Genomic DNA, 72,089 nt, shown 5'->3' with positions numbered 1-72,089 from the left:
GCTGCACTACACTGCAAACACAGAGCCCTAGGAGACATTTTCTTGTGTTATCAACTTATTTGAAAATGCATTAATTCAGGATTCTTGTCTGAGTGAAACCTTCAGTTTTAAAAGGTAATCTTACTTATTTATTGATCAAATCCACCACAGAAAATGACTTGCAGAGGCGTTGCTGCTCCACAAACGAACCCAACAAGTTGTTCTGTACACATGGAGTGTCTGCTCAATCGACGATTCCTCATCACACAAACATGGTCAGTGGTACAAACTGTAGAAAATGACAATTTCTCCAAAGTCAACCAAGTCTACACAAACCCAGCAGATACCAGCATGTTTCCCCTCTCAAAACATGAGTTGAACTTTCCTCCTCCACTAGAGGGCGACATGACCCAGCAGGCATTGCTCTGTTGTTGCCCTGTTGGACCATTCTGTCATTAAAAACTGCTGCCATGAAGAGAACAACTCTCACACTGAATGCTGAACATCAGCTAGTTGCTCCTGTTGCTTTAGACCTTGTTGTAGAGATGGAACACTGGCTGTGGATTATTCTTGCTGCACTTCTCTTTGGTATGATAGACAGCATCACACTTTGATCCACCTGTTTCTAGCAATATAGAAAGCTTTCTCCAGCTCATCAAGCTCTATTTGTTGTTGATGTGCAGATTCCACAGGAGCAGAACATGGCATATCTGCTGTCATTTGTTAGCTTGGAGATAACTCCCTGTATGCTACAGGCTGACATCAGACAGCAGGCAGTGAAAAGCCACACTCATCTACATGTCTGTGTCAAGCAGTCATGCACAAACTAGTCATGTTGTGATCTCAGCTCCAGTCAACTCTCTCAACACTTGAGCTGCTGCTGGCCATAGAGGAACACTGGACACTGGACATTTTCCACTGTCTTCTCCTCTCAGCCTCATGGACAATGTTAGTCTAATGGCTTGATTTTCTCCACTTTTTCCAGGACTAACAGCTGCAGACGACATCTCTCCTGTACAAGATGAAGTCAGTGGGACAGAGGGGCAATCTGTCACCCTCACCTGCACCTATCAAACAAATAGTGACTATCCTGACCTTCACTGGTACAAACATCAGTCTGGCCTCGCTCCTCAGTTTATACTCTTGAAAGGAGCCAAGTCAAGGAGCAGTGTTAAATATATTCCTAATAATCGTTATGGATCCAAAACAAGCGACACATCCACTGAACTCACCATAACAGGCCTAACCCTGGCAGACACAGCTCTCTACTACTGTGCTCTAGACACACAGTGATAGAAAGTCTACAAGAGGCTGTACAAAAACCTGAACACAGATATCTCACTATTCTTCAAAGAGGAGGGAAGTGGAATTCAAAGCACAGCTTCATATCAGATGGATTGTGGGAACTCATGCTTTATCAGAGCCACTGTGGTTCCAGCTGCTAATCAAACACTGTGGGAGGACTCACATGCTCAGCAAATACAAAGCAATGACTAATCAGCTGGATGATGGTACAAACACACTCTGCCATCAAAATCAAGATGACAGAAGTTAGAGAACGTAGAACATCAAGAAACAAATTCTGAAATCAGTGATCAAGTTGAGAGATCAGCTGCCTCACAAAACATTTCACTGAATTTTTGATGGTTTCCTCAACACTTTGAGAAATGTTTCTTCCTATTTCACATTTTCACTGATTATCATGTCTTGTCTAAGGGTCACCTGACTCACGTCTCCATTAGCTCCATTATTATTGTTACTGACGTTGTGAATGAGGTGTGATGTGTCTTGTTATCTGCTGGATGCCTTTTGACGATCTCAATATTAAACTGCACTGAATGTTTCTTGGATGGAAATATATTCACCTCACCTCAAATATATTCCCTCACCTCTATGTTTCATGAATCAGATAAACAACTATGAAGAAACTGATTGTAGCATCACTGTCATTTCCAAACCTTCCACTGACATAAGCAGCATAAGCAGAGCACAGCCAGAGGAGGTGACACAGAGTTCAATATGGATGAAGGAGCCAAAGTTCACTGAGCATAATTATTACCATAACTCATTATTATGGTTTGTATGCTGTCAATATTCATTGTGTATTACATAAAGTATTGAATATTAATAGACTTTTATTATGTGATAGATCTAGTTTACTCTGTCTCTATGGTATTTGAGTGATTGCACATGTCTGCTGTTCCTGTCTGAGAGAAGCTCTGGGGATTGATGTTTTCAATGGAAATACAAGACCTGGATGTTCAGGAAAGTCTCTCAAAAAGTTCAATAGACACAGTGACCCGATGTTTCTTTCCTGTTCTGTGAGTGCAGAAAAATAAGGAATCAAAAGTGGAAATAACCAATCCTTTCTGTCTGCTTTGGGATTAAGGTTAATCTTGACACTTCAATGGAATATGGAAGGACTCTGATGAAGATGCTGTCGGCATCCAAACGTTTGTCTCCTTGTTGCATCTAAACTAAAAAAAACCTCAATCAGATTGTGTTGCTCAAGAAACGACTTTCTTTTATAGAATGATTCATTGAACAAAAGAGTGACCAGATTCTTCTGCTGGACGACATGAAATTCTCACAGAACTCAAGTCAAACGTCCAAGTTCATGTTGAGAAGAAACGAGTTCATCACATGAATGATGAAAAATCTACTTTTTATCCTCTGGTCCAAAGAATCCCATTAAATTAATCAGAATCAGAATTATGTACTTACACAGAGTTAGACATACAAGCACATGAAACAAACATTTGACTGCTATGTACTGATCTAAATTTAAATATATATCTATGCAAGAATAAAAAGGAAACAAACCAACCACAAAACTGCCAACTAATGAAAAATGTGAAGTAGTAGACAATAATGCAATGGAGCAGAGTGCAACGAATAGTGAATAGTGGATATATGGATGTATACATGGCTATATGCATGGAGGTGATATGGAGTAAAAAGAATATATACAGTATATACAGAGTGCTAAGGTACGTATTAACAATGATGATATATTGAGAAACTGTTGAGACTACCAATATAACTAGAATAAATATATTGCACGTGGATCGTTCCTGATACTGTGAGTCTGATCAAGTGTTTATCAGAGTGATGGCCTGTGGGTAGAAACTGTTCCTGTGTCTGGAGGTCTTGATGTACAGTATGCTGTAGCGCCTCCCAGAGGGGAGAAGTTGGAACAAGTTCTTTCCAGGGTGTGACGGGTCTGCAGTGATGTTTCCTGCCCGTTTCCTGGTTCTGGAAATGTTAGAGTCCTGAATGGAGGCCAGGTTGGCACCAATGATTTGTAAGGTTAAAAAAAATCACTACAACTGAAAAAGTCTGCAATTTAACATCAACAAGAATGAAGTTAAGAAAGCTAAACAAACTAACTACAAGAAGAACTGAAAAAGCAAAAAAAAAAATGCCTGATTCACATGTTCAAAGGCTGCAATTCAGTGTTTCAGTCACAATCTGCCACCATCTGGAAGTGAAGATGTATGAAAATGTGTTTTGTGTCCAACTGCCAACAGTGACACAGGATTGGGAACGAGCCCTGTCAAGCTGAACAGGCTCCTCCTTCAAATCTGCCAACGTCGTGTTGAAGCTGAAGAGAAACCAGTGAGAAGCAGAGCTTCTCTGTAGCTGCTGCAGCTCATAATAACTCAACAGTGCAGCTATGACAGCTCTGCTCATGTCAGTGCTGCTGACTGCCATGTGCTTTGGTATGACTAAACTGTTTTCTTCATATTAATCCAACATTTGCCCTCTGGATTCTTCAACATCACACTGACGCTGTTTGTTGTTTCCTACAGAGTGCAGGGCACAAAAAGACAATGTGCTGCAACCAGAAGCAGATGTGACTGCTACTGAAGGAGAGGCAGTGACTCTTGGCTGTGAATATAACACCAGTTCAACAAATGCATATCTGTACTGGTACAAACAGGACATCAACGACAGGCCCAGATTCATCCTGAGTCGCTCCACGTTTTCCTATGAAAAAACAGAGGATGGTGTGAAGAACAGATTTAAATCCAGGCTGAATTCCACCTTAAGATCAATTCCTCTGACCATCGTGGAGCTGCAGCCGTCTGACTCTGCTGTGTACTACTGTGCTCTGCAGCCCACAGTGACAGGAAACACACAGTCTCTGTACAAAAACCTCTGGAGAACTTTAAAAACGCCCATGACAGCAGCAATGGCATTTGAAGGGGAGGAACCATCAGGAAACACAAGGGGCTGAATAGTGACAGGAAGCTACAGAAAGACCAGGGAACTAGCAGCTCTTCATTTTACACTTTGTTCTTCTGTCATTCAACATGTTGTCATTTTACTTTCTGTTGTTCATGTGTATCATTGAAGGTAAGCCATGTTTTAAATAATTTGGTATACTAGTGAATGTAGTATGAAAAAAAATTCCCATGAATGAAACTTACTGTCTGGTTGTGTTGAGTTCGTTCAACCCAGTGTGTCAAATGTAATCTGGATTATTGTTTAAATCCATTAATGGAAGTCACATCTATGTTGGCAGATGTTCACTGTCAAGATCTTACTCCAATCAAGACTGAAGAGTTCAGTTTGGAAGGCAGCAAAGTTACTCTGTCATACAACTACTCCAAACCTGCAGTATATCATGATTACTTCTTCTGGTATCGTCAAGATCCAGGAAAAACACCACAGCTGCTCCTCTCTCACTCAGGAACAAGTGTAGAATTTTCAAAACGAGATCCAGACTCTGGACTGTCTTTTAAAGTGAATGAAGAGAAAACCCAAATGGATCTGGAGATCTCCTCTGCTGCAGTGACACACTCTGCTCTGTACTACTGTGCTGTGCAGCCCACAGTGACAGGAAACACACAGTCTCTGTACAAAAACCTGACAGCCAACAGCAGAAGATAACACATCTGCACAGCACACAGAGGAGACATTGCTTCTTATCACACAAACACAACCCATTCTTATATCTAACATGGTGTCTGTACTGTCAGTCCTTTCTGCTCATACAAACGGGCTCAGTGGTCACACACAATCCAAATTTCTCTACAGCGCCATCATGTGTCCACAGAACCCACCACATTACTCAATTTATACACTGTAATTATTTCAAATTACAAAATCATGAAAGAGAGGCCAATGGTTTCGTACATCTCTCTATGGAATTAATGAAACCTCCCCTGACTTAAATAAAACAGATTCTCCTGAACATTATGGTTGTATCCTCACTGTTAATATTCAAACTCAGCACTTTCTGAATGACTGTTGCTATATCCTAACAAGCTACTTTAAATGGCAGAAACACTATAATGTAACCAGTTACTTTAAAAAGTAACATTTCCCAACACTGCTAGTGTCACATTCCATGATGTCCGAGTGTGAAATTAAAAGTTCAAAAACTCAGTTATCTCACTCTGCCACTTGGGGTCGCCAAAGTGTGAAGTTTCCTTTTGAAGCTGTAACTGCTGTTAGTCCATGAGGAACAAAGACAAGATACCTCAGAGGAGCTCAACTTCACATTTAACTATTAATGCTGGAAAATCATTTGTTCAAAAGTTTGAGGCTTTTTCTTCATCCTCTCTTCATCCAGAAAGAACCAACTCCCCATGCTTGTTCTGTTCAGTGAGCAATATTTCAGGCCAGGGTCCAAAATTTGAAGCATTTACCTGACAAATGTGGGTATATGAATTGGAGTCATCGGCCAGGTGGCTAGAAAGTGATTTGGTGTGACAGCACAGGGTCAGGTTTATATTGTTGTGTTTTATATGTGTACCAGCTGCCATGAACCCCATACACAACCACTGAAACACCCTTAATCCTTAAGAACCTCCCTAGATGACCCCTCACACCCTTTAAGTCCCCATGAAATGACCTCATATGACTTCTGCTTCTTGTAAAACAAGTGACATCATCCTGCACGTGTGGGTGTACATTAAAATTTTAAAAACCTCATGAAGTCAAAAACACTGGATTTCTATCTCTCCATTCATTTCCATAGAAAAACAGCTCCCAAAATAAAAAGTGGATTTGTCTTCTACTGTACTTGTGTACGGGTGCACACTGGATTTCACGTATGCATGGATCTGCTGTCTAAACAGTTTATGCTCTACTTTACTTAAACTCTGCACAATTCTCATTGTGCTCAATAAACTCATTGGCTGATCGAACCAATAGCATGTGTCTGCAGACCCGGAGACTGCAGATTCAGGCCCGCAGTTTTGGGACCTGCAGTTCTAGGCCCCTCACAGTGACACCTACTGGACTGGACCCGCAGTACAGGACCCACAGTTCTAGGCCCCTCGCAGCGCCACCTACTGGACTGGACCCGCAGTACAGGACCCGCAGTTCTAGGCCCCTCGCAGCGCCACCTACTGGACTGGACCCGCAGTACAGGACCCGCAGTTCTAGGCCCCTCGTTTTTCCGCGACAGCGCCACCTACTGGATGACTGCAAAACTGCAAGAATTTCCCTCGGGGATCAGTAAAGGAGAAGCTTTGAAGGCTTATTACACCTTCAATTCTAACAGTTTAAATATTTATTGTACCCCAATACTGCACTGGTTTAACGTTTATCACACCAAAATACTACATACTAACAATTGATTAAAGGTTTGTTACACCTCAATATGTTTTCGCATGCACGCATATGCACAACAGGAGCAGGAACAGGAGCCTGTGTGATTCCCCTGACTTTTTTTCATTGCTCTTATGTGTACAGGCACACTCATGCAAAGCCGTGCGTGCACGCACATATGCGTGCATGCACATATGCGTGCATGCACTGTCTTGCGTGCACGCGCATGGACAAGCCGGGGAAACAGGCCAGGGATCTTGTGATTCTAACGGCTTTTTTTCATGGGCGTAGCCAGACATTTTTCTCTGCAGTTGCTTTGTAGTTGCTATACAACTGTACGGAGTTGTTTGACAGTTTACTACAATGCCAATTAAACAGCATAAATAAGGATATGGATGTCATTATTGGCTTGTTCATTGGAATCAGAGCCGTCTCGGAGATATGCACACGCACCAGATAAACATTATGTTGTAGGCCTAGGCCTGGCAAAATCAATTTGAAGTTTGTTGTTGATAATTTAACTGCTGGTATATATGCCGCTTTTTCAAGCTATCTTAGCGTCTGTGTTGCTTGGCAACCGTTCTGTCCACTCTATCTTGCTTGGTGGAAGAATGAGTAGTTCTCAATTTTATTGTGGCATTATTACCAATAAATTATTGATTTTTTTTTCTTGTGTGATTATGTTATGGGCTATATGGAGGGTAACCGTTTTATAAAATCAATAAGTCCCTTGAAGCAGTGGGTTACAGTGATTTTACAACGGCAAAAGGCTCCTCAGCCGTTGTGAAATCACTGTAACCCACTGCTTCTCGGGGCTTATTGCTTAAATTGAGAAGTATTTACTCTTCCACCAAGCAATAGCGTGCAATCCAGCAAGAAAGTGGGCAGAATGGTATATATAATATAATATAATGGTATAATATAATATTTACCTTCACTGGTACAGACATCAGTCTGACCAGGCTCCTCAGTTTATACTCTTGAAAGGAGCCAAAGGTTCCAGCGGTCAATATATTCCTAATAATCGTTATGGATCCAAAACAAGCGACACATCCACTGAACTCACCATAACAGGCCTAACCCTGGCAGACACAGCTCTCTACTACTGTGCTCTAGACACACAGTGATAGAAAGTCTACAAGAGGCTGTACAAAAACCTGAACACAGATATCTCACTATTCTTCAAAGAGGAGGGAAGTGGAATTCAAACCACAGCTTCATATCAGATGGATTGTGGGAACTCATGCTTTATCAGAGCCACTGTGGTTCCAGCTGCTAATCAAACACTGTGGGAGGACTCACATGCTCAGCAAATACACAGCAATGACTAATCAACTGGATGATGGTACAAACACACTCTGCCATCAAAAACGAGACGACAGAAGTTACAGAACATAGAACATCAAGAAACAAATTCTGAAATTAGTGATCAAGTTGAGAAATCAGCTGCCTCACAAAACATTTCACTGAATTTTTGATGGTTTCCTCAACACTTTGAGAAATGTTTCTTCCTATTTCACATTTTCACTGATTATCATGTCTTGTCTAAGGGTCACCTGACTCACGTCTCCATTAGCTCCATTATTATTGTTACTGACGTTGTGAATGAGGTGTGATGTGTCTTGCTATCTGCTGGATGCCTTGTGACGATCTCAATATTAAACTGCACTGAATGTTTCTTGGATGGAAATATATTCACCTCACCTCAAATATTTTCACTCACCTCCATGTTTCATGAATCAGATAAACAACTATGAAGAAACTGATTGTAGCATCACTGTCATTTCCAAACCTTCCACTGACATAAGCAGCATAAGCAGAGCACAGCCAGAGGAGGTGACACAGAGTTCAATATGGATGAAGGAGCCAAAGTTCACTGAGCATAATTATTACCATAAGAGATTATTATGGTTTGTATGCTGTCAATATCCATTTTGTTTTACATAAAGTATTGAATATTAATAGACTTTTATTATGTGACAGATCTAGTTTACTCTGTCTCTATGGTATTTGAGTGATTGCACATGTCTGCTGTTCCTGTCTGAGAGAAGCTCTGGGGATTGATGTTTTCAATGGAAATACAAGACCTGGATGTTCAGGAAAGTCTCTCAAAAAGTTCAATAGACACAGTGACCCGATGTCTCTTTCCTGTTCTGTGAGTGCAGAAAAATAAGGAATTTAAACTAAAAAAAACCTCAATCTGATCGTGTTGCTCAAGAAACGACTTTCTTTTATAGAATGATTCATTGAACAAAAGAGTGACTGGATTCTTCTGCTGGACGACATGAAATTCTCACAGAACTCAAGTCAAAAGTCCAAGTTCATGTTTAGAAGAAACGAGTTCATCACATGAATGATGAAAGATCTACTTTTTATCCTCTGGTCCAAAGAATCCCATTAAATTAATCAGAATCAGAATTATGTACTTACACAGAGTTAGACATACAAGAACATGAAACAAACATTTGACCGCTATGTACTGATCTAAATTTAAATATATATCTATGAAAGAATAAATAGGAAACAAACCAACCAAAAAACTGCCAACTAATGAAAAATGTGAAGTAGTGGACAATAATGCAATGGAGCCGAGTGCAATGATGCTGGAGTGAATAGTGGATACATGGATGTTTACATGGCTATATGCATGGAGGTAATATGGAGTAAAAAGAATATATACAGTATATACAGAGTGCTAAAGTACGTACTGACAATGATGATATATTGAGAAACTGTTGAGACTACGGGCGGCACGGTGGTGCAGTGGTTAGCACTGTCGCCTCACAGTGAGAAGGTCCTGGGGTCGATTCCCACCCAAGGTCCTTTCTGTGTGGAGTTTGCATGTTCTCCCCGTGTCTGCGTGGGTTTCCTCCCACCGTCCAAAAACATGCAGGTCAGGTGAATTGGAGAAGCTAAATTGCCCCTAGGTGTGACTGTGTGTGTGAATGTCAGTGTTTGTCTGTCTGCCCTGTAATGGACTGGCGACCTGTCCAGGGTGTTTCACTGCCTTCGCCCTATGAGCGCTGGGATAGGCTCCAGCACCCCCCCGCGACCCTAGTGAGGATAAGCGGTTTAGAAGAATGAATGAATGTTGAGACTACCAATATAATTAGAATAAAGATTATATTGCACAGGGATTGTTCCTGATACTGTGAGTCTGATCAAGTGTTTATCAGAGTGATGGCCTGTGGGTAGAAACTGAAGAGGTATGAAAATGTGTTTTGTGTCCAACTGCCAACAGTGACACAGGATTGGGAACGAGCCCTGTCAAGCTGAACAGGCTCCTCCTTCAAATCTGCCAACGTCGTGTTGAAGCTGAAGAGAAACCAGTGAGAAGCAGAGCTTCTCTGTAGCTGCTGCAGCTCATAATAATTCAACAGTGCAGCTATGACAGCTCTGCTCATGTCAGTGCTGCTGACTGCCATGTGCTTTGGTATGACTAAACTGTTTTCTGCATATTAATCCAACATTTGCCCTCTGGATTCTTCAACATCACACTGACGCTGTTTGTTGTTTCCTACAGAGTGCAGGGCACAAAAAGACAATGTGCTGCAACCAAAAGCAGATGTGACTGCTACTGAAGGAGAGGCAGTGACTCTTGGCTGTGAATATAACACCAGTCGAACAGATCCATATCTGTACTGGTACAAACAGGACGTCAACGACAGGCCCAGATTCATCCTGAGTCGCTCCACGTTTTCCTTGGAGAAAACAGAGGATGGTGTGAAGAGCAGATTTAAATCCAGGCTGAATTCCACCTTAAGATCAGTTCCTCTGACCATCGAGGAGCTGCAGCCGTCTGACTCTGCTGTGTACTACTGTGCTCTGCAGCCCACAGTGACAGGAAACACCAAAACTCAGGGCAAAAACCTTTACTGTGCAAACTCCTCAACATCCACTAGAGGGAGCCAAATACAGTTGTCATTTGTTGGAGTGAAGTAAAAAGCACAAGAAAAATCACATAAAGATCAAAGACAAAACGAGGAAGAGCACACACAACACCTCAACTGTGCAGTGTGTGATGTGTAGGATGTTCACTGTGTAGGTGAAGTGTGGCTGCATTAATTAGAGAGGATCACACAGCAGGCTGCATATCGTATAGAACAAGTCCAACCTGAACAGCTGAGAGGCATCCACCAAGGGAGTCCTTTCTCTCCACTGCTGTTTGATCCCTAAAGCTGGAACATGGCTCACACAACCTGGAAACTTTGGCCCACAGAAAGATAAAAAACAAACAAACAAAAAAAAAAAAACCCTGTAATGTTAGCTGACAGTCTTACCTCATTTTCTGTTCAAATGCAACACAAATGCAGTCCACTAAAAAATTTATTTACTTCATGCAGCTGAAACATCTACTCAGTAATTTTCTCCAAAAAGTTATTTTATGACTTATTGGCAAGGACTCATCTACTGCTGACTGAAATCTCATGTTTTTTTTTTTTGTTTTTTTTTCTAGAGTCTAGAGTCTAGATAAAGACTATAACAGCAATATGTTTGAGAAGTTCCAATCTGGTTTCTGGAAGCTACACTGCACAGAAACTGACCTTCTCAGAGTGACTTTGTGATCGTCATTTCACTGGTTTGTTTTCCATAAAACTGCTATTTTTTGGCTCCACCCATTCAGGGTTACCTCAGCCAATAGCATTACTGCCCACAGAGCAAACATATTTGGACAACTACAACTCCAAGTTGCTGGATTACAAGGGGAGGGGCTGTGCAGCAGAGAGGCTCATGACTTCCATCCTTCTGGCTTTCACACCAAAGACATGTTGCTTTATGTCTGTTTGCTTTCAGCAAACTTTATAGGTGAGTTATACACCTGTCATCAAAGTCTTATTTAACTTACAGTGGATATAGCAGACATTTTGCCTGACTTCAAAGCTCTGGTGTGACTGAGATGAATCCCAATGATTTTTCAGCCATGGCTTCAGGGAACAGCATAAACCCAGAAGCTCCTGAAGAACATGTTGTAGAGGGAGGAAACATCAACTTCACCTGCAAATATGATGGGAGCATCTACAGTATCCAGTGGTACCGTCAATACCTGAGATCCAGACCAGAGTTCCTGCTCTCCATCACAGAACAAAGATCTGTCCATGAAGCTGTTCCTGGTTTCTCAGTTCACATTGACAAACATGAGAAGCGTGTTAGTATGGAGATCCCTTCCACTGCAGTGACACACTCTGCTCTGTACTACTGTGCTGTGCAGCCCACAGTGACAGGAAACACACAGTCTCTGTACAAAAACCTCTGGAGAAGTTTAAAAATGCCCATGACAGCAGCAATGGCATTTGAAGGGGAGGAACCATCAGGAAACACAAGGGGCTGAATAGTGACAGGAAGCTACAGAAAGACCAGGGAACTAGCAGCTCTTCATTCATTCAACATGTTGTCAATATACGTTCTGTTGCTCTTGTGTATTGCTGAAGGTAAGACACGTATGATGTAAATTCTGTCTGAAAAAAATATGAATTAATAAACATTTTTGTCTAAATATATTAAAAAACATTAAACACAGAACACAAGAAATTATTGTGTAAATCCATAGTGATAAATCTATTTTTGACAGATGTTCACTGTGGAGATCTCACTCTTGTCAAGAATGACGAGTTCAGTTTGGAAGGCAGAAATGTTACTCTGTCATATAAATACTCCAAAACTGCAACTGGCAGTGACGAATTCTACTGGTATCGTCAAGATCCAGGAAAACCACCAGAGTTCCTCTTCTTCCACTTGGGCACAGGTTCAGGAGCAAGAAAAGCTGATCCAAACTCTGGACTTTATATTAAAGTGAATGAAGAGAAAACCCAAATGGATCTGGAGATCTCCTCTGCTGCAGTGACACACTCTGCTCTGTACTACTGTGCTGTGAGGCCCACAGTGACAGGAAACACACAGTCTCTGTACAAAAACCTGTCGTGTCCTCACAGAGTATTTACACACTTCAGTTCCTCCTGCTATTGAACAACAGCGCCCTCAAGTGGCGTTATCACATCAGCACACTGACATGTTGAACTGACAAACTAAAACAGCATCACTCTGATGTGTAGTAATTACCTTGGTGCTCAGTGATGAAATATATATAATTCTGTTCAAACATGTGTTTAATTCTCATTATTTTTCTAGATGTTGGCACTTGACAGGGATGTCCTTTATCTCCACGATTATTGAGACTACAGTTGTGGATGTGATCTAGTGGTGGAGCTCATGTCATCTCCAGGATAACTCACAGTCATTTCAATACTTGTGATGTGTCTCATTTTTCCTGTGTCTTTAATAACAAATAAAGGCAGAGGAAAAACTGAATTTTCAAAATAAAGTGTTAATGTAAACATCAGGTGGGCGAAACCTTGAGCTCTTATGTTACCTTCAGTAATTGATGGAATACGTTTTTGTCTGATAAAGTTTCCTTTATTCAAGATTAGATTTTACAGAGCCCGCTGACGATGTTTTCCCTAATCAGCACAGCTTCTCCTTTGAATGAAACTTATGGATCACTTCAATTCAAATGATTCAGTCCAATCTATTTCAATAATCTTTGCACTTGTGGGCAATTAAAGAGGCAAAGTTAAAAAATAAATCAATAAATAAAAGAAATAAACATGAGTGAGTCCATCTGTCCTCAGAGTGACATCATCATATCAAGAACTCACTGTCAGATCCCCAAATCTGACAGACCATGTGAAACATGAGGAAACAAAAAACAGTAAAGTCTCCTGTTTATGAAGTTTCAATGTATTGTTAACAGCAATGTCAGTGAACATATAATTATAGGGATGAATATTCTGATTGAATGAAAATGGCAGAGTGATCTGGTGGAGGTAGCAGTGAAAGAGATTCTCCCATAACTGAAAGGTCAGAGGTTTAAAGCCCTCATGAACTTCTCTGGAGAAGAACCAAGGTGAAATATCCACCCATCCACTTTCAACAGCCACTGATTACAATTGAAACAAGACTTCCTCAACAAATGATGAAGGTGAAGGACCAATGATGTGAAGGCCCAGATCCATCAGAGCATCAATGCTCTTCCTCTCTCTCCTCCCCTCTCACTGCAGACATGAAACACTGGCTGACAAACATCCTGATTCTGACTCTCTGGAAAGGTAACTTGAAACCTGAGCATTTCTTCTTCTTTCATTATTCATCCTCATTCATTCATTTCTTGCTCTGCGTGCTCTGTTCTTCCCCAGAGTGTAAAGGAGAAGACAGAGTGATCCAGCATGGAGGAGATGTTATTGCTACTGAAGGAGAGACACTTGCACTTGATTGTACATTTGAAACCAGTGACAACAAAAGAGCTTATTTGTTCTGGTACAAACAAGAGGTGAATGATTTCCCCAAGTTTATGCTGCAGCGCAACAGCTATGCACCAGGAAATAATGCTGAAGAGTTCCCGAAAGAGAAATTTGATGCTCAAATCAACGACACATCAGTTCCTCTGACGATCTTGAAGCTGCAGCCGTCAGACTCTGCTCTGTACTACTGTGCTGTGAAGCCCACAGTGACAGGAAACACACAGTCTCTGTACAAAAACCTCTGGAGAACTTTAAAAATGCCCATGACAGCAGCAATGGCATTTGAAGGGGAGGAACCATCAGGAAACACAAGGGGCTGAATAGTGAGAGGAAGCTACAGAAACACCAGGGAACTAGCAGCTCTTCATTTTACACTTTGTTCTTCTGTCATTCAACATGTTGTTATTTTACTTTCTGTTGCTCTTGTGTATTGTTGAAGGTAAGACATGTATGATGTAAATTCTGTCTGAAACAAATATGAATTAATAAACATTTTTGTCTCAATGTATTAAAAAACATTAAACCCAGAACACAAGAAATTATTGTGTAAATCCATTGTGATAAATCTATTTTTGACAGATGTTGTCTGTGGAGATCTCACTCCTGTCAAGAATGAAGAGTTCAGTTTGGAAGGCAGAAATGTTACTCTGTCATATAAATACTCCAAAACTGCAACTGGCAGTGACGAATTCTACTGGTATCGTCAAGATCCAGGAAAACCACCAGAGTTCCTCTTCTTCCACTTTGGCACAGGTTCAGGAGCAAGAAAAGCTGATCCAAACTCTGGACTTTATATTAAAGTGAATGAAGAGAAAACCCAAATGCATCTGGAGATCTCCTCTGCTGCAGTGACACACTCTGCTCTGTACTACTGTGCTGTGAGGCCCACAGTGACAGGAAACACACAGTCTCTGTACAAAAACCTCTGGAGAAGTTTAAAAACGCCCATGACATCAGCAATGGCATTTGAAGGGGAGGAACCATCAGGAAACACAAGGGGCTGAATAGAGACAGGAAGCTACAGAAAGACCAGGGAACTAGCAGCTCTTCATTTTACACTTTGCTCTTCTGTCATTCAACATGTTGTCATTTTACTTTCTGTTACTGGTGTGTATTATTAAAGGTAAGACACACTTCAAATCAATGGTGAACTTCAAAATGGTATACAAAAAAATGTCAGATGAAACTAATTCTTCATGAGTCTGGTTTGGTTGCAGCTGATTAACCCAGTATGTCAAATGTAATCTGGTTCAGTGATTAAATCCATGACTGTGAGTCAAATCTGTTTTTGCAGATGCTGATTGTGGAGATCTCACTCCTGTCGAGGATGAAATTTTCAGTTTGGAAGGCAACAACATTACTCTGGCATACAAATATTCAGAGAAAGCAGCTGGTACTGATTACTTCTTCTGGTATCGTCAAGATCCAGGAAAACCACCAGAATTCCTCCTATCCATTGCAGGATATAAAGATTCAGCAGAGTTTCTCAAATCAGACCCAAGGATTTCTACTAAACTGTCTGAAGACAAGCGTGGTGTGGATCTGAAGATCTCCTCTGCTGCAGTGACACACTCTGCTCTGTACTACTGTGCTGTGAAGCCCACAGTGACAGGAAACACACAGTCTCTGTACAAAAACCTCTGGAGAAGTTTAAAAACGCCCATGACAGCAGCAATGGCATCTGAAGGGGAGGAACCATCAGGAAACACAAGGGGCTGAATAGTGACAGGAAGATACAGAAAGACCAGGGAACTAGCAGCTCTTCATTTTACACTTTGTTCTTCTGTCATTCAACATGTTGTCATTTTGCTTTCTGTTGTTCATGTGGATCATTGAAGGTAAGCCATGTTTTAAATAATTTCATTGCAAGTAAATGTAGTATGAAAAAAATTCCCATGAATGAACCTCACAGTCTGGTTGTGTTGAAGTTGTTCAACCCAGTGTGTCAGATGTATTCTGGATTATTGTTTAATTCCATTAATGTGAGTCACATCTATGTTGGCAGATGTTCACTGTCAAGATCTCACTGCAATCAAGACTGAAGAGTTCAGTTTGGAAGGCAGCAAAGTTACTCTGTCATACAACTACTCCAAATCTGCAGCATCTCTTGATTACATCTTCTGGTATCGACAATATCCTGGAAAACCACCAGAATTCCTCCTGATGATCACAGGAACTGAAAAGTCAGAACAGATCCTCAAATCAGACCCAAGGATTTCTACTAAACTGTCTGAAGACAAGCGTGGTGTGGATCTGGAGATCTCCTCTGCTGCAGTGACACACTCTGCTCTGTACTACTGTGCTGTGAAGCCCACAGTGACAGGAAACACACAGTCTCTGTACAAAAACCTGACAAGCTGCTGGAGGCCTGTTTCCCACATCCTATTCCACTTTCCTCCTCCACTAGAGGGCGACATGACCCAGCAGGCGTTGCTCTGTTGTTGCCCTGTTGGACCATTCTGTCATTAAAAACTGCATTTTGTCTTTTCTGCCCAGAAGCCATTTTTGGCTCTTTTCCACTAGTACCTACTCGGCTCGACTCTACTCAACTCGACTCTTCTCGCCTCGACATGGTTTGGGTGGTTTTCCATTACAGTTGAGTCCCACCTCGCCGTGGGTGGAGTCGTCACAGCAAGGCGGCGCACCGTCCAGCTCCCTCTGGATTCTTTGGGCCACCAAGCACAGAAAAGTCTCCACCTCTTCATTGGACCACTGTACCGGTTTGCTTGCCATTTTCCAACTTTGCCAACTTCAGTTATGATCAATGTGCACGGTCGCTGCTGCCGTTTTTTTTGTTGTTGTTGTTGTTGTTGTTGTTTGTTTTGTTTTTTAAATGTTGGGTTTACGTCTTCAGCTGTTTTCAAGAAAAGCTGAATGGCGGACCAGGTAGGTTAGTATTTCTTTTATTATAGAGCAGGCTAGTGTTGTGTCTTTTGTGTGTATCCATTGCCCTGTATTTCCCTCTTGTGCCTTTTTATTTGCCCTGAGTTACTACAAATAAACGGCTGTATATGCCTGTACAACCACTTTTGTTGCTTCCTGTAATTCCCTAGACAATTCCCAACATTAGGGTTGTAACAGGGAGTCTGTGCATGTATATGTGTGTGTGGGTGAGTGAGTTTGAGAGTGTGTGTATCAGTGTAACAGTGTGTTTGTGTGTGTGTGTGTTAGGAGGAGGCAATTCCTCCGTACTTTGAATCAAAAAAACCCTAAATAATTAACAGTTACCGGACCCTTGCAATAGCATGGGGAATGCGGGGGGACAACAGGCCCCATCCTCCTGCAAACCCCATAATGAAGAAGCGCTGTCAGACGTAGCTTTAGTAACAGGACCAGGGCCTTAATTTGTTGCAACACATAAAGACTGGAGGGGAAGGTGTGTGTGTGTGTGTGTAGGGGTTGGGCGCTGTGTGTGACTGGCCCATCACACAACGTGGACACAGTCAGCAGTTTTATTCATCACGAGCACAAATACTGACTCAGATTACTCGTATAATACTCGTACTCGTCAAAAGTGCTTTATCCCTAGTGGATACTCGTTTCAGCCGAGTATCAGGCTCAACGCTTGAAGGTCCTGAAGAAAAAGTATCAATGTACCAATATTTGTTGTCATGAGTAGTTACAACTGGCCAATGGAAATGCATCAACAATTTTACACAAAGCCATTTAAAACATTCAGTGATCTAGAATTTCTTTAAAAAAAAAAAAAAAGCATCAGAATATGTATCAAAATATTTCTGGATAAAAGTTGTATTAATTTTTGTGGTTGATATTCAGCTTCTGTTACAAGTTTTTGTTCTTTCTGTTGTAAACTATTATGCCCAATAACCTAGCGATGTCAATTCATCAACACCATGTCAATTAAAAAAAAAGAAGATCTTGAAAAATTCATGATTTCACTGTTGAAAACTGCAAAACACAATATATTCAAAGCTGGAGACTCTGGCCCCGCCTACAAATGGTGAGAACAGAGCATCACATGAAACAAGTTGCTCAGAGTGAACAAGTGGTTAAAGAGCTTCATCAGTACGAGGGGAAGGACAGACTGAACAAAGACTTTAACTGTCAAAGTAGTAAAGAAGAAAAAGGAATTTCCATAGTGGTGTTTAAAACATGAAAGACTTGGTTTTTAAGATGGTGGCTCTGAGCTTCAGTGTGTTTTCACCTTTGATTCTGACCATACTGTCAGGTATGTCAAACAACATTTTCAGAAAAACATTCACATTCCACTGACGTTATTTTACTGCTAAAAATGTCAAGAACCAAGAAGTAACAGTTATCTCTTCCTTCAGGTGTCAGCTGTGAAGATCTCACTCCAGTCAAGAATGAAGAGTTCAGTTTAGAAGGCAGCAAAGTTACTCTGTCATACAAATACAACAAAACTGCTGCTTCAAATTATAACTTCTTCTGGTATCGACAAGATCCAGGAAAACCACCAGAATATCTCCTGATGATCACAGGATTTGAAAAGTCAGAAAAGACTCTCGAATCAGACTCACGGATTTCTACTAAACTGTCTGAAGACAAGCGTGGTGTGGATCTGGAGATCTCCTCTGCTGCAGTGACACACTCTGCTCTGTACTACTGTGCTGTGAAGCCCACAGTGACAGGAAATGCACAGTCTCTGTACAAAAACCTGTCGTGTCCTCACAGAGTATTTCCACACTTCAGTTCCTCCTGCTATTGAACAACAGCGCCACCAAGTGGCGTTATCACATCAGCACACTGACATGTTGCACTGACAAACTAAGACAGCATCACTCTGATGTGTAGTAATTACCTTGGTGCTCAGTGATAAAATATATATAATTCAATTTCAACAAATGTTTAATTGTCATTATTTTTCTAGATGTTGGCACTTGACAGGGATGTCCTTTATCTCCATGACTATTGAGACTACAGTTGTGGATGTGATCTAGTGGTGGAGCTCATGTCATCTCCAGGATAACTCACAGTCATTTTAATACTTGTGATGTGTCTAATTTTTCCTGTGTCTTTAATAAAAAAAAAAAGGCAGAGGAAAAACTGAATTTTCAAAATAAAGTGTTAATGTAAACATCAGGTGGGCGAAACCTTGAGCTCTTACGTTACCTTCAGTAATTGATGGAATACGTTTTTGTCTGATAAAGTTTCCTTTATTCAAGATTAGATTTTACAAAGCCCGCTGACGATGTTTTCCCTCATCAGCACAGTTTCTCCTTTGAATGAAACTTATGGATCACTTCAATTCAAATGATTCAGTCCAATCTATTTCAATAATCGTTGCACTTGCGGGCAATTAAAGAGGCAAAGTTAAAAAATAAAAAATAAAAAATAAATAAATAAACATGAGTGAGTCCATCTGTCCTCAGAGTGACATCATCATATCAAGAACTCACTGCCAGATCCCCAAATCTGACAGACCATGTGAAACATGAGGAAACAAAAAACAGTAAAGTCTCTTGTTTATGAAGTTTCAGTGAACTGTTAACAGTAATGTTAGTGAACATATAATTATAGGGATGAATATTCTGATTGAATGAAAATGGCAGAGTAATCTGGTGGAGGTAGCAGTGAAAGAGATTCTCCCATAACTGAAAGGTCAGAGGTTTAAAGCCCTCATGAACTTCTCTGGAGAAGAACCAAGGTGAAATATCCACCCATCCACTTTCAACAGCCACTGATTACAATTTAAACAAGACTTCCTCAACAAAAGATGAAGGTGAAGGACCAATGATGTGAAGGCCCAGATCCATCAGAGCATCAATGCTCTTCCTCTCTCTCCTCCCCTCTCACTGCAGACATGAAACACTGGCTGACAAACATCCTGATTCTGGCTCTCTGGAAAGGTAACTTGAAACCTGAGCATTTCTTCTTCTTTCATTATTCATCCTCATTCATTCATTTCTTGCTCTGCATGCTCTGTTCTTCCCCAGAGTGTAAAGGAGAAGACAGAGTGATCCAGCATGGAGGAGATGTTATTGCTACTGAAGGAGACACACTTACACTTGCTTGTACATTTGAGACTACTGACAGCAACCCCTATTTGTTCTGGTACAAACAAGAGGTGAATGATTTCCCCAAGTTTCACCTTTGCAACAGAAGATAATGCTGAAGAGTTCCCGAAAGAGAAATTTGATGCTCAAATCAACGACACATCAGTTCCTCTGAAGATCCAGAAGCTGCAGCCGTCAGACTCTGCTCTGTACTACTGTGCTGTGAAGCCCACAGTGACAGGAAACACACAGTCTCTGTACAAAAACCTCTGGAGAACTTTAAAAACGCCCATGACAGCAGCAATGGCATTTGAAGGGGAGGAACCATCAGGAAACACAAGGGGCTGAATAGTGACAGGAAACTACAGAAAGACCAGGGAACTAGCAGCTCTTCATTTTACACTTTGTTCTTCTGTCATTCAACATGTTGTCATTTTACTTTCTGTTGTTCATGTGGATCATTGAAGGTAAGCCATGTTTTAAATAAACTAGTATATGTAGGTTGAAAAAAATTCCATGAATGAAACTTAATGTCTGGTTGTGTTGAAGTCGTTCAACCCAGTGTGTCAAATGTATTCTGGATTATTGTTTAAATCCATTAATGTGAGTCACATCTATGTTGGCAGATGTTCACTGTCAAGATCTCACTCCAATCAAGACTGAAGAGTTCAGTTTGGAAGGCAGCAAAGTTACTCTGTCATACAACTACTCCAAATCTGCAGTATCTTATGATTACATCTTCTGGTATCGACAACATCCTGGAAAACCACCAGAATTCCTCCTGATGATCACAGGAACTGAAAAGTCAGCACAGATCCTCAAATCAGACCCAAGGATTTCTACTAAACTGTCTGAAGACAAGCGTGGTGTGGATCTGGAGATCTCCTCTGCTGCAGTGACACACTCTGCTCTGTACTACTGTGCTGTGAAGCCCACAGTGACAGGAAACACACAGTCTCTGTACAAAAACCTGACAGACACTGTAGCTACAACAGTCACAGATTCCACATCATCCTCACATTCTGGGAGTAACTTATTAAGGAAAAGCGCTGAAGAGTAAATGATGGTGTGCAACTTCACTGATTGATTATGTGATCAACTCAGTGTTTCAACAACACATTAAAATCAATATTTGGTTCATTCATTTATTGGTTGTTTTCCAAAATACAGATAAAAATCAACAGGTTTTGAAACAGTTCCTCACCCAACACATACAGGTATTTTTTTAAATCTCTATAAAGTGTTTTGTCCAAAATAATAATAATGGAAAAAAAAAAAAAATGCATGACAAAGGTTTCTTAATTGAAATTAATCAACTCCTTCAAGGCTTTGACACAAGGAATTCCTTCAGGTGATAAATATTTGTGTTGGAAATGAAATCATGACTAAAAGAGGTCGTTTGAAAAATCAGATATATTAAAGAATTTGAACAAAAGTAAATTATTTTGCCATCTAGTACTCAGACCTGGAATGAATAAATGCAAATGTGGTGATATCAATACTATATGAAATATTACATCAATCATCAGAATGACAAAAAGGAATATTCATATTGTTCCCTCTGAAATGTAAAATTACAAAATACAGGACACGAGGAAAAAACTGCATAAAACCAATAAGGATCAATAAATTGTACCCTACTCTCAGGCTATCCTCACTAATGATTGATTGATTGATTTATTGTTGTAAGAAGCAAAACCAAAGCAGGGAAACATGACGTGCCGTTGAGATGATGGGAGGGACAGACTGAAGGAGGAGCCAAACTGTCAGTGAAGAAGAGAAACGCTGAAGAAGAAGAGGAACCCATTTCCTCACTCAAATCACAGATTTCTCTCTTCAAGATGGAGTCACTGCACATTTGTGTACTGACTCATTTGTTTCTGACCATACTAACAGGTACATTACACAGGAACATTTTGAACTCCATTCACTAAGTGATGAAATCCTTTGGAGCATCAAGTAACACAGTTATCTCTTCCTTTAGGTGTCAGCTGTGAGGAACTCACTCCAGTCGAGAATGAAGAGTTCAGTTTGGAAGGCAGCAAAGTTACTCTGTCATACAAATACCACAAAGAAGCTACTGCCAGTGATTCCTTCTTCTGGTATCGACAAGATCCAGGAAAACCACCAGAATTCCTCTTGATGATCATAGGGATTGAAAAGTCAGCAGAGATTCTCAAATCAGACCCAAGGATTTCTACCAAACTGTCTGAAGACAAGCGTGGTGTGGATCTGGAGATCTCCTCTGCTGCAGTGACACACTCTGCTCTGTACTACTGTGCTGTGAAGCCCACAGTGACAGGAAACACACAGTCTCTGTACAAAAACCTGACAAGCTGCTGGAAGCCTGTTTCCCACATCCTGTTCCACTTTCCTCCTCCACTAGAGGGCGACATGACCCAGCAGGCGTTGCTCTGTTGTTGCCCTGTTGGACCATTCTGTCATTAAAAACTGCTGCCATGAAGAGAACAACTCTCACACTGAATGCTGAACATCAGCTAGTTTCTCCTGTTGCTTTAGACCTTGTTGTAGAGATGGAACACTGGCTGTGGATTATTCTTGCTGCACTTCTCTTTGGTATGATAGACAGCATCACACTTTGATCCACCTGTTTCTAGCAATATAGAAAGCTTTCTCCAGCTCATCAAGCTCTATTTGTTGTTGATGTGCAGATTCCACAGGAGCAGAACATGGCATATCTGCTGTCATTTGTTAGCTTGGAGATAACTCCCTGTATGCTACAGGCTGACATCAGACAGCAGGCAGTGAAAAGCCACACTCATCTACATGTCTGTGTCAAGCAGTCATGCACAAACTAGTCATGTTGTGATCTCAGCTCCAGTCAACTATCTCAACACTTGAGCTGCTGCTGGCCATAGAGTAACACTGGACACTGGACATTTTCCACTGTCTTCTCCTCTCAGCCTCATGGACAATGTTAGTCTAATGGCTTGATTTTCTCCACTTTTTCCAGGGCTAACAGCTGCAGACGAAATCTCTCCTGTACGAGATGAAGTCAGTGGGACAGAGGGGCAATCTGTCACACTCACCTGCTCCTATCAAACTAGTTACAGTCGAATTTCCCTTCACTGGTATAAACATCAGTCTGACCAGGCTCCTCAGTTTATACTCTGGAAAGGAGCCAAAGGTTACAGCGGTCAATATATTCCTAATAATCGTTATGGATCCAAAACAAGCGACACATCCACTGAACTCACCATAACAGGCCTAACCCTGGCAGACACAGCTCTCTACTACTGTGCTCTAGACACACAGTGATAGAAAGTCTACAAGAGGCTGTACAAAAACCTGAACACAGATATCTCACTATTCTTCAAAGAGGAGGGAAGTGGAATTCAAAGCACAGCTTCATATCAGATGGATTGTGGGAACTCATGCTTTATCAGAGCCACTGTGGTTCCAGCTGCTAAGGAAACACTGTGGGAGGACTCACATGCTCAGCAAATACACAGCAATGACTAATCAGCTGGATGATGGTACAAATACGATAAAAAAAAAACAAAACAAAACAAAAAAAACACCAGAGAAACAAACCATCAGGTTTGCTCCTCCTCCTGGATTCTTCTGGACTCTGACAACATTTCCTCTGGATCCAGAACGAAGATCCAAAATGTGTCAAGAGCAGCAAAGTCACACATCAGAACAGATGATGGAATCAACATTTCTATCAATCCTTCCTGTTCATCATTCATACTGGAGCATACTGACTTCATGATGATCATCTGCTCCATCATTTTATTGTGTGAGCTGTGTGGTGAAAATTTATTGACAAAAAACAAACAACAGTAAACAAAGGCTGTGATTGTAGTGTTAGTGTTTCATGCTAAATATGTCTTTCAAATTTGATCATTGATTAACAGAATGATGTTAGTGAAAACACAATACTCAAAGAAACCACTTAAAAAGTTTTAACAAATGTGGTCTTTTTTTCTATTTCAATTTATTTATTTTTTAACTCATCACATTATCATACTTGTACGTTTTTTGTTGTTGCTGTTGTCTATTTTATTATTTTAGGCCAAAGAAATCATTGCAATTCCATTCCTGGTTGTGAAACTCAAAATAAATCAAACACTTGACTCTGTGTTATGGACCACCATTTGATCCTTCTTTTTTGCCAGGTGCCTTACACCAACTTCAAGTCACAACTGAAATTTTGTCACATGTCAAACAAAATGATATCCTGTATTCATCACTTTACTGATGCCACAGTTAGAAATGAGCCAGGGTTTATTGTGCAGAGCCAGGGAGAGGCAGCATCACACAACAGGTTTCCTCTTGGAGATTTAGAAGTGCAGTCTGTTCACTGTGATCTGTGCTTACTGAGCATGCTCAGTAGGACAAGGACCAATAAGAGCAGTTTCTAACTCACTGAGACTTCATATCAACCATGGAGCCACAGTGGACCAGCAGAGTTTTACCTGTCCTCTTTACTGCAGTATTTGTTGGTCAACAGATTTTCTCATCATCTTCATTATAGCCCTGGCACAAAGTAGGTAATTCTGCAGTTCACATTTTGCTTTGACTGTGGCGCCTCCTACTGGTTTCATCTAAAAAACCTACAGATGCACTGTGATGGAAAACCTGTCAAGAGGAGGAGCACAGTCATGAACACATGATGAAGAGACTTTTGTGTCAGTCCCATCCAGTAAAATTATTCCTGCTCAACATCACTGAGTCAGCAATGTTGACTCTCTGCTCACTGATCTCATTCTGCATGTTATGGGGTAAGAACATGTTCCACCACATTCACATATTTGGTTTGTTAACTTGTTGGAAAACATCTTGCACCAGCTTTAAACCAGATTTCCACCAGACCACATGAACATCTTATGAACTAACATTATCACAACGTTTTACAAAATACAAACTTTCAAAACAAAGTTGCTGGCATACAGAATGAGTTGATGTAACTCTGAAAAGACTTTTAGACTCAAGATGACTGAATTCCCTCAAACGTTTCATTCCAGGTCAAAGTGTTGGAGACACCATCACACCAGAGAAGGATGCTGAACAAGCCGCTGAGGGCAGTAAAGTGAAGCTCTCCTGCAGATACAGCAGCTCTCAAGTTTACAGTCTGTTATGGTACCGCCAGTATCCTGGATCAGCCCCCCAGTTCCTCATTCTGGAAAACTCAGGAGTCGTAAATAATCCCATACCAGGACTGAGCATCCAACACGTCCAAGAGCAGAGTCGTGTGGATCTGGAGATCTCCTCAGCTGAAGTGACAGACTCTGCTCTGTACTACTGTGCTGTGAAGCCCACAGTGACAGGAAACACACAGTCTCTGTACAAAAACCTCTGGAGAACTTTAAAAACGCCCATGACAGCAGCAATGGCATTTGAAGGGGAGGAACCATCAGGAAACACAAGGGGCTGAATAGTGACAGGAAGCTACAGAAAGACCAGGGAACTAGCAGCTCTTCATTTTACACTTTGTTCTTCTGTCATTCAACATGTCATTTTACTTTCTGTTGTTCATGTGGATCATTGAAGGTAAGCCGTGTTTTAAATAATTTCATGTGCAAGTAAATGTAGTATGAAAAAAATTCCCATGAATGAACCTCACAGTCTGGTTGTGTTGAAGTCGTTCAACCCAGTGTGTCAAATGTATTCTGGATTATTGTTTAAATCCATTAATGTGAGTCACATCTGTGTTGGCAGATGTTCACTGTCAAGATCTCACTCCAATCAAGACTGAAGAGTTCAGTTTGGAAGGCAGCAAAGTTACTCTGTCATACAACTACTCCAAAACTACTGTTGGTGATTACTTCTTCTGGTATCGACAAGATCCTGGAAAACCACCAGAATTCCTCCTGATGATCACAGGAACTGAAAAGTCAGCACAGATCCTCAAATCAGACTCAAGGATTTCTACTAAACTGACTGAAGACAAGCGTGGTGTGGATCTGGAGATCTCCTCTGCTGCAGTGACACACTCTGCTCTGTACTACTGTGCTGTGAAGCCCACAGTGACAGGAAACACACAGTCTCTGTACAAAAACCTGACAAGCTGCTGGAAGCCTGTTTCCCACATCCTGTTCCACTTTCCTCCTCCACTAGAGGGCGACATGACCCAGCAGGCGTTGCTCTGTTGTTGCCCTGTTGGACCATTCTGTCATTAAAAACTGCTGCCATTAAGACTGTGACTCTGCACCGCGTCCAATACGAGCAAAGTTTTTCCAACTGACTTTCTATCTAAAACCAGCTGGTAAGAGCGAGCAGATGGTAAAAAAAAAAAATCCTGAGCGGTGTGTCGGCAGTCAGAGACACAACGTGAGTCGCATTCAGCCCTAACCCCTAACCCTAACCCCCGAACCATTTTGAGTTGTTTCTATCAGGGAGGCATTTTGTCTTTTCTGCCCAGAAGCCATTTTTGGCTCTTTTCCACTAGTACCTACTCAGCTCGACTCTACTCAACTCGACTCTTCTCGCCTCGGCACAGTTTGGGTGGTTTTCCATTACAGTTGAGTCCCACCTCGCCGTGGGTGGAGTCGTCACAGCAAGGCGGCGCACCGTCCAGCTCCCTCTGGATTCTTTGGGCCACCAAGCTCAGAAAAGTCTCCACCTCTTCACCGGTACCGGTTTGCTTGCCATTTTCCGACTTTGCCAACTTCAGTGATGATCAATGTGCAGAATCGCTGCTGCCGTTTTTTTTTGTTTGTTTGTTTGTTTGTTTTGTTTTTTAAATGTTGGGTTTGGTTTTCGTGCAGGAGTCGCCCTCATGTGTCGTCACTCCCTGTCCAATCAGTGGCCTGCACGGCGTTTATGTCACATTTTCAGCTCGACTCAGCTCGCTTGGAACCCCGGCTGAGTGGGTCCTAAAATGGGACCTGCTACCAGGTACCACCACCTGATGGAAAAGCAGCCTTTGTTTTGTTAGTTGTTGGAAATTATTTTGCCATCAGTTTTGTTTTCTTAGCCACTGATCCTTTATTTTTCTGTTGTGTTCGGGTTTTGAGTGGTGGCCTATATGTAAATGTGTTTTAAGCAGGTAAGTTTAGGGTAGCCCAGGTAGGCTCTTTTTGTTTACGCCTTCAGCTGTTTTCAAGAAAAGCTGAATGGCGGACCAGGTAGGTTAGTATTTCTTTTGTTATAGAGCAGGCTAGTGTTGTGTCTTTTGTGTGTATCCATTGCCCTGTATTTCCCTCTTGTGCCTTTTTATTTACCCTGAGTTACTACAAATAAACGGCTGTATATGCCTGTACAACCACTTTTGTTGCTTCCCTTAATTCCCTAGACAATTCCCATCCTTAGGGTTGTAACAGGGAGTCTGTGCATGTATATGTGTGTGTGGGTGAGTGAGTTTGAGAGTGTGTGTATGAATGTAACAGTGTGTTTGTGTGTGTGTGTTAGGAGGAGGCAACTCCTCCGTACTTTGAATCAAAAAACCCTAAATAATTAACAGTTACCGGACCCTTGCAATAGCATGGGGAATGCGGGGGGGGCGGGGGCCCGTAACAACAGGCCCCATCCTCCTGCAAACCCCATAATGAAGAAGCGCTGTCAGACGTAGCTTTAGTAACAGGACCAGGGCCTTAAATTGGTGCAACACGTAAAGACTGGAGGGGAAGGGGTGACTCCATAAGGCTGGATCAAGTCTGACAGGTCCTGAATCCCAGTGCCGGGCGTCGGGTTCTGCCACATGGTTTCACACTAAAGGTCCTTACACACCAACGGCGTTATTTTCGTGCAAATATTTTGTATTTTTCCAAACTCATAACATGCAATAAGTACTTGCACATAGAATGAGAAATACGAAAAGTCGAAATGCGAGAGATTTATTTTTCGCAACAAGCTCGATTTTTCTAGGCGAACAAACTGCAGCAGCCAATCAGCAGCCTCCATTCCCAACAACAACATGAGGTCAGTGCCTGCAGGAGAGGCAGCGTTTCTCCTCAGGAGCTGCCCACTAAAATATTCTGACAGCCTGCCTCACACAGACAGCCAGGCTCTGCTCTGGGTCAGTGGGATCCTGATAGTTGGTTCTCTGTCTCTCTGGATGTGGTGCCAGCAAACCCAGGAGAGTCTCGGATTGTCCCTCAGACATCCGAAAATAAGTTCGGAAATGGTCATGATACAATTTTAATTCCTGTATCAGCAGGTGGGATTCTTCTCTATCCCTGCTCTGTAAAAACGGATGTACCCAAAATCTCCTCTTTGGACGGGTAAACAGTTCAATAATGACAAGGTCCTCATCGGAGGACGAAGTTGACTCCATGTTTTATTCCTGTCAGAACGCTCTCCTGCTCGCGGTGGGATTCATATTTCGCAATATGCACATTCACATCGCTGACTGGTGTGAATAGTTAAAGGCGAAATTGTCGCCAATGAGTTGTTTCCCACTTTCGTTCCACTATTTCGCCCCGCATACCGGTGTGGAACAACCTTAACTCTGGAGCTCTGTCGAGGCGGGTTGTTCTTCAGGGTTTTGGCAGCTCAGTAAAGGACGTGATTCAGTGCCTTTTCACAGGAAAACTCACGTTCAAAGGCGCTCGTACTACTGAAACTGGAGATGGTGTTGGTGTGAGATATCGAGTGTATTATTTCCTAACCTAACTCTGCTCCATAGCAGTGCGTCTGTTACCAAGCAAGTTTAGCAGAAACTTTACTGTCTATCAGTGACTACAGACCGAGAGAAGAGCGAGCTGGAAAAAACCTGAAGCTACTGAAGAGAGACGCGACGTGAGCTTTCACACCTGAGAGGGTGACAGAGAGGTGGTCACTGTGTGTGTGTGTGTGTGTGTGTGTGTGTGTGTGTGTAGGGGTTGGGCGCTGTGTGTGACTGGCCCATCACACAATGTGGACATGGTCAGCAGTTTCATTCATCACGAGCACGAATATTGACTCAGATTACTCGTATAATACTCGTACTCGTCAAAAGTGCTTTATCCGTAGCGGATACTCGTTTCAGCCGAGTATCAGGCTCAACGCTTGAAGGTCCTGAAGAAAAAGTACCAATGTACCAATACTTGTTGTCATGAGTAGTTACAACTGGCCAATGGAAATACATCAAGAATTTTACACAAAGTCATTCAAAACATTCAGTGATCTATAATTTTTTTTTTTTTTTTTTTTTTAATGCATCAGAATATGTATCAAAATATTTCTGGAGAAAAGTTGTATTAATTTTTGTGGTCGATATTCAGCTTCTGTTACAAATTTTTGTTCTTTCTGTTGTCAACTATTATGCCCAATAACCTAGTGATGTCAATTCATCAACACCATGTCAATTACAAAAAGGAAGATCTTGAACAATTCATGATTTCACTGATGAAAACTATCTGTGCAAAACACAATATCTCCAAAGCTGGAGCCTCTGGCCCCGCCTACAAATGGTGAGAACAGAGCATCACATGAAACAAGTTGCTCAGAGTGAACAAGTGGTTAAAGAGCTTCATCAGTACGAGGGGAAGGACAGACTGAACAAAGACTTTAACTGTCAAAGTAGAAAAGAAGAAAAAGGAATTTCCATAGTGGTGTTTAAAACATGAAAGACTTGGTTTTTAAGATGGTGGCTCTGAGCTTCAGTGTGTTTTCACCTTTGTTTCTGACCATACTGTCAGGTATGTCAAACAACATTTTCAAAAAAACATTCACATTCCACTGACGTTATTTTACTGCTAAAAATGTCAAGAACCAAGAAGTAACAGTTATCTCTTCCTTCAGGTGTCAGCTGTGAAGATCTCACTCCAGTCAAGAAAGAAGAGTTCAGTTTAGAAGGCAGCAAAGTTACTCTGTCATACAAATACAACAAAACTGCAGGATATAATGATTACTTCTTCTGGTATCAACAATATCCAGGAAAAACACCAGAATATCTCCTAATGATCATAGGATTTGAAAACTCAGAGAAGACTCTCGAATCAGACCCACGGATTTCTACTAAACTGACTGAAGACAAGCGTGGTGTGGATCTGGAGATCTCCTCTGCTGCAGTGACACACTCTGCTCTGTACTACTGTGCTGTGCAGCCCACAGTGACAGGAAACACACAGTCTCTGTACAAAAACCTGACAGCCAACAGCAGAAGCTACACTACACTGCAAACACAGAGCCGTAGGAGACATTTTCTTGTGTTATCAAGTTATTTCAAAATGCATTCATTCAGGATTCTTGTCTGAGTGAAACCCTCAGTTTTAAAAGGTAATCTTACTTATTTACTGATCAAATCCACCACAGAAAATGACTTGCAGAGGCGTTGCTGCACCACAAATGAACCCAACAAGTTGTTGTGTACACGTGGAGTGTCTGCTCAATCGATGATTCCTCATCACACAAACATGGTCAGTGGTACAAAGTGTAGAAAATGACAATTTCTCCAAAGTCAACCTCTTGTCTACACAAACCCAGCAGATACCAGCAAGTTTCCCCTCTCAAAACATGAGTTGAACTTTCCTCCTCCACTAGAGGGCGACATGACCCAGCAGGCGTTGCTCTGTTGTTGCCCTGTTGGACCATTCTGTCATTAAAAACTGCTGCCATGAAGAGAACAACTCTCACACTGAATGCTGAACATCAGCTAGTTTCTCCTGTTGCTTTAGACCTTGTTGTAGAGATGGAACACTGGCTGTGGATTATTCTTGCTGCACTTCTCTTTGGTATGATAGACAGCATCACACTTTGATCCACCTGTTTCTAGCAATATAGAAAGCTTTCTCCAGCTCATCAAGCTCTATTTGTTGTTGATGTGCAGATTCCACAGGAGCAGAACATGGCATATCTGCTGTCATTTGTTAGCTTGGAGATAACTCCCTGTATGCTACAGGCTGACATCAGACAGCAGGCAGTGAAAAGCCACACTCATCTACATGTCTGTGTCAAGCAGTCATGCACAAACTAGTCATGTTGTGATCTCAGCTCCAGTCAACTCTCTCAACACTTGAGCTGCTGCTGGCCATAGAGGAACACTGGACACTGGACATTTTCCACTGTCTTCTCCTCTCAGCCTCATGGACAATGTTAGTCTAATGGCTTGATTTTCTCCACTTTTTCCAGGGCTAACAGCTGCAGACGACATCTCTCCTGTACAAGATGAAGTCAGTGGGACAGAGCGGCAATCTGTCACACTCACCTGCACCTATCAAACAAGTTATCGTCAAATTTACCTTCACTGGTACAGACATCAGTCTGAGCAGGCTCCTCAGTTTATACTCTTGAAAGGAGCCAAAGGCAACACTCATGAACATATTCCTAATAATCGTTATGGATCCAGAACAAGCGACTCATCCACTGAACTCACCATAACAGGCCTAACCCTGGCAGACACAGCTCTCTACTACTGTGCTCTAGACACACAGTGATAGAAAGTCTACAAGAGGCTGTACAAAAACCTGAACACAGATATCTCACTATTCTTCAAAGAGGAGGGAAGTGGAATTCAAAGCACAGCTTCATATCAGATGGATTGTGGGAACTCATGCTTTATCAGAGCCACTGTGGTTCCAGCTGCTAATCAAACACTGTGGGAGGACTCACATGCTCAGCAAAAACACAGCAATGACTAATCAGCTGGATGAGGCTACAAACAGACTGTCTAATGAAAACCACATTAATCAAGCTGTGGTATATTTTATACTAGTAGTTTATTATCATTTTACACTCATGTGTTTTACACTCATGTGTTTTAACATATATATGATATTTTTATGTTATATTCTATTCAATAGGTATTTTTAAGATACATTTCACTAAACATATTGTCGATGCAAAGGTTCAACAGCAGTGGTGGCCGGCCAATAGAGGGCGCTAGGGCGCCGCCCCACCACTCCCAACATCCTGCAGTAGACCTGAATAAAAACTACTTTGAAATATATCCTTTGGTATATTTTAAATGACCAATCCAGCAAGTTGAATATTATATAGTTAGTGACCAGTTAGTAAAATGTATAATCTGCAACAAAACGTTGGTGTAAAATGTTCCACGTTGTCTAAAGTTCCTGATAGGTTCCTGACTGTCACCTGTTTGGGCACAAGGATCTTTATGCTTGACTCTCATTTGAGTTGGACATGCGCATTACGCTCCTCTTCAATACAAGAGATAGGAGCTGCCTTAGGTGCATTTTTCCTTTGCCCAAGCTAATACAAGGATACAAGGATACAAGGAAGTTTATTTGTCATTATACAACAGGTTGAATAATGAAATTAAAGTGTGTTTCCCTCTTGATTGATTAATTGATTGTATAGAAAATAAAATTATTAAACATGGAGGAGTGCAGATGGTGCATTCAGTAGTCTCACAGCCTGAGGGAAGAAGCTGCTCTGTAGTCTGGTGGTACGGCCGCGGATACTTCTGTATCTTTTTCCTGACGGCAGCAGGTGAACAGGCTGTGGCTGGGGTGGGTGTTGTCTTTTAGGATCTCACCTCACCTCCCCGATATCACTGATGCTTGGTAGATGGGTGCCAGTGATGTTTTGGGCAGTTTTAATCACTCGTTGCAGAGTCTTCCTGTCCTGGGCCGTGCACATCCCATGCCAGTTTGTGATGTTTCCAGTCAGGATGCTTTCAATCGCTCCTTTGTAGAAGCTGACAAGAACTTGGCGTGGGAATTTTGCTTTCTTAAGTTTCCTTAAGAAATACAGCCGTTTCTGAGCTTTTTTAACCTGGGCAGAGATATGTGAAGTCCATGTCAGGTTCTCTGTTATGTTGATTCCCAGGAACTTAAAACTGCTCACTTGCTCCACCTCAGCTCCATTGATGTAGACAGGGTTGTGTGACTTTGCCTCCTTTTTTCTAAAATCAACTATCAGCTCTTTGGTTTTGCTGACGTCGAGCAGAAGGTTGTTGTCTGTGCACCATTCTGCACGATGGTTGATTTCCTCCCAATATGAAAATTTTTTTGGAAATCCGGCCGATGAGGGTGGTCTCATCCGCGAACTTCACAATAGACTTCTCTCCATCTCGGGGGTTGCAGTCGTGGGTGTACAGAATAATACACACCACCAACCTCTTGGGGGCAGCAACGTGTAAACCTCATAGGTGAAACTGACATACCGGCACACCTGCCATCACAAATGAATGAAGAGTAGAGAGAAGAAGATGACGAGCGTCGTGAGTGAAAAGTAAACAGACAGTAAATTCATAAAGGAAAAAGAAAATTCAGTTAAATCCCTGCACAATACACCATCTGAGAGAAGAAGAGCGCAAGCAAAGCAAAGAATGAAAGAGCTCGGACATGATCAACCTGATATCAAAATTACACAGGAATCAAAGGACAGAGGAAGACGATATACCAGGTCACTTTGTAGGAGCTGGTTTACTGAAAAGGCTTGGCTAACTGAATATAATAATAGTAACTTATTATGACATAGTGTTATTGTATTAGACTGTTTAGTTATATTATAATATCTATAATTTCATTACAACATTCAGCTGTGAAAATTAAAAACGCCTTTCATTGACATAAATATACTGGTATGATACCTTACATGTTTGCTTGATTTTTTTTTTTTTTTTTTTTTTTTCATGTAGCCCTACCTGGAAAAAAATCCACCAGCCGCCAATGTTCAACAGTGAAACTCTATAGATATTCTGTAGATATAATTTAGTGTATTTTATACACTAAATTATAAACTTCATTTATTTTGTTACTTGTGTTTTTCTAATTTCTCTAAAGACACAGACGTCTCCTCATGTTCAGAGGTATATTTTGTGAAGTCGACCATCACTCCTGCTCAATGACTGGACAACCTGCTGCTGGAACACAAGAATTTACCAGTGTGGGGTTCATCCATCCATCCATCCATCCATCCATCCATCCATCCATCCTTCCATCCACACATCCATCCATCCATCCATCCATCCATCCATCCATCCATACATACATCAAAATAGTTTAAGTATTTGACCTGGACGCTTTACTGTACATTTACTGCGAATCAGTGATTCTGGATTTTTAGGACACAAGAATTGCCAACTCAACTATTTTCTTTTTAAATACTTCATAAGAATAAAATCTCACTTTTAAATAAATTTCACTCCATCAATCCTTTAAATGTTGTTCTGTTTTGTGCATTCTGCAGTTTGTTATCCTGTTTGTTTTGATTTTTTTTTTTATATATATATATTATTTGTTGTTCATGATTTTTTTTTTTAACAAAACAAAACGTTTGTTTCAGTTAGATTTCATGCTGCTCATCCTACATATTATATTAATGGGTGTGAAATGTATTGATTGAACTGTATGCTCATTGTTATGAAGTCAAATTCTTTTACTTTGGTTTAACTTTCTGGAAAACATTCAGTGTGCTTGCAGTCGTGTTTTTGGGGAAAAAACAACTGCAGAAACAATTTCCAGTAGCGTGGCATCAAAACAACACCAACAACTGAATTCTGCTTCAAATCATCAGATAACAAACTGCTGTCATCCTGCCCGGTATCTATTTCTCCACAGAAACATTAAATGCAACGTCTGTGTAGGATCTCAGTCATCCAGGTCACAGTTATCCAAGTACGGTTGAACTGAGATCAGCTGGACTGTAGATTCTTGAAGACGTTTGACTTCTCATCCAAGAGGCTTCTTCAGTTCTAACAGACTGGTGGGGAGTCCCAGGTATTTAACCTGTGTGGGGACGTTGTCCAGGTGGTTGAAACTACTGGAGCGTTAGTGCTCCTACCTGTTGTGATGACCGACGTTAGTGTTGGTGGAGTCACCTGACTTCAGGAGTGAAGGACTCTGGTTAGAGTCTTCCAGGAGTGAATGGTGGTCGTTGGGATCACAAGAGGTCAAGGGTGTGTGGTTGAACTTCCTGTGAAGGGTGACAGTACAGCGTTGTAGGTTGGAGGCAGATGGTGTCTGAGACCTCCTCCTCTGTTGACAGATGGTTTCTCTGTCTTGACAGAGATCGCTTCCTTCTCTCCTCTGTCCAACCATCTGTCCTCTCTATCCAAGATGTGGACATTATGGTCCTCCATGGAGTTTCCCTTTTCTCTCTGTTCAACATGTATGGGCGTCTCCAAACGCAAGTCCTGTTCACATTCACAGACGTGGAAAATCATCACTAAATCAGAATATTCCCTGCACTGGTGAGCTCTTTGAACAAAAAATAAAAACATGTTTTGAAGATGTTAAAAGATTTTGTTGTTGTAAAAAAGCTGTGAAACTGTTGATGTATGAAACAGACCTCCATCTTTTCCCATCGTGTCACCATGGAAACGGCTTCAGGTCCAGGATGAGTGGATGTGTAGCTCCTCCTACTGACTGCAGAGGAGGCTGCATGGCAGAGAGCTGTTTTCTTCCCAGCTGTGAACATCAGACCAACCACAGCTCATAAAAGCAGACACACCTCATTGAACAGAAACATATTCCACATTCTGCTCTCTAACCATGGCAATACACTTTGCACTTTTACTCCTGTCAGCTCTTGGAGGTACGTAAAGGTTTTCACAAGACAAACTGGAACACAACAAGGTCAATTAAAAACTATAATCCGGATTTAGTTTTTCTTTGAACCTGGATTTCACTATTCAGTGTCTTTTGTATGTACAAGCTCAAGACAAAGAAATCAGCAGCAAGTCATGAATGAATGATTTTGAAACTAAACTCTCCATGTATGTTTTTCCTTCAACAGGTGACACATTTGCAGATGATATTACTGCCATCAGAGCTGAAGTGTATTCATCTCAGGACCGCAGCGTCACTCTATCCTGTAACTATTCAATTAAAGCTCAAAGTCTCCAGTGGTATCGACAGTATCCTGGATCAGCTCCTCAGTTCCTTCTCCTGATCACAGACACAACAACTCCTGATGTAGTGGGAGCAAAAACTCCAATCCCTCGACTGTCTGTTCAACTGAACCAGAAGAGAAATGGAGTGGATCTGGAGATCTCCTCAGCTGAAGTGACAGACTCTGCTCTGTACTACTGTGCTGTGCAGCCCACAGTGACAGGAAACACACAGTCTCTGTACAAAAACCTCTGGAGAACTTTAAAAACGCCCATGACAGCAGCAATGGCATTTGAAGGGGAGGAACCATCAGGAAACACAAGGGGCTGAATAGTGAGAGGAAGCTACAGAAAGACCAGGGAACTAGCAGCTCTTCATTTTACACTTTGTTCTTCTTTCATTCAACATGTTGTCATTTTACTTCCTGTTACTGGTGTGTATTATTGAAGGTAAGACACACTTCAAATCACTTGGTATACAAACAAAATGTCAGATGAAACTAATTCTTCATGAGTCTGGTTTGGTTGCAGCTGATTAACCCAGTATGTCAAATGTAATCTGGTTCATTGATTAAATCCATGACTGACAGTCAAATCTGTTTTTGCAGATGCTGATTGTGGAGATCTCACTCCTGTCGAGGATGAAGAGTTCAGTTTGGAAGGCAGCAACGTTACTCTGTCATACAAATATTCAGAGAAAGCAGCTGGTAATGATTACATCTTCTGGTATCGACAAGATCCAGGAAAACCACCACAGCTGCTCCTCTCTCACTCAGGATCAGGTTCAAAATTAGTGCCACCAAAAGCAAACTCTGGACTGTCTTTTAAAGTGAATGAAGAGCAAACCCAAATGGATCTGGAGATCTCCTCTGCTGCAGTGACACACTCTGCTCTGTACTACTGTGCTGTGAAGCCCACAGTGACAGGAAACACCAAAGCTCAATACAAAAACCTTTGGTGCAGAAATCCAGAATGCAAAGGCAAACAAATACTCTGCAATAAACACTAGAGGGAGACAAATACTATGGACTTCCAACAGTCTGTTGTCTTACAGTTAATTTTCACAGCAGAAATGTACAGAAAATGTAGCACTTTGTGCTTCATTTTATATATGAAAAGTGCTCAATTAATAAAGATTGATTGATTGAAATGACACAAACTCTTAAAATCAGTCAAGTTAAAATAGTAGTGTTGGGTGTACAATTTTATATTAGGAATAAAAAGGAAAAAGGGAAATATCAAATTCGTATAGAAATGTTCTATAGAAATACAGAAATGTTATCATACATATAAACCTTTGAGTACACAGCACAAATCGTATGAAATATTATATTCACAAATTCCTTTTCCATATTCACAGTGAAAACGGTGATTGAATGCTTCATGTCTAACATTACTTTATGTAAATGAAATAATCCAGGAGTTTGGGTGGATTTGTTGAAAAACTCAAAACATATTTGAAAAAAGTCCGAAAGACAGGAAGGAAGAAAACATTTTTTCATTATCATCCATGGCGGCCAGTTTACTCGTGTGTATTCTATAAAAATGCTATTTTTTTTGACTCCGCCCGTTCAGGGTTACCTCAGCCAATAGCATTACTGCCCACAGAGCAAACATATTTTACAACTACAACTCCAAATTGCTGGATTACAAGGGGAGGGGCTGTGCAGCAGAGAGGCTCATGACTTCCATCCTTCTGGCTTTCACACCAAAGACATGTTGCTTTATGTCTGTTTGCTTTCAGCAAACTTTATAGGTGAGTTATACACCTGTCATCAAAGTCTTTTTTAACTTACAGTGGATATAGCAGACATTTTGCCTGACTTCAAAGCTCTGGTGTGACTGAGATGAATCCCATTGATTTTTCAGCCATGGCCTCAGGGAACAGCATAAACCCAGAAGCTACTGAAGAACATGTTGTAGAGGGAGGAAACATCACCTTCACCTGCAAATATGATGGGAGCATCAACAATATCCAGTGGTACCGTCAATACCCGAGATCCAGACCAGAGTTCCTGCTCTACATCACAGAAGGAGGATCTGTCCATGAAGCTGTTCCTGGTTTCTCAGCTCACATTGACAAACAAGAGAAGCGTGTTAGTATGGAGATCCCTTCCACTGCAGTGACACACTCTGCTCTGTACTACTGTGCTCTGCAGCCCACAGTGACAGGAAACACACAGTCTCTGTACAAAAACCTCTGGAGAACTTTAAAAACGCCCATGACAGCAGCAATGGCATCTGAAGGGGAGGAACCATCAGGAAACACAAGGGGCTGAATAGTGACAGGAAGCTACAGAAAGACCAGGGAACTAGCAGCTCTTCATTTTACACTTTGTTCTTCTGTCATTCAACATGTTGTCATTTTACTTTCTGTTTCTGGTGTGTATTATTAAAGGTAAGACACACTTCAAATCACTTGGTAGACAAACAAAATGTCAGATGAAACTAATTCTTCATGAGTCTGGTTTGGTTGCAGCTGATTAACCCAGTATGTCAAATGTAATCTGGTTCATTGATTAAATCCATGACTGTGAGTCAAATCTGTTTTTGCAGATGCTGATTGTGGAGATCTCACTCCTGTCAAGGATGAAGAGTTCAGTTTGGAAGGCAGCAAAGTTACTCTGTCATACAAATATTCAGAAAAAGCAACTGGTACTGATTACTTCCTGTGGTATTGTCAAGATCCAGGAAAACCACCAGAATTCCTCCTGTCTATTGCAGGATATCAAGATTCAGAAGAGTTTCTCAAATCAGACCCAAGGATTTCTACTAAAATGTCTCAAGACAAGCGTGGTGTGGATCTGGAGATCTCCTCAGCTGAAGTGACAGACTCTGCTCTGTACTACTGTGCTGTGCAGCCCACAGTGACAGGAAACACACAGTCTCCGTACAAAAACCTCTGGAGAACTTTAAAAACGCCCATGACAGCAGCAATGGCATTTGAAGGGGAGGAACCATCAGGAAACACAAGGGGCTGAATAGTGACAGGAAGCTACAGAAACACCAGGGAACTAGCAGCTCTTCATTTTACACTTTGTTCTTCTGTCATTCAACATGTTTTCATTTTACTTTCTGTTGTTCATGTGTATCATTGAAGGTAAGCCATGTTTTAAATAATTTGGTATACTAGTGAATGTAGTATGAAAAATATTCCCACGAATGAAACTTACAGTCTGGTTGTGTTGAGTTGGTTCAACCCAGTGTGTCAAATGTATTCTGGATTATTGTTTAAATCCATTAATATGAGTCACATCTATGTTGGCAGATGTTCACTGTCAAGATCTCACTGCAATCAAGACTGAAGAGTTCAGTTTGGAAGGCAGCAAAATTACTCTGTCATACAACTACTCCAAAACTGCAGCATATGACGATTACTTCTTCTGGTATCGTCAAGATCCAGGAAAACCACCACAGCTGCTCCTCTCTCACTCAGGAACAAGTGCAGTATCATCAGAACCAGATCCAAACTCTGTACTGTCTTTTAAAGTGAATGAAGAGAAAACCCAAATGGATCTGGAGATCTCCTCTGCTGCAGTGACACACTCTGCTCTGTACTACTGTGCTGTGAGGCCCACAGTGACAGGAAACACACAGTCTCTGTACAAAAACCTGACAGCCAACAGCAGAAGATAACACATCTGCACAGCACACAGAGGATACATTGCTTCTTATCACACAAACACAACCCATTCTTACATCTAAAATGGTGTCTGTGCTGTTGGTCCTTTCTGCTCATACAAACGGGCTCAGTGGTCACCAGTGGCGGTTCTGCCCATGTTGCCGCCCTGGGCGAAATTACTGCCTTGCGCCCTACTGTTCTAGCTGCGCGTGCGTGCGCGCGCGCGCGCGCGCGCACGCGGCGAAAACTTCCAAGCGATAACGGCCGCTATCGGTGCCCCTCTGGCGGCTAGACGCGCCCCTCCCAGAGCAGGGGCGCCAACACCTACACAAATACCTTTTTTGGAAAAATACTTTTTATATGGACAAAATCTTGTTTGCATAAAAAAAAAAGCCACCGGTCAGCATCAGGCGGGCCGGTCGCGGCACCGGCTTGATGCCTACAGGTGCCGCGCCCACCCGGTCAGGTCTGCCGGATCTGACAGGTGACACAGAGGTGGCACACATACTGCCATCCTCTCATTATAAATCAACTTTTGTTCATACGCGGCTGCAGCAGCACAACGGACAATGACACAGACAACATGGTTGATTATTGACTGCGCAATGCGGCCATTCGCCGGTAATTGCGGCATCAGGCAAGCCTACCTACTGGTTTATATGCAAGCACAATACATGTGTATTTGCTTACACCCCAATATTAGACGAGGGCGTTTTTTCAGGGCATTTTCAATGGAAAAAATATTGTCTTATATTGAGATGAATACGGTAATAGAAAACTGCTTTGCAGCGAGGATGATTTTTTTTTTTTTTGCTCTCATGCCGCCCCCCACGTGACATGAAAATATGCCGCCCGGGCGGCTGCCCGCTTCGCCCGTGCCTAAAAACGCTACTGGTGGTCACACACAATCCAAATTTCTCCACAGCGCCATCATGTGTCCACAGAACCCACCACATTACTCCATTTATACACTGTAATTATTTCAAATTACAAAATCATGAAAGAGAGGCCAATGGTTTCGTACATCTCTCTGTGGAATTAATGAAAATTGAGATAATGATTAAAAAAAACAAAAAAAAAAAAACAGGTTGACGCATAAAACTGTTAAACCTCCCCTGACTTAAATAAAACAGATTCTCCTGAACATTATGGTTTTATTCTCACTGTTAATATTCAAACTCAGCACTTTCTGAATGACTGTTGCTATATCCTAACAAGTTACTTTAAATGGCAGTAACACTATAATGTAATCAGTTACTTTAAAAAGTAACATTTCCCAACACTGCTAGTGTCACATTCCATGATGTCCGAGTGTGAAATTAAAAGTTCAAAAACTCAGTTATCTCACTCTGCCACTTGGGGTCGCCAAAGTGTGAAGTTTCCTTTTGAAGCTGTGACTGCTGTTCGTCCATGAGGAACAAAGACAAGATACCTCAGAGGAGCTCAACTTCACATTTAACTATTAATGCTGGAAAATCATTTGTTCAAAAGTTTGAGGCTTTTTCTTCATCCTCTTTTCATCCACAAAGAACCAACTCCCCATGCCTGTTCTGTTCAGTGAGCAATATTTCAGGCCAGGGTCCAAAATTTGAAGCATTTACCTGACAAATGTGGGTATATGAATTGGAGTCATCGGCCAGGTGGCTAGAAAGTGATTTGGTGTGACAGCACAGGGTCAGGTTTATATTGCTGTGTTTTTTATGTGTACCAGCTGCCATGAACCCCCTACACAACCACTGAAACACCCTTAATCCTTAACAACCTCCCTAGATGACCCCTCACACCCTTTAAGTCCCCATGAAATGACCTCATATGACTTCTGCTTCTTGTAAAACAAGTGACATCATCCTGCACGTGTGGGTGTACATTAAAATTTTAAAAACCTCATGAAATATACCATAGGTACGACCTCCTGAAGGATTCCTGGAGCCTCTTCAAAGACCACCACAACATTCCTTGAACACCCCTAAAAACCCTTTGTGTCTCTCCTCAAACCTCTAAGAGGAAACAAACCTGAAGAAACCATGAATCCCAACACAAACATTAAAACACTCTTGAGAGCCCCTGGCACCTAGACACAAGAAACACACAAGAAATCTTAGAGAAAACCCTAAAGAAACATCATTAAGAATCACTTGCACCTTCTCAAACCTCCAGAAATGTCCTCAAGAGCCACTGAGCTCCCTGTATGACCGTTAGCGCCCCTAAAGGAGCACTGGCACCTCCTCATGGACCCCCTGAAACACTCTTTGAATACCCTTACAAATCCTTACTACCATATCAAGCCTCAAGTACTGTCCTTAGAAAAACATGAACACGCTACAAAACAAATACAAAATCCATAAGGAGCGCCACAAACCTCTAGGAAAGTCCTCAAGAATGTCCCTGGATGACCCTTGACCCTTTGAATGTCCTCAAGAACCCCTGTTACTTCCTGAAAGACTCCAGGGGCCACCTCAAAAACACCAAAACACAAAAAAGGAGCCTCCTCCTGGATAAAATACAAAACTCAGAAGCACAGTATGTAAATAATGCATGATGCTGTTTAAAGGTTGGAAACTCATAGTTTTGGTTGGTAAAACTCCTCAGTTTACCGGCCATTAGTAGGTGAGTCAAAAAGTTCATTTTGGATCCTGCTTCAGGAAGTTCACATGAAAGGAAATTCTGTGCCAAAGTAAGTGAACAAAAACCCAAAACCTCACTCTGCTCAGTGCTGTCATGCATATAATGAAAGGAGGTACTTCTTGTACAGCTGGGAGGGGTGAGGCTGTCAGGGTCACAAACACTGCACACTTCAGAAACTTCAGGTTTAAAATCACTCTGGTTTTCCATCAAAGATGCTGCTCTCAGTGTCAGTCTGCTCACTCCTGTTTATACATACATTTACTGGTGAGTCAAAGAGTCAATGATTCTTTTAAACAAATGCCCACTAGACAAATATGATGGTATCTGGAAATGGTATTATTACACCATCTATTGACTGACTGAAACTGCCAATCAACTCTGACTACATCAAGATAATTGGAAATCTTCTCACTAACTTCTGTATTAAATTATTTTCGTGTAGGTGTCAGCTGTGAAGAGCTCACTGCAGTCAAGAATGAAGAGTTCATTTTAGAAGGTGGCACTGTTATTCTGTCATACAAATACAACAAAACTGCAACTCGCAGTGATCAATTCTACTGGTATCGTCAAGATCCAGGAAAACCACCTAAATTCCTCCTCTTTCACACAGGATCAGTTTCAGAATTAGCGCAACCAATCAAAACAAACTCTGGACTTTCTTTTAAAGTGAATGAAGGCAAAACCCAAATGGATCTGGAGATCTCCTCTGCTGCAGTGACACACTCTGCTCTGTACTACTGTGCAGTGAAGCCCACAGTGACAGGAAACACACAGTCTCTGTACAAAAACCTGACATGTCCTGACAGAGTATTTACACACTTCAGTTCCTCCTGCTATTGAACAACAGCACCACAAAGTGGAGTTATCAAGTCAAGTCAAGTCAAGTCATGTTTATTTCATCCATTAAAATGGAAATTACAGCGCTTATACCCACCATCATGCCCCCACAAGACCTCAGTTTAAAAGTAAATACTGCGTGCGTGCCTATGGTTACAGGCCTAGCTAATACATTAACATCAAATTCGCACACACAAAAGAAAAAAAGAAGATCATAAATTAACATTAAGTACTCATAAAACTAAAGAAGTTCTCCAAATGTACGTTTAAAGTGCTTGTTGTGCTGCCTAACCGCTTGAGGTATAAAAGAAAGAGCATACCGCTTAGTGTGTGTCACTGGTGGCCTTAACCGGCCACTATCCATAACCTTGCTGCTCAAGCAAGTATGAAGAGGGTGATGAGAGTCCTGCATAATCTTAGATGTCAGTTTTTCCAAGCGGTCATAATACACTCGATCCACTGTAGTTGTCTGCCCAACCATTCTGCCTGCCCTTTTGTTCAGTTTATCAGTCCTACTCTTGTCAGTGACCCCCACATTCCCACCCCAGCCCACAACACAATAGCTCCACACACTGCATATAACGGACATAAAAAACATTTCCAGTACATCAGGATTTACATGAAAAGACTGTAACTTCCTCATGCAGTAAAGTCGTGGACTCAGTTTGTCCAGCAGTGATGTAATATGGTCAGACCGTGTCAACTTATCATTAAAAACAACACCCAGGTGTTTGTATGTATTCACTCTTTCTACAACAGTGCCTTTAATTTCCACTGCGTCAGTTGCCCTCTTGTTTCTCCTAAAATCAATCACTACTTCTTTTGTTTTCTTGACATTGAGCTCCAGGAAATGACTTTCACAATAATCCACAAAAGCTTTAATCTCATTTCTGTAGTAACTATCATTGTCATCTTCAATTAGACCTAGTAATGCGGTATCATCCGCAAATTTCACTACTTGGCAACCTGCATGCTGTGAGCGGTAATCCGCTGTGTAAATGGTGAATAGGAATGGTGATAGGACTGTACCTTGGGGAGAACCTGTATTTGTAATGATTTTCTCTGACTTAATACTTGAATTTAACCTAACAAATTGGGTCCTATTTTCTAAAAAATTTAAAATAAAATAAATGAACACCCTTGGCACCTTCATATTTAGGAGCTTTTGTACCATAATGTGCGGTTGAATCGTATTAAATGCTGAACTAAAATCATAATATAAAATTCTCACACAGCGCCCACTGGTATCCAGGTGCGCATAAATGCTGTCCAGTTTACAAACAATAGCATCCTCTGCCCCCCTTGCTTTCTGATATGCGAACTGGCAGGGGTCGAGGTATTTCTCCACATGTGGCTTAAGATTATTTAAAACTATTCTCTCACACACTTTCATTGCGACTGAAGTTAGGGCCACTGGTCTCAGGTCATTCATACACTCAACTGCTTTCTTTTTAGGCACTGGTATGATACAAGATTCCTTCCACAAATCAGGCAAAACATTTGTAGAGTAGCAATAATTAAAAATAGCAGAGAAGATGCTGGCTAACTGGAATGCACAGCTTTTCAACACTTTAGGTGTCAGTCCATCAGGACCTGCTGCTTTGGTGGCCTTCAGCTTTTTAAACATGCAATAAACCTCCTGCTTATTAGTTTGTAGGGTATATTCCCCGTCTTGGGTACTACGTATCTGCTCTCTAAGAGTAATTCTTTCCTCAGAAAAATCATTTTTATCGAATCTGTTGTAAAAAATATTCAGGTCATTAGCATATTTCTTAGTACCATTTAGTTGGTGCCTTTCAGGCTTCCCTTTTCCTACATTTCCACTCATTAGCCTCATTCCTTCCCACACCTTCTTCATATCATTCTCTTTAAAATAGTTTTCTACTTCACATTTATACCTGTATTTCTCCCTGTTAATTTCCTTTCTGAGTTCTTTATGGACTTTTTTCAATGTCTCTTTGTCCCCAATATTAAAGGCTTTTCTCTTTTCCCTTATTAACCTTCTAATTTCATCATTCATCCAGGGTTTACAGTTTGCATACACCTTGACCCGCTTCTCAGAGACAGTTACGTCAGTGCAAAAATTAATGTATCCACAGACAGACTCAGTAAGTTCATTAATGTCTTTAGCAGTGTTTTCAAAAACAGCCCAGTCCGTTTTTTCAAACACGTCCTGCAGTCTCTGAATCGCATCATTTGTCATCTTCTTCACTGTGATCTTTCCCGTTTTCTGTCTCTGTACCAGTGGGATGTATTTAGGGCAGAGCAGTATCAAGTTATGGTCCGCTTTGCCTAAGCTGGGCAACCTTCGGGATGAATACGCATCCTTGACTTTGATGTAGCAGCGGTCGAGGATCGTACCCCCCCTAGTGTTGCATTTGACGTGTTGATAGTAGTGTGTCCCGCTAGCCTTTACTGTGCAGTGATTGAAGTCTCCTGTTATCACAACAAACGCAACAGGCGACGCCGACTCAATCCTGTGCACGGTCCTCTGTATTTCCTCAGCCGCTTCTTTAGAAGCATTTCTGTGCGGCACGTAAACTGCCACCACAACCACGTGTGAGAATTCGCGAGGGATATAATATGGGCGGATAGTGACGGTCAGTATTTCGGTATTAGGGGTACATGTATGTGACTTAATAGACATATTGTTTGGATGACAGTATTCCTCATTAACGTAAACCATCAGCCCGCCCCCTCCTTGCTTCCCCGAATCCGCTGTTCTATCCCCCCGAAAGACTTTAAATCCATCAAGCGCCACCAGTTCATCGGTGTGATTTCTCGTCAGCCAGGTTTCAGTAAAGGCCATCAAGCTTATGGATCTGAATTCATGGAGGAACGAGGCATTTGCTCTCAGTTCATCCATCTTGTTCCCGATCGACTGCACATTGCCCATAATCAAAGACGGAATATATGGCCGCCATTTCCGTGATTTGAGTTTCTTTAAAACTCCCCCAGCTTTACCCCTCCTGCGCCTTCTTATCTCTTTCGGGATCTCTTGGAAATCTGCCAACTTGACCGGCGAACTCTTTCCCTGTTCCAGGGTAGCTCCAATCTCTCTTAATTCCGCTGGTGAGTAACACACTCTCAGTGCCGAACACTCACGATTATCCGAAGACTGCAGGAGATATATGCAGAACAGCAGCAACAGGCACTTGTTGACGTCCATTGTCGCGTCTAAAAATAGCACTACAGCGTCTAAAAATAACAGATTAAGAGCATATTTACACGGGGGTTTAGCGTGGTCTGCCACAAGAGCAGCGACCGGAAGCAGCAGCACATATATCAGCACAGACATCAGCACAGACATGTTTCACTGACTAATTGTTTCACTGACTAATTCAAAGACTAATTCAAAGACTTTTATTCTGGTCTACAGTGATTTCACTTAAAGTCCCCCTCCAGTCATTGACTAAACCCCTAACAAATTACTCTGTTCAGTAATATTACATAAACATTAATATTAAATGTCGACCATTGTGAAAAACATAAAGCACTGTTTTATAATAATTGATGTGGTTCATATTCCACTAATTAGATGGGAAGAGTGAGTCCACACTCCAAAATATTCCATTGACGATTTGGCTGATAGGTGGGTGTCCTGGAAACTGCCTGAATAAGAAGTGGGTATAATCCATATACCTGCATAAACCCTCTACTGCACCACTGTGACCAAGTGTTGGACCTTCCAGATACCAAAACCTGACCCATCATGTAAAATGCATGATAAAGACAATAATAACGATTTGTGCAATTTCTATTCTGCCTACTCTCTCTCTCAAAGTTCTGGAAAGAGTAGCATACAATAGAATGACTAGCTACCTAGACAAGCTAAATATCATTGTGCCATCCCAGTTCGGTTTCAGGAAAAACAGTACTACCTTTTTGGCAGCAGTTGACCTAACTGAAAAGATCAAAGATGCCATCGATAAAGGCGATTGTGGTATTGGCATTTTCTTGGATTTATCTAAAGCATTTGAGACTATTGATCTTGACATTGTACTCAGTAAGTTGCATCAATGGCATTTGAGGGGCCCAAAAAATAAAGGGACAAAAAAATAAAAATAAATAAACATGAGTTAATCCATCTGTCCTCAGTGACACCAACATATCAAGAACTCACTGCCAGATCCCCAAATCTGACATACCATGTGAAACATGAAGAAAGAAAAAACAGTAAAGTTTCTTGTTTATGAAGTTTTAGTGAACTGTTAACAGTAATGTCAGTGAGCATATAATTATAGGGATGAATATTCTGATTGAATGAAAATGGCAGAGTAATCTGGTGGAGGTAGCAGTGAAAGAGATTCTCCCATAACTGAAAGGTCAGACGTTTAAAGCCCTCATGAACTTCTCTGGAGAAGAACCAAGGTGAAATATCCACCCATCCACTTTCAACAGCCACTGATTACAATTTAAACAAGACTTCCTCAACAAATGATGAAGGTGAAGGACCAATGACGTGAAGGCCCAGATCCATCAGAGCATCAATGCTCTTCCTCTCTCTCCTCCCCTCTCACTGCAGACATGAAACACTGGCTGACAAACATCCTGATTCTGACTCTCTGGAAAGGTAAGTTGAAACCTGAGCATTTCTTCTTCTTTCATTATTGATCCTCATTCATTCATTTCTTGCTCTGCATGCTCTGTTCTTCCCCAGAGTGTAAAGGACAAGACAGAGTGATCCAGCATGGAGGAGATGTTATTGCTACTGAAGGAGAGTCACTTACACTTGCTTGTACATTTGATACTACTGACAGCAACCCCTATTTGTTCTGGTACAAACAAGAGGTGAATGATTTCCCTAAGTTTATGCTGCAGCGCAACAGATATGTAACAGGAGATAATGCTGCAGAGTTCCCGAAAGAGAAATTTGATGCTCAAATCATCAACACATCAGTTCCTCTGAGGATCCAGGAGCTGCAGCCGTCAGACTCTGCTCTGTACTACTGTGCTGTGAGGCCCACAGTGACAGGAAACACACAGTCTCTGTACAAAAACCTCTGGAGAAGTTTAAAAACGCCCATGACAGCAGCAATGGCATTTGAAGGGGAGGAACCATCAGGAAACACAAGGGGCTGAATAGTGACAGGAAGCTACAGAAAGACCAGGGAACTAGCAGCTCTTCATTTTACACTTTGTTCTTCTGTCATTCAACATGCTATCATTTTACTTTCTGTTACTGGTGTGTATTATTAAAGGTAAGACAAACTTCAAATCACTTGGTAAACAAACAAAATGCCAAATGAAACTAATTCTTCATGAGTCTGGTTTGGTTGCAGCTGATTAACCCAGTATGTCAAATGTAACCTGGTTCTTTGATTAAATCCATGACTGAGAGTCAAATCTGTTTTTGCAGATGCTGATTGTGGAGATCTCACTCCTGTCAAGGATGAAGAGTTCAGTTTGGAAGGCAGCAACGTTACTCTGTCATACAAATATTCAGAGAAAGCAGCTGCTGATGATTTCTTCTTCTGGTATCGTCAAGATCCAGAAAAACCACCAGAATTTCTTCTGTCCACTGCAGGATTTAAAGAGTCAGCAGACCCAAGGATTTCTACTAAACTGTCTGAAGACAAGCGTGGTGTGGATCTGGAGATCTCCTCTGCTGCAGTGACACACTCTGCTCTGTACTACTGTGCTGTGAAGCCCACAGTGACAGGAAACACACAGTCTCTGTACAAAAACCTGAAAAGCTGCTGGAGGCCTGTTTCCCACATCCTGTTCCACTTTCCTCCTCCACTAGAGGGCGACATGACCCAGCAGGCGTTGCTCTGTTGTTGCCCTGTTGGACCATTCTTTCATTAAAAACTGCTGCCATGAGGAGAACAACTCTCACACTGAATGCTGAACATCAGCTAGTTTCTCCTGTTGCTTTAGACCTTGTTGTAGAGATGGAACACTGGCTGTGGATTATTCTTGCTGCACTTCTCTTTGGTATGATAGACAGCATCACACTTTGATCCACCTGTTTCTAGCAATATAGAAAGCTTTCTCCAGCTCATCAAGCTCTATTTGTTGTTGATGTGCAGATTCCACAGGAGCAGAACATGGCATATCTGCTGTCATTTGTTAGCTTGGAGATAACTCCCTGTATGCTACAGGCTGACATCAGACAGCAGGCAGTGAAAAGCCACACTCATCTACATGTCTGTGTCAAGCAGTCATGCACAAACTAGTCATGTTGTGATCTCAGCTCCAGTCAACTCTCTCAACACTTGAGCTGCTGCTGGCCATAGAGGAACACTGGACACTGGACATTTTCCACTGTCTTCTCTCAGCCTCATGGACAATGTTAGTCTAATGGCTTGATTTTCTCCACTTTTTCCAGGGCTAACAGCTGCAGACGACATCTCTCCTGTACAAGATGAAGTCAGTGGGACAGAGCGGCAATCTGTCACACTCACCTGCTCCTATGAAACAAGCTCCAGAGGAATTTCCCTTCACTGGTACAGACATCAGTCTGACCAGACTCCTCAGTTTATACTCTGGAAAGGAGCCAAAGGTTACAGTTCTGAACATATTCCTAATAATCGTTATGGATCCAGAACAAGCGACACATCCACTGAACTCACCATAACAGGCCTAACCCTGGCAGACACAGCTCTCTACTACTGTGCTCTAGACACACAGTGATAGAAAGTCTACAAGAGGCTGTACAAAAACCTGAACACAGATATCTCACTATTCTTCAAAGAGGAGGGAAGTGGAATTCAAACCACAGCTTCATATCAGATGGATTGTGGGAACTCATGCTTTATCAGAGCCACTGTGGTTCCAGCTGCCAATCAAACACTGTGGGAGGACTCACATGCTCAGCAAATACAAAGCAATGACTAATCAGCTGGATGATGGTACAAACACGATCAAAAGAAAACCACCAGAGAAACAAAGTGTCAGGTTTGCTCCTCCTCCTGGATTCTTCTGGACTCTGACAACATTTCCTCACGGATCCAGAACGAAGATCCAAAATGTGTCAAGAGCAGCAAAGTCACACATCAGAACAGATGATGGAATCTACATTTCTGTCAATCCTTCCTGTTTATCATTCATACTGGAGCATACTGACTTCATGATGATCATCTGCTCCATCATTTTATTGTGTGCTGTGTGGTGAAAATTTATTTACAAAAAACAAACAACAGTAAACAAAGGCTGTGATTGTAGTTTTAGTGTTTCATGCTAAATATGTCTTTCAAATTTGATCATTGATTAACAGAATGATGTTAGTGAAAGCACAATACTCAAAGAAACCACTTAAAAAGTTTTAACAAATGTGGTCTTTTTTCTATTTCAATTTATTTATTTTTAACTCATCACATTATCATACTTGTACGTTTTTTGTTGTTGCTGTTGCTCATTTTATTATTTTAGGCTAAAGAAATCATTGCAATTCCATTCCTGGTTGTTAAACTCAGACTAAACGAAACTCAAAATAAATCAAACACTTGACTCTGTGTTATGGACCACCATTTGATCCTTCTTTTTTGCCAGGTGCCTTCCACCAACTTCAAGTCACAACTGAAATTTTGTCACGTGTCAAACAAAATGATATACTGTATTCATCACTTTACTGATGCCACAGTTAGAAATGAGCCAGGGTTTATTCTGCAGAGCCAGGGAGAGGCAGCATCACACAACAGGTTTCCTCTTGGAGATTTAGAAGTGCAGTCTGTTCACTGTGATCTCTGTGCTTACTGAGCATGCTCAGTAGGACAAGGACCAATGAGAGCAGTTTCTAACTCACTGAGACTTCATGTCAACCATGGAGCCACAGTGGACCAGCAGAGTTTTACCTGTCCTCTTTACTGCAGTATTTGTTGGTCAACAGATTTTCTCATCATCTTCATTATAGCCCTGGCACAAAGTAGATGATTCTGCAGTTTACATTTTGCTTTGACTGTGGCGCCTCCTACTGGTTTCATCTAAAAAGCCTACAGATGCACTGTGATGGAAAACCTGTCAAGAGGAGGAGCACAGTCATGAGCACATGATGAAGAGACTTTTGTGTCAGTCCCATCCAGTTAAATTATTCCTGCTCAACATCACTGAGTCAGCAATGTTGACTCTCTGCTCACTGATCTCATTCTGCATGTTATGGGGTAAGAACATATTCCACCACATTCACATATTTGGTTTGTTAACTTGTTGGAAAACATCTTGCACCAACTTTAAACCAGATTTCCACCAGACCACATGAACGTCTTATGAACTAACATTATCACAACGTTTTACAAAATACAAACTTTCAAAACAAAGTTGCTGGCATACGGAATGAGTTGATGTAACTCTGAAAAGACTTTTAGATTCAAGATGATTGAATTCCCTCAAACGTTTCATTCCAGGTCAAAGTGTTGGAGACACCATCACACCAGAGAAGGATGCTGAACAAGCCGCTGAGGGCAGTAAAGTGAAGCTCTCCTGCAGATACAGCAGCTCTCAAGTTTACAGTCTGTTATGGTACCGCCAGTATCCTGGATCAGCTCCCCAGTTCCTCATACTGGAAAACTCAGGAGTCGTAAATAATCCCATACCAGGACTGAGCATCCAACACGTCAAAGAGCAGAGTCGAGTGGATCTGGAGATCTCCTCAGCTGAAGTGACAGACTCTGCTCTGTACTACTGTGCTGTGAAGCCCACAGTGACAGGAAACACACAGTCTCTGTACAAAAACCTCTGGAGAAGTTTAAAAACGCCCATGACAGCAGCAATGGCATTTGAAGGGGAGGAACCATCAGGAAACACAAGGGGCTGAATAGTGACAGGAAGCTACAGAAAGACCAGGGAACTAGCAGCTCTTCATTTTACACTTTGTTCTTCTGTCATTCAACATGTTGTCATTTTACTTTCTGTTACTGGTGTGTATTATTAAAGGTAAGACAAACTTCAAATCACTTGGTATACAAACAAAATGTCAGATGAAACTAATTCTTCATGAGTCTGGTTTGGTTGCAGCTGATTAACCCAGTATGTCAAATGTAATCTGGTTCATTGATTAAATCCATGACTGTGAGTCAAATCTGTTTTTGCAGATGCTGATTGTGGAGATCTCACTCCTGTCAAGGATGAAGAGTTCAGTTTGGAAGGCAGCAACGTCACTCTGTCATACAAATACACAAAAATGACCACTAGTGATTACTTCTTCTGGTATCGTCAAGATCCAGGAAAACCACCAGAATTCCTCCTCTCTCACTCAGCAACAGGCTCAATATCTTTGGAAGCAGATCCAAACTCTGGGCTGACTGTTGAAGTGAATAAGGAGGAAAAACAAATTGGTCTAAAGATCTCCTCTACTGCAGTGACACACTCTGCTCTGTACTACTGTGCTGTGAAGCCCACAGTGACAGGAAACACCAAAGCTCAATACAAAAACCTTTGGTGCAGAAATGCAGAATGCAAAGGCAAACCAATACTCCGCAGTAAACACTAGAGGGAGACAAATACTATGGACTTTCAAGGGTCTGTTGTCTTACAGTTCATCTTCACAGCAGAAATGACACAAACTCTTAAAATCATTCAAGTTAAAATAGTTGTGTTGGGTGTAGAATTTTATATGAACTAAAGAATATGAATTAATAAGAAATATCAAATTAGTACAGATATTTTTTAGCTACAGGAGGTTAGGAGAGGTTAGGAGACAGCTGGAGAGACTCCACCAGAGGAAGGCCGCAGGACCTGAGGGTATCAGCCCCAGGATCCTGAGGACCTGTGCCAGCCAGCTGTCTTCTGTCATCCAACACCTCTACAACCTGAGCCTGAGTCAGGAGAGAGTCCCGGTGCTGTGGAAGACGTCCTGCTTGGTTCCTGTCCCGAAAAAGTCGACTCCATCGGACCTCAATGACTACCGACCAGTTGCCCTCACATCTCATCTGATGAAGGTGCTGGAGAGGCTGGTCTTGGCCCACCCAAGGCCGCAGGTGAAGGAGCTGCTAGACCCTCTACAGTTTGCCTACCAGCCCCATTTGGGAGTTGATGACGCCGTCATCTACCTGCTGCAACAAGCTCATATGCAATGGTGGTGGCAGCACTGTGAGAATCACATTCTTTGATTTCTCCAGTGCTTTTAACACCATCCAGCCTCTGCTGCTGGGTGAGAAGCTGCGGGTGATGGGTGTCGACACCTCCACTGTCTCCTGGATTACTGACTACCTGACAGGCAGGCCACAGTTTGTCCGTCTGGGCAGTGCTCTGTCTGACGCGGTGGTCAGTGATACAGGAGCTCCACAGGGGACTGTACTGTCCCCTTTCCTTTTCACCTTATACACCACAGACTTTCAGTACAACTCCGAGTCATGCCACCTGCAGAAATTTTCTGATGACTCGGCTGTTGTTGGGTGTATAAGTGAGGGAAGGGAGGGGGAGTACAGAGCAGTGGTGGATAACTTTGTGGAGTGGGCTGGACGCAATCACCTGAGGCTGAATGTCAACAAGACCAGAGAGACAAATCACATCTGTCAGACAGAGACTGTCTGTATAGTTCTGTTTTAACACTCCACCACTCAGCACCTTAACTGTTTATTTATTATCCATTACCCAGCACCTTAACTGTTTATTTATTATTTATTATCTATATATTACATCCTAGGTTAATATACATTCACAGTGTTTTTCAGACTGGAGGGGAAGTGGTGATTCCTTAAGAGGTCGAATCAAGTCGGTTAGTTCCTGAATCCCAGTACCGGGCGTTGGGTTCTTGGTTTCATGGTTTCATACTAACTCTCCTTATCTATGCAATCATGTATATACTTAATTTCATCTGTATATTTTATTTTCATATTCACTCATGTATATTTTTAGTTTTTAGTCTTTATAGTCTTTATTGTATATATTTAGCCTTTATTCTATTTTATTTAACTTTATTATATGTTTCTACTGTTGCTGCTGGAACACCAGAATTTCCCTGGTTGGGATCAATAAAGTTTATCTATCTATCTATCTAACTTGGTTGGCCTCTCTGGGAGTGTTTGTCTGCTTCTGCTCCTACATATCAGAAAGAGAGTTAGTTTTGTTACTGACTCTACAAACGTTTTTCACACCATTATATATGTCCAATCATCGACTGTGGCCACACCTACAAATGATGAGGATAGACCATCAAACAAGTCATTCATAGAGAACAAGAGGTTAAAGAAACACAAAGCAACGAGGGGAGGGACAGATTGAGGGAGGAGCAAACCTGTCAAAGAAATAGGAAAGAGGAGAGGAAGTTCATGGCCACTGGTGTTAAATACTCACAACACAAGCAGTTTGACTCTGTAAGATGGTGTTGCTGCTGATTGGTGTGTTTGGTCCTTTGTTTCTGTCCTCACTATCAGGTAAACAACATGATGCTTCACTAAACCTTTAGATTCCAGTAATCCATGAGTGTTTCATTCCTAAAATATTCTGAACAACAACACACACATTTACCTCTTCCTTCAGGTGTCAGCTGTGAGGAACTCACTCCAGTCGAGAATGAAGAGTTCAGTTTGGAAGGCAGCAAAGTTACTCTGTCATACAAATACGACAAAACTGCTGCTTCAACTGATTCCTTCTTCTGGTATCGACAATATCCAGGAAAACCACCAGAATACCTCCTGATGATCACAGGGTCAAACTTTACAACAAGAGCAGAGTCTCTCAAATCAGACTCAGGAATTTCCACTAAACTGTATGAAGACAAGCGTGGTGTGGATCTGGAGATCTCCTCTGCTGCAGTGACACACTCTGCTCTGTACTACTGTGCTGTGAAGCCCACAGTGACAGGAAACACACAGTCTCTGTACAAAAACCTGACAGCCAACAGCAGAAGCTGCACTACACTGCAAACACAGAGCCCTAGGAGACATTTTCTTGTGTTATCAACTTATTTCAAAATGCATTCATTCAGGATTCTTGTCTGAGTGAAACCCTCAGTTTTAAAAGGTAATCTTACTTATTTACTGATCAAATCCACCACAGAAAATGACTTGCAGAGGCGTTGCTGCTCCACAAATGAACCCAACAAGTTGTTCTGTACACATGGAGTGTCTGCTCAATCGACGATTCCTCATCACACAAACATGGTCAGTGGTACAAAGTGTAGAAAATGACAATTTCTCCAAAGTCAACCTCTTGTCTACACAAACCCAGCAGATACCAGCATGTTTCCCCTCTAAAAACATGAGTTGAACTCTTTTCCTCCACTAGAGGGCGACATGACCCAGCAGGCGTTGCTCTCTTGTTGCCCTGTTGGACCATTCTGTCATTAAAAACTGCTGCCATGAAGAGAACAACTCTCACACTGAATGCTGAACATCAGCGAGTTTCTCCTGTTGCTTTAGACCTTGTTGTAGAGATGGAACACTGGCAGTTTGCCTCCACCTGAAAGAAAAGGGAAACTCCTAGGAGGACCACAACGTCCACATCTTGGATAGAGAGGACAGATGGTTGGACAGAGGAGAGAAGGAAGCGATCTCTGTCAAGATAGAGAAACCATCTGTCAACAGAGGAGGAGGTCTCAGACACCATCTGCCTCCAACCTACAACGCTGTACTGTCACCCTTCACAGGAAGTTCAACCACACACCCTTGACCTCTTGTGATCCCAACGACCACCATTCACTCCTGGAAGACTCTAACCAGCGTCCTTCACTCCTGAAGTCAGGTGACTCCACCAACACTAACGCCAGTCATCACAACAGGAAGGAGCACTAACGCTCCAGTAGTTTCAACCACCTGGACAACGTCCCCACACAGGTTAAATACCTGGGACTCCCCACCAGTCTGTTAGAACTGAAGAAGCCTCTTGGATGAGAAGTCAAACGTCTTCAAGAATCTACAAATAGTCCAGCTGATCTCAGTTCAACCCCACGTGGATGAAAGGAAACAAGTGACAGGAATGTCCATCTCTTTGTACGTTGGCACTATGTTCAACATTTATGGGCGTCTCCAAACGCAAGTCCTGTTCACATTCACAGACGTGGAAAATCAACACTAAATCAGAATATTGCCTGTACTGGGGTGCTCTTTTAACTTTTAGATGAATAAAAAACAAAATGTTTTGATGACGTGAAAGGATTTTATTGCAACAAAAGAGTAAAACTTCAAATAAAACATCATTAGAAAAGTCATTAAAAGTTTTGAAACTGACAATGTCTGAAACAGACCTCCATCTTTTCCCATCTTGTCACCATGGAAACGGCTTCAGGTCCAGGATGAGTGGATGTGTAGCTCCTCCTACTGACTGCAGAGGAGGCTGCATGGCAGAGAGCTGTTTTATTCCCAGCTGTGAACATCAGACCAACCACAGCTCATAAAAGCAGACACACCTCATTGAACAGAAACATATTCCAAATTCTGCTCTCTAACCATGGCAATACACTTTGCACTTTTACTCCTGTCAGCTCTTGTAGGTACGTAAAGCTTTTTCACAAGACAAACTGGAACACAACAAGGTCAATTTAAAGCTATAATCTGGATTTAGTTTTTCTTTTGAACTGGAATTCACTAATCAGTGTCTTTTGTATGTACAAGCTCAAGACCAAGGAATCAGCAGCAAGTCATCAATGAATGATTTTGAAACTAAACTCTCCATGTATGTTTTTCCTTCAACAGGTGACACATTTGCAGATGATATTACTGCCATCAGAGCTGAAGTGTATTCATCTCAGGGCCGCAGCGTCACTCTATCCTGTAACTATTCAATTAAAGCTGAAAGTCTCCAGTGGTATCGACAGTATCCTGGATCAGCTCCTCAGTTCCTTCTCCTGATCACAGACACAACAACTCCTACTGTAGTGGAAGCAAAACCTCCAATCCCTCGACTGTCTGTTCAGCTGAACCAGAAGAGAAATGGAGTGGATCTGGAGATCTCCTCTGCTGAAGTGACAGACTCTGCTCTGTACTACTGTGCTGTGCAGCCCACAGTGACAGGAAACACACAGTCTCTGTACAAAAACCTCTGGAGAAGTTTAAAAACGCCCATGACAGCAGCAATGGCATTTGAAGGGGAGGAACCATCAGGAAACACAAGGGGCTGAATAGTGAGAGGAAGCTACAGAAAGACCAGGGAACTAGCAGCTCTTCATTTTACACTTTGTTCTTTTTTCATTCAACATGTTGTTATTTTACTTTCTGTTGTTCATGTGTATCATTGAAGGTAAGCTGTGTTTTAAATAATTTGGTAAACAAGTAATTGTAGTATGAAAAAAAAATCCCATGAAAAACCTTACAGTCTAATTGTGTGTAATCTGTTTAACCAATTGTCAAATGTAATCACAATTATTGTTTAAATCCATTAATGTGAGTCACATCTATGTTGGCAGATGTTCACTGTCAAGATCTCACTCCAATCAAGACTGAAGAGTTCAGTTTGGAAGGCAGCAAAGTTACTCTGTCATACAACTACTCCAAAGCTGCTGATACAAATGATTACTTCTTCTGGTATCGTCAGGATCCAGGAAAACCACCACAGTTCCTCCTGTCCATTTATGGATTTAAACAGTCAACAGAGATTCTCAAATCAGACCCAAGGATTTCTACTAAACTGTCTGAAGACAAGCGTGGTGTGGATCTGGAGATCTCCTCTGCTGCAGTGACACACTCTGCTCTGTACTACTGTGCTGTGAGGCCCACAGTGACAGGAAACACACAGTCTCTGTACAAAACCTGACAGCCAACAGCAGAAGCTGCACTACACTGCAAACACAGAGCCCTAGGAGACATTTTCTTGTGTTATCAACTTATTTGAAAATGCATTCATTCAGGATTCTTGTCTGAGTGAAACCCTCAGTTTTAAAAGGTAATCTTACTTATTTACTGATCAAATCCACCACAGAAAATGACTTGCAGAGGCGTTGCTGCTCCACAAATGAACCCAACAAGTTGTTCTGTACACATGGAGTGTCTGCTCAGTCGATGATTCTTCATCACACAAACATGGTCAGTGGTACAAACTGTAGAAAATGACAGTTTCTCCAAAGTCAACCTCTTGTCTACACAAACCCAGCAGATACCAGCATGTTTCCCCTCTCAAAACATGAGTTGAACTCTTCTCCTCCACTAGAGGGCGACATGACCCAGCAGGCGTTGCTCTCTTGTTGCCCTGTTGGACCATTCTGTCATTAAAAACTGCTGCCATGAAGAGAACAACTCTCACACTGAATGCTGAACATCAGCTAGTTTCTCCTGTTGCTTTAGACCTTGTTGTAGAGATGGAACACTGGCTGTGGATTATTCTTGCTGCACTTCTCTTTGGTATGATAGACAGCATCACACTTTGATCCACCTGTTTCTAGCAATATAGAAAGCTTTCTCCAGCTCATCAAGCTCTATTTGTTGTTGATGTGCAGATTCCACAGGAGCAGAACATGGCATATCTGCTGTCATTTGTTAGCTTGGAGATAACTCCCTGTATGCTACAGGCTGACATCAGACAGCAGGCAGTGAAAAGCCACACTCATCTACATGTGTGTGTCAAGCAGTCATGCACAAACTAGTCATGTTGTGATCTCAGCTCCAGTCAACTCTCTCAACACTTGAGCTGCTGCTGGCCATAGAGGAACACTGGACACTGGACATTTTCCACTGTCTTCTCCTCTCAGCCTCATGGACAATGTTAGTCTAATGGCTTGATTTTCTCCACTTTTTCCAGGGCTAACAGCTGCAGACGACATCTCTCCTGTACAAGATGAAGTCAGTGGGACAGAGGGGCAATCTGTCACACTCACCTGCTCCTATCAAACCAGTGACCAGTATATAAGACTTCACTGGTACAGACATCAGTCTGACCAGGCTCCTCAGTTTATACTCTGGAAAGGAGCCAAGTCATGGAGTGGTGTTGAACATATTCCTAATAATCGTTATGGATCCAGAACAAGCGACTCATCCACTGAACTCACCATAAGAGGCCTAACCCTGGCAGACACAGCTCTCTACTACTGTGCTCTACAGACACACAGTGATAGAAAGTCTACAAGAGGCTGTACAAAAACCTGAACACAGATATCTCACTATTCTTCAAAGAGGAGGGAAGTGGAATTCAAACCACAGCTTCATATCAGATGGATTGTGGGAACTCATGCTTTATCAGAGCCACTGTGGTTCCAGCTGCTAATCAAACACTGTGGGAGGACTCACATGCTCAGCAAATACAAAGCAATGGCTAATCAGCTGACAAACAGACTGTCTAATGAAAACCACAAACAAAGTGTCAGGTCTGCTCCTCCTCCTGGATTCTTCTGGACTCTGACAACATTTCCTCTGGATCCAGAACAAAGATCCAAAATGTGTCAAGAGCAGCAAAGTCACACATCAGAACAGATGATGGAATCAACATTTCTGTCAATCCTTCCTGTTCATCATTCATACTGGAGCATACTGACTTCATGATGATCATCTGCTCCATCATTTTATTGTGTGCTGTGTGGTGAAAATGTATTGACAAAAAACAAACAACAGTAAACAAAGGCTGTGATTGTGGTTTTAGTGTTTCATGCTAAATATGTCTTTCAAATTTGATCATTGATTAACAGAATGATGTTAGTGAAAACACAATACTCAAAGAAACCACTTAAAAAGTTTTAACGAATGTGGTCTTTTTTCGATTTCAATGTATTTATTTTTTAACTCATCACATCATCATACTTGTACGTTTTTTGCTGTTGCTGTTGTCTATTTTATTTATTTAGGCTAAAGAAATCATTGCAATTCCATTCCTGGTTGTTAAACTCAGACTAAACGAAACTCAAAATAAATCAAACACTTGACTATGTGTTATCGACCATCATTTGATCCTTCTTTTTTGCCAGGTGCCTTACACCAACTTCAAGTCACAACTGAAATTCTGTCACATGTCAAACAAAATGATATACTGTATTCATCACTTTACTGATGCCACAGTTAGAAATGAGCCAGGGTGTATTGTGCAGAGCCAGGGAGAGGCAGCATCACACAACAGGTTTCCTCTTGGAGATTTAGAAGTGCAGTCTGTTCACTGTGATCTCTGTCCTTACTGAGCATGCTCAGTAGGACAAGGACCAATAAGAGCAGTTTCTAACTCACTGAGACTTCATATCAACCATGGAGCCACAGTGGACCAGCAGAGTGATACCTGTCCTCTTTACTGCAGTATTTGTTGGTCAACAGATTTTCTCATCATCTTCATTATAGCCCTGGCACAAAGTAGGTAATTCTGCAGTTCACATTTTGCTTTGACTGTGGCGCCTCCTACTGGTTTCATCTAAAAAACCTACAGATGCACTGTGATGGAAAACCTGTCAAGAGGAGGAGCACAGTCATGAGCACATTATGAAGAGACTTTTGTGTCAGTCCCATCCAGTAAAATTATTCCTGCTCAACATCACTGAGTCAGCAATGTTGACTCTCTGCTCACTGATCTCATTCTGCATGTTATGGGGTAAGAACATATTCCACCACATTCACATATTTGGTTTGTTAACTTGTTGGAAAACATCTTGCACCAAATTTAAACCAGATTTCCACCAGACCGCATGAACGTCTTATGAACTAACATTATTGCAAAGTTTTACAAAATACAAACTTTCAAAACAAAGTTGCTGGCATACAGAATGAGTTGATGTAACTCGTAAAAGACTTTTAGATTGAAAATGATTGAATTCCCTCAACCGTTTCATTCCAGGTCAAAGTGTTGGAGACACCATCACACCAGAGAAGGATGCTGAACAAGCCGCTGAGGGCAGTAAAGTGAAGCTCTCCTGCAGATACAGCAGCTCTCGAGTTTACAGTCTGTTATGGTACCCCCAGTATCCTGGATCAGCTCCCCAGTTCCTCATTCTGGAAAACTCAGGAGTTGTAAATAATCCTATACCAGGACTGAGCATCCAACACATCAAAGAGCAGAGTCGAGTGGATCTGGAGATCTCCTCAGCTGAAGTGACACACTCTGCTCTGTACTACTGTGCTGTGAGGCCCACAGTGACAGGAAACACACAGTCTCTGTACAAAAACCTCTGGAGAACTTTAAAAACGCCCATGACAGCAGCAATGGCATTTGAAGGGGAGGAACCATCAGGAAACACAAGGGGCTGAATAGTGACAGGAAACTACAGAAAGACCAGGGAACTAGCAGCTCTTCATTTTATACTTTGTTCTTCTGTCATTCAACATGTTGTCATTTTACTTTCTGTTGCTCTTGTGTATTGTTGAAGGTAAGACATGTATGATGTAAATTCTGTCTGAAACAAATATGAATTAATAAACATTTTTGTCTCAATGTATTAAAAAACATTAAACCCAGAACACAAGAAATTATTGTGTAAATGCATTATGATAAATCTATTTTTAACAGATGTTCACTGTGGAGATCTCACTCCTGTCAAGAATGAAGAGTCCAGTTTGGAAGGCAGCAACATTACTCTGTCATACAAATATTCAGAGAAAGCAGCTGGTAATGATTACTTCTTCTGGTATCGTCAAGATCCAGGAAAACCACCAGAGTTCCTCTTCTTCCACTTGGGCACAGGTTCAGGAGCAAGAAAAGCTGATCCAAACTCTGGACTTTATATTAAAGTGAATGAAGAGAAAACCCAAATGGATCTGGAGATCTCCTCTGCTGCAGTGACACACTCTGCTCTGTACTACTGTGCTGTGAGGCCCACAGTGACAGGAAACACACAGTCTCTGTACAAAAACCTGACGTGTCCTCACAGAGTATTGATGTGTAGTAATTACCTTGGTGCTCAGTGATAAAATATATATAATTCAATTTCAACAAGTGTTAATTATCATTAATTTTCAAGATGGAGGCACTTGACAGGGATGTCCTTTATCTCCACGATTATTGAGACTACAGTTGTGGATGTGATCTAGTGGTGGAGCTCATGTCATCTCCAGGATAACTCACAGTCACTTTAATACTTGTGATGTGTCTAATTTTTCCCGTGTCTTTAATAAGAAATAAAGGCAGAGGAAAAACTGAATTTTCAAAATAAAGTGTTAATGTAAACATCAGGTAGGCGAAACCTTGCGATCTTAATCAACCTTCAATATTTGGTGGAATTTGTTTTTTTCTGATGAAGTTTCCTTTATTCAAGATTAAATTTTACAAAGACTGCTGACAGCATCAGCACAATTTCTCCTTTGAATGAAACTTATGGATCACCTAAAATCAAATCTTTAAATCCAATCAATTTCAATAATCTTTGCCCTTGTGGGAAATTATAGAAGCAAAGACAAAAAAATAAATCAATAAACATGAGTGAGTCCATCGATCCTCAGAGTGACATCATCATATCAAGAACTCACTGCCAGATCCCCAAATCTGACAGACCATGTGAAACATGAGGAAACAAAAAACAGTAAAGTCTCCTGTTTATGAAGTTACAATGAAATGTTAAAAGTAATATCAGTGAACATATAATTATAGGGATGAATATTCTGATTGAATGAAAATGGCAGAGTAATCTGGTGGAGGTAGCAGTGAAAGAGATTCTCCCATAACTGAAAGGTCAGAGGTTTAAAGCCCTCATGAACTTCTCTGTAGAAGAACCAACGTGAAATATCCACCCATCCACTTTCAACAGCCACTGATTACAATTGAAACAAGACTTCCTTAACAAATGATGAAGGTGAAGGACCAATGATGTGAAGGCCCAGATCCATCAGAGCATCAATGCTCTTCCTCTCTCTCCTCCCCTCTCACTGCAGACATGAAACACTGGCTGACAAACATCCTGATTCTGACTCTCTGGAAAGGTAACTTGAAACCTGAGCATTTCTTCTTCTTCAATTATTGATCCTCATTCATTCATTTCTTGCTCTGCATGCTCTGTTCTTCCCCAGAGTGTAAAGGAGAAGACAGAGTGATCCAGCATGGAGGAGATGTTATTGCTACTGAAGGAGAGACACTTACACTTGATTGTACATTTCAAACCAGCGACAACAAAAACGCCTATTTGTTCTGGTACAAACAAGAGGTGAATGATTTCCCCAAGTTTATGCTGCAGCGCTACCCCTTTGGAGAAGGAAAAAATGTTGCAGAGTTCCCGAAAGAGAAATTTGATGCTCAAATCAACGACACATCAGTTCCTCTGAGGATCCAGAAGCTGCAGCCGTCAGACTCTGCTCTGTACTACTGTGCTGTGAAGCCCACAGTGACAGGAAACACACAGTCTCTGTACAAAAACCTCTGGAGAAGTTTAAAAACGCCCATGACAGCAGCAATGGCATTTGAAGGGGAGGAACCATCAGGAAACACAAGGGGCTGAATAGTGACAGGAAGCTACAGAAAGACCAGGGAACTAGCAGCTCTTCATTTTACACTTTGTTCTTCTGTCATTCAACATGTTGTCATTTTACTTTCTGTTGTTCATTTGTATCATTGAAGGTAAGCTGTGTTTTAAATAATTTCATGTACAAGTAAAAAATTCCCATGAATGAACCTCACAGTCTGGTTGTGTTGAAGTCGTTCAACCAAGTGTGTCAGATGTATTTTGGATTATTGTTTAAATCCTTTAATGTGAGTCACATCTATGTTGGCAGATGTTCACTGTCAAGATCTCACTGCAATCAAGACTGAAGAGTTCAGTTTGGAAGGCAGCAAAATTATTCTGTCATACAACTACTCAGAGAAAGCAACTACTGGTGATTACTTCTTCTGGTATCGACAACATCCAGGAAAACCACCAGAATTCCTCCTGATGATCACAGGATTTAAAACGTCAGAAGAAATTCTCAAATCAGACCCAAGAATTTCTACTAAACTGTCTGAAGACAAGCATGGTGTGGATCTGGAGATCTCCTCTGCTGCAGTGACACACTCTGCTCTGTACTACTGTGCTGTGAAGCCCACAGTGACAGGAAACACACAGTCTCTGTACAAAAACCTGACAAGCTGCTGGAAGCCTGTTTCCCACATCCTGTTTCACTTTCCTCCTCCACTAGAGGGCGACATGACCCAGCAGGCATTGCTCTGTTGTTGCCCTGTTGGACCATTCTGTCATTAAAAACTGCTGCCATTAAGACTGTGACTCTGCACTGTGTCCGGTATGAGCAAAGTTTTTCCAACTGACTTTCTATCTAAAACCAGCTGGTAAGAGCGAGCAGATGGTAAAAATAAAAATAAAAAAATCCTGAGCGGTGTGTCAGCAGTGAGAGACATGACGCGAGTCGCATTCAGCCCTAACCCCTAACCCCTAACCCCTAACCCTGAACCCCCGAACCATTTTGAGTTGTTTCTATCAGGGAGGCATTTTGTCTTTTCTGCCCAGAAGCCATTTTTGGCTCTTTTGCACTAGTACCTACTCAGCTCGACTCTACTCAACTCGACTTGCCTCGACACAATTTGGGTGGTTTTCCATTACAGTTGAGTCCCACCTCGCTGTGGATGGAGTCGTCACAGCAAGGCGGCGCACCGTCCAGCTCCCTCTGGATTCTTTGGGCCACCAAGCTCAGAAAAGTCTCCACCTCTTCATTTGACCACGGTGCCGGTTTGCTTGCCATTTTCTGACTTTTCCAACTTCAGTGATGATCAGTGCGCACGGTCGCTGTTGTGTTTTTTTTTTTTTTTTTTAAATGCCAGGTTTTGTTTTCGTGCAGGAGTCGCCATCATGTGTCGTCACTCCCTGTCCAATCAGTGGCCTGCATGGTGTTTATGTCACATTTCGGCTCACCGACTATCCGGCTCAACGCTAATAGGTCCTGAAAAAAATACCAATGTACCAATATTTTCTTGTCATGAATAGTTACAACTGGCAAATGGAAATGCATCAACAATTTTACACAAAGTCATTCAAAACATTCAGTGACCTATAATTTCTTTTTAAAAAAAAAAAAAAAAAAAAAAAAAAAAAAAAACATCAAAATATGTATAAAAATATTTCTGGGGAAAAGTTGTATTAATTTTTGTGGTCGATATTCAGCTTCTGTTACAAGTTTTTGTTCTTTCTGTTGTCAACTATTATGCCAAATAACCTAGCGATGTCAATTCATCAACACCATGTCAATTACAAAAAAGAAGACTAAATTCATGATTTCACTGTTGAAAACTGCAAAACACAATATCTACAGAGCTGGAGCCTCTGGCCCCGCCTACAAATGGTTAGAACAGAGCATCACATGAAACAAGTTGCTCAGAGTGAACAAGTGGTTAAAGAGCTTCATCAGTACGAGGGGAAGGACAGACTGAACAAAGACTTTAACTGTCAAAGTAGAAAAGAAGAAAAAGGAATTTCCATAGTGGTGTTAAAAACATGAAAGACTTGGTTTTTAAGATGGTGGCTCTGAGCTTCAGTGTGTTTTCACCTTTGTTTCTGACCATACTGTCAGGTATGTCAAACAACATTTAAAGAAAAACATTCACATTCCACTGACGTTATTTTACTGCTAAAAATGTCAAGAACCAAGAAGTAACAGTTATCTCTTCCTTCAGGTGTCAGCTGTGAAGATCTCACTCCAGTCAAGGATGAAGAGTTCAGTTTAGAAGGCAGCAAAGTTACTCTGTCATACAAATACAACAAAACTGCTGCTTCAAATGATTACTTCTTCTGGTATCGACAATATCCTGGAAAACCACCAGAATATCTCCTGTCCACTGATGGATTTCAAAAGTCAGCACAGTATCTCAAATCAGACCCAAGGATTTCTACTAAACTGTCTGAGAACAAGCGTGGTGTGGATCTGGAGATCTCCTCTGCTGCAGTGACAGACTCTGCTCTGTACTACTGTGCTGTGAGGCCCACAGTGACAGGAAACACACAGTCTCTGTACAAAAACCTCTGGAGAACTTTAAAAACGCCCATGACAGCAGCAATGGCATTTGAAGGGGAGGAACCATCAGGAAACACAAGGGGCTGAATAGTGACAGGAAGCTACAGAAACACCAGGGAACTAGCAGCTCTTCATTTTACACTTTGTTCTTCTGTCATTCAACATGTTGTCATTTTACTTTCTGTTACTGGTGTGTATTATTAAAGGTAAGACACACTTCAAATCACTTGGTATACAAACAAAATGTCAGATGAAACTAATTCTTCATGAGTCTGGTTTGGTTGCAGCTGATTAACCCAGTATGTCAAATGTAATCTGGTTCATTGATTAAATCCATGACTGTGAGTCAAATCTGTTTTTTCAGATGCTGATTGTGGAGATCTCACTCCTGTCAAGGATGAAGAGTTCAGTTTGGAAGGCAGCAACGTCACTCTGTCATACAAATACACAAAAATGACGACTAGTGATTACTTCTTCTGGTATCGTCAAGATCCAGGAAAACCACCAGAATTCCTCCTCTCTCACTCAGCAACAGGCTCAATATCTTTGGAAGCAGATCCAAACTCTGGACTGACTGTTGAAGTTAATAAGGAGGAAAAACAAATTGGTCTAAAGATCTCCTCTGCTGCAGTGACACACTCTGCTCTGTACTACTGTGCTGTGAGGCCCACAGTGACAGGAAACACCAAAGCTCAATACAAAAACCTTTGGTGCAGAAATGCAGAATGCAAAGGCAAACCAATACTCCGCAGTAAACACTAGAGGGAGACAAACATTATGGACTTTCAAGGGTCTGTTGTCTTACAGTTCATTTTCACTGCAGAAATGACACAAACTCTTAAAATCATTCAAGTTAAAATAGTTGTGTTGGGTGTAGAATTTTATATGAACTAAAGAATATGAATTAATAAGAAATATCAATTTAGTACAGATATTTTTTAGCTACAGGAGGTTAGGAGAGGTTAGGAGACAGCTGGAGAGACTCCACCAGAGGAGCTGCAGGACCTGAGGGTATCAGCCCCAGGATCCTGAGGACCTGTGCCAGCCAGCTGTCTTCTGTCATCCAACACCTCTACAACCTGAGCCTGAGTCAGGAGAGAGTCCCGGTGCTGTGGAAGACGTGCTGCCTGGTTCCTGTCCTGAAGAAGTCGACTCCATCGGACCTCAGTGACTACTGACCAGTTGCCCTCACATCTCATCTGTTGAAGGTGCTGGAGAGGCTGGTCTTGGCCCACCTGAGGCCGCAGGTGAAGGAGCTGCTAGACCCTCTACAGTTTGCCTACCAGCCCCATTTGGGAGTTGATGACGCCGTCATCTACCTGCTGCAACGAGCTCATATGCATCTGGATGGTGGTGGCAGCACTGTGAGAATCACATTCTTTGATTTCTCCAGTGCTTTTAACACCATCCAGCCTCTGCTGCTGGGTGAGAAGCTGCGGGTGATGGGTGTCGACACCTCCACTGTCTCCTGGATTACTGACTACCTGACAGGCAGGCCACAGTTTGTTCGTCTGGGCAGTGTTCTGTCTGACGCGGTGGTCAGTGATACAGGAGCTCCACAGGGGACTGTACTGTCCCCTTTCCTTTTCACCTTATACACCACAGACTTTCAGTACAACTCCGAGTCATGCCACCTGCAGAAATTTTCTGATGACTCGGCTGTTGTTGGGTGTATAAGTGAGGGAAGGGAAGGGGAGTACAGAGCAGTGGAAGATAACTTTGTGGAGTGGGCTGGACGCAATCACCTGAGGCTGAATGTCAGCAAGACCAGAGAGACAAATCACATCTGTCAGACAGAGACTGTCTGTATAGTTCTGTTTTAACACTCCACCACTCAGCACCTTAACTGTTTATTTATTATCCATTACCCAGCACCTTAACTGTTTATTTATTATTTATTATCTATATATTACATCCTAGGTTAATATACATTCACACTGTTTTTCAGACTGGAGGGGAAGTGGTGATTCCTTAAGAGGTTGAATCAAGTCGGTTAGTTCCTGAATCCCAGTACCGGGCGTTGGGTTCTTGGTTTCGTGGTTTCATACTAACTCTCCTTATCCATGCAATCATCAGGCTGGTAGGCTGGTTATTTTTTTAACCAGCCGTGTTACTGCCATTTTACTGTCGCTGTACTGCCGTGTTACAGGCGCTGCTTGGAAAAAAAGCATTTATTTAAGTAAAAATTAAAAAAAATCTTTCTGTGTACCATCTTTCTGTGTAAATATCTCATGTTACAACGTGGACACCTGCGGCTTATAAAGAGGTGTGGCCTATATATGTACAAATTCTTTTTTCTTTTTAAATTTAGTTGGTGCGGCTTATATTCAGGTGCGCTCAATAGTCCGGAAATTACGGTACTTAATTCCATCTGTATATTTTATTTTCATATTCACTCATGTATATTTTTAGTTTTTAGTCTTTATAGTCTTTATTGTATATATTTAGCCTTTATTCTATTTTATTTAACTTTATTATATGTTTCTACTGTTGCTGCTGGAACACCAGAATTTCCCTGGTTGGGATCAATAAAGTTTATCTATCTATCTATCTAACTTGGTTGGCCTCTCTGGGAGTGTTTGTCTGCTTCTGCTCCTACATATCAGAAAGAAAGTTAGTTTTGTTACTGACTGTACAAACGTTTTTCACACCATTATATATGTCCAATCATCGACTGTGGCCACACCTACAAATGATGAGGATAGACCATCAAACAAGTCATTCATAGAGAACAAGAGGTTAAAGAAACACAAAGCAACGAGGGGAGGGACAGATTGAGGGAGGAGCAAACCGGTCAAAGAAATAGGAAAGAGGAGAGGAAGTTCATGGCCACTGGTGTTAAATACTCACAACACAAGCAGTTTGACTCTGTAAGATGGTGTTGCTGCTGATTGGTGTGTTTGGTCCTTTGTTTCTGTCCTCACTATCAGGTAAACAACATGATGCTTCACTAAACCTTTAGATTCCAGTAATCCATGAGTGTTTCATTCCTAAAATATTCTGAACAACAACACACACAGTTATCTCTTCCTTCAGGTGTCAGCTGTGAGGAACTCACTCCAGTCGAGAATGAAGAGTTCAGTTTGGAAGGCAGCAAAGTTACTCTGTCATACAAATACCACAAAACTGCTGCTTCAACTGATTACTTCTTCTGGTATCGACAAGATCCAGGAAAACCACCAGAATACCTCCTGATGATCACAGGGTCAAACTTTACAACAAGAGCAGAGTCTCTCAAATCAGACCCAAGGATTTCTACCAAACTGTCTGAAGACAAGCGTGGTGTGGATCTGGAGATCTCCTCTGCTGCAGTGACACACTCTGCTCTGTACTACTGTGCTGTGCAGCCCACAGTGACAGGAAACACACAGTCTCTGTACAAAAACCTGACAGCCAACAGCAGAAGCTGCACTACACTGCAAACACAGAGCCCTTGGAGACATTTTCTTGTGTTATTTCAAAATGCACTCATTCAGGATTCTTGTCTGAGTGAAACCCTCAGTTTTAAAAGGTAATCTTACTTATTTACTGATCAAATCCTCCACAGAAAATGACTTGCAGAGGCGTTGCTGCTCCACAAATGAAGCCAACAAGTTGTTCTGTACACATGGAGTGTCTGCTCAATCGACGATTCCTCATCACACAAACATGGTCAGTGGTACAAAGTGTAGAAAATGACAATTTCTCCAAAGTCAACCTCTTGTCTACACAAACCCAGCAGATACCAGCATGTTTCCCCTCTCAAAACATGAGTTGAACTCTTCTCCTCCACTAGAGGGCGACATGACCCAGCAGGCGTTGCTCTGTTGTTGCCCTGTTGGACCATTCTGTCATTAAAAACTGCTGCCATGAAGAGAACAACTCTCACACTGAATGCTGAACATCAGCTAGTTTCTCCTGTTGCTTTAGACCTTGTTGTAGAGATGGAACACTGGCTGTGGATTATTCTTGCTGCACTTCTCTTTGGTATGATAGACAGCATCACACTTTGATCCACCTGTTTCTAGCAATATAGAAAGCTTTCTCCAGCTCATCAAGCTCTATTTGTTGTTGATGTGCAGATTCCACAGGAGCAGAACATGGCATATCTGCTGTCATTTGTTAGCTTGGAGATAACTCCCTGTATGCTACAGGCTGACATCAGACAGCAGGCAGTGAAAAGCCACACTCATCTACATGTCTGTGTCAAGCAGTCATGCACAAACTAGTCATGTTGTGATCTCAGCTCCAGTCAACTATCTCAACACTTGAGCTGCTGCTGGCCATAGAGGAACACTGGACACTGGACATTTTCCACTGTCTTCTCCTCTCAGCCTCATGGACAATGTTAGTCTAATGGCTTGATTTTCTCCACTTTTTCCAGGGCTAACAGCTGCAGACGACATCTCTCCTGTACAAGATGAAGTCAGTGGGACAGAGGGGCAATCTGTCACACTCACCTGCTCCTATCAAACAAGCTCCAGTTATATTTCCCTTCACTGGTACAGACATAAGTCTGGCCTGGCTCCTCAGTTTATACTCTTGAAAGGAGCCAAAGGCAGCACTTATGAACATATTCCTAATAATCATTATGGATCCAAAACAAGCGACACATCCACTGAACTCACCATAACAGGCCTAACCCTGGCAGACACAGCTCTCTACTACTGTGCTCTAGACACACAGTGATAGAAAGTCTACAAGAGGCTGTACAAAAACCTGAACACAGATATCTCACTATTCTTCAAAGAGGAGGGAAGTGGAATTCAAAGCACAGCTTCATATCAGATGGATTGTGGGAACTCATGCTTTATCAGAGCCACTGTGGTTCCAGCTGCTAATCAAACACTGTGGGAGGACTCACATGCTCAGCAAATACACAGCAATGACTAATCAGCTGGATGATGGTACACAATACACTGCCACCAGAAAGTATAAATCAAATAACATTTAAAGCGTAATTGTAACAATATATTAGTGTAGAACACTTACATAGACAGGTCTTTTATCAATGGTAGGGGAAACTATTGTAGGTTATGAACAACAAGCATAGGAGTGCACCATTAGTACTTTTACCTAAAAATATTGTACCAAGCAAGCAAAAATACGTCTCTTATTGAGGAGGCAAGAGAGGAGATTAGACTGGGAGATATTACCAAGATTACAACAGCCACAAGTAAACAGCCAAAAAAAAAAAAAAACTGAATAAACTGAAAGACAGGCAGAAAGAGTAAGCTTTGAACTTTAAATTAAAACAGAGATCAGATTTTTTTAAGACCTTCCCACATGCAGTTATGGGCCAAAGAAAATCTGACATGAAAACTTTTTTTTGGATTTGGAGAAGCTGCCATCCAGAAACCGATGCATATATCTGACTAACCATTAATGCTATGAACAGTCATGTATGTATCTCAAAGCTCTGAAAAAATCAAAAAGCTGGGGCATATACAAAGTTGTCGTGGTCGACCACAAAACTCGTGTATTTTTTTTTTTTTTTCATTTTGAGGGGCTGGCATGCCTACCAGTTATGATGTATGACAGATGTTTTTATATATTTCGAGAGAGTAGGTGGAGGTGTATAATTGTGCCAAATTTCAGTTTCCTATGTGATGTAGTTCCTCAGATATTGACACCTGAAAATAGAGGAAAAATAAGGATGCGCGAAAATTGCCCCAAAATCAACACATACCCCCCTCACTACACTGGCCATATCTCAAGTATCCATCCGAGCAAAGTAAAATTTTACAATGTGCCTATTGGATAAATAAGGAACAACTGGTGAATTTCTCGGAATTTTTTGAGACCCAAGTGCGTGGGCCGTTTGTTGAAATGACATGGAATGACCCTCGTTTAATCAGTTAAAAAGGTGGCAATATTAATCCAAGCCTTAATTAAATACCATCAAGATTAATGAAATTTTCTCCACATCCGGCATTCATTATAAAACATGAAAACCCATCAATGGCTAGGCCCTGAGAAAAAGTACCAATGCACCAATATTTGTTGTCATGAATAGTTACAACTGGCAAATGGAAATGCATCAAGAATTTTGAACAAAGCCATTCAAAACATTCAGTGATCTATGATTTCTTGAAGAAAAAAAAAACAATGCATCAGCATATATATCAAAATGTTTCTGGAGAAAAGTTGCATTAATTTTTGTGTTCCATATTCAGCTTCTGTTAGAAAATTTTCTTCTTTTTGTTTTCAACTATTATGCCAAATAATACCATACCATAGCACTTTATTTATATAGCACATTTAAAAACAACAAAGTTGAACCAAAGTGCTGTACAAGTTAAAAGACAAAAAATCAAACAAACAAATAACACAAAATGAACAAAAACCACATAAGAACATAAAACATAGATGGTGTCACGTACAAGGAAATGACACATAAGAACATAAAACATACAAGGTGTCACTTACAAACAAATGACACATAGGTACATAAAACATACATGGTGTAACATGAGCAGTCAACGCAGGCTATGTTTTAAAAGCCAAGGGAAAAAAAATGTGTTTTTAGGCGTGATTTAAACACCTGCAGAGTGGGGGCTTGCCTAACATTCAGTGGCATATAAGCTAGCTATCTTAATTTTTGAAAACAATGACAATTACAAAAAGGGAGATCTTGAAAAATTCATGATTTCACTGTTGAAAACTGAAAAACACAATATATACAAGCTGGAGCCTCTGGCCTCGCCTACAAATGGTGAGAACAGAGCATCACATGAAACAAGTTGCTCAGAGTGAACAAGAGGTTAAAGAGCTTCATCAGTACGAGGGGAAGGACAGACTGAACAAAGACTTTAACTGTCA

General features: G+C 41.5%; 1 protein-coding gene across 1 annotated transcript; it reads left to right on the top strand.

Annotated features, from left to right (window-relative positions):
- The first annotated feature begins 24,503 nt into the window (after positions 1-24,503).
- Positions 24,504-40,860, top strand: LOC115375386 (uncharacterized). Its single transcript, XM_030074792.1, has 6 exons — positions 24,504-24,561; positions 24,805-25,082; positions 25,549-25,794; positions 28,733-28,796; positions 37,368-37,598; positions 40,832-40,860. The coding sequence occupies exons 1-6, from the start codon at positions 24,519-24,521 to the stop codon at positions 40,858-40,860; spliced, it is 891 nt and encodes a 296-aa protein (XP_029930652.1). The 5' UTR covers positions 24,504-24,518.
- Positions 40,861-72,089: the final 31,229 nt, after the last annotated feature.

This window comes from Myripristis murdjan, chromosome 17, assembly GCF_902150065.1.
Source record: "Myripristis murdjan chromosome 17, fMyrMur1.1, whole genome shotgun sequence".
Taxonomy (NCBI): domain Eukaryota; kingdom Metazoa; phylum Chordata; class Actinopteri; order Holocentriformes; family Holocentridae; genus Myripristis; species Myripristis murdjan.
The sequence above is the reverse complement of the archived record's forward strand: the minus strand, read 5'-3'. Positions and strand labels throughout refer to the sequence as shown.

Bases quoted from the DNA above. Each gene is read 5' to 3' on its own strand.
- LOC115375386 (XM_030074792.1), top strand. From the start codon at position 24,519: ATGTTGACTCTCTGCTCACTGATCTCATTCTGCATGTTATGGG. The intron at 24,562-24,804 runs GTAAGAACATGT...GTTTCATTCCAG, and splicing joins CTCATTCTGCATGTTATGGG to GTCAAAGTGTTGGAGACACC. The intron at 25,795-28,732 runs GTGAAGCCCACA...CTTTATCCGTAG, and splicing joins CTGCTCTGTACTACTGTGCT to CGGATACTCGTTTCAGCCGA.